Source organism: Acomys russatus, chromosome 14 (genome assembly GCF_903995435.1).
Source record: "Acomys russatus chromosome 14, mAcoRus1.1, whole genome shotgun sequence".
NCBI lineage: Eukaryota > Metazoa > Chordata > Mammalia > Rodentia > Muridae > Acomys > Acomys russatus.
Window position 1 is genome coordinate 13,460,539 of NC_067150.1, and position 58,706 is coordinate 13,519,244.

The 58,706-nt window shown below is 37.4% G+C and overlaps 1 protein-coding gene and 1 pseudogene across 1 annotated transcript; one reads left to right on the plus strand and one right to left on the minus strand.

Annotated features, from left to right (window-relative positions):
* Positions 1 to 2,076: 2,076 nt before the first annotated feature.
* Naalad2 (N-acetylated alpha-linked acidic dipeptidase 2) lies at positions 2,077 to 40,047 on the minus strand. The gene is made up of 19 exons (XM_051155936.1): positions 39,858 to 40,047; positions 39,144 to 39,255; positions 33,457 to 33,643; positions 31,293 to 31,394; positions 29,754 to 29,879; positions 27,998 to 28,184; positions 26,183 to 26,276; positions 25,193 to 25,291; positions 20,521 to 20,606; positions 20,150 to 20,269; positions 19,964 to 20,046; positions 19,057 to 19,120; positions 17,828 to 17,895; positions 13,299 to 13,390; positions 11,006 to 11,096; positions 7,866 to 8,130; positions 5,968 to 6,049; positions 4,811 to 4,903; positions 2,077 to 2,474 (listed from the first exon to the last, which is right to left on the minus strand). The coding sequence occupies exons 1-19, from the start codon at positions 39,937 to 39,939 to the stop codon at positions 2,285 to 2,287; spliced, it is 2,223 nt and encodes a 740-aa protein (XP_051011893.1). The 5' UTR covers positions 39,940 to 40,047; the 3' UTR covers positions 2,077 to 2,284.
* Positions 40,048 to 48,877: 8,830 nt separating this feature from the next.
* On the plus strand, positions 48,878 to 50,580 carry LOC127198725 (probable ATP-dependent RNA helicase DDX6; annotated as a pseudogene).
* The last annotated feature ends 8,126 nt before the right edge of the window (positions 50,581 to 58,706 follow it).

Consider the following 58,706-nt stretch of genomic DNA (forward strand, 5'->3'; position numbering starts at 1 on the left):
CATTTTCAACGTCAAGGGGAGGCCATTTTGACACCCATTACCAATTCTCACTTGCCTAACACTGATTATGATAGAGGAGCCCTTCTTGGGTAACCTTGAAGCCTCTAATTTTAAACTAGTTTGCTAATACTATCACATCCTCCAAAGTCATCGGCTGATCTCAGTGCACATGGCGTAATATAGTATTCCATCATCAATGATAAGCTGTTGACTAAAAATAACAAAATAACCCATTAGCAATAATAAGTTAGAAATTTTACTATTTACCCCAAACTCAGCTTGATCATAGGTGTAATTTGGTAGCTATGTTTTCCAAGTATGTTACCAGCAGGAGTAATTCTCAGAAATTTCAAAATATTTGCACTTTATCTTCTATAGATGCAATTTAGAAATAGTGTACTACAGTTTTGGTGTTTAGAAATGTGTAGTATTTAATTCACTTAGTGGAAAACTATAAGCAGGAGCGGGGCTGGGAATAGCACCTCACTGCTTCCTGCATCAGCTGGAGTGATTCTTCCAGATTCCTCAGCTCAGGTGAAGTCTGATTTTAGACAACTTGCTGAAGACAAGAATTTGAGGGGAAGCCAGCGTAAGGCTGAAATGAGTTTTATTAAGGCGAGCTTAACACAGAGTTAAACATAAGACATGTTAGATCCCAAACAGATACTGCTCTGCCATGCCCATCTGCTGGTGTCTTTCCACCTTCAGAGCTGACTACTTCCACTGCTATAGGGAACTGACCAAAAAAAAATCTGTAATCTTTACTTTTTCTTTTTTACTCTTTTTAAAAATTTATATAATTTATTCAGATTATATCCCAATTGTTATCCCCCTCTTGTATCTTCATGTTCCCTCCCTCCCTCTTCCACCCTATTCTCTGTCCCCTAGACCCCTGACAGAAGGGGCCCTCCTCCCCCACCATCTGACCACAGCCTCTCAGGTCTCATCCAGATAGGCTGCTTCCCTTTCCTCTGTGTGCCACCAGGCCTCCCCTCCAAGGGGAAGTGACCAAATCGGGGGTATCAGAGTTCACGTCAGAGGTAGTCCCCGCTCTCTCCACAACTGTGGAGAATTAGCTGTCCATTGGCTAGGCCTGAATTGGGGGTCTAGGTTTACTGTATGCATTGTGGAGAAACAGTTGGAGCAGGCCCCCTGTGTCCAGTTCTGCCTGTAATCCTCACTTCTACAGAGCTATCAAGCTGCCCAAAAGTCTTAAATTCTCAGCCTCAATTTAAACATGACCCATTACCGTTTTAACATTCTTAATTAAAATATCTCTTCATAAAAAGAAAACCTGTGTAGGCAATCTTTTTTTTTTTTTTTTTCTCTGTAGGCAATCTTTACAGCACATTTTGTCAAGTGTGTTGTTGAAATAATTCTCCCAGACTTTTTAACCACACTTACATTAGAGGCTCCTTGTCTTCTCTGTGTTGCTTTGTCCTTGTCTTTCCGCCTTGTCTCGGTACACAGTATGGGGCTCAGTGACATTTGTGTTCATATACCTCTCCACTCCACCCACTCATTAAATTAAACCGTCTGGTTGGCGAGGATGGAAAAGTAATGGGATCATTCTCTGTTCAGTAGAGCTGAAGTTAGGGAAGCACCATGTGTCCTTCCTGTGTCCCTTGGTCATTTACAAAGGACGGTGTGCTTTCTGTTTCCTGACCTGACCTGTGGGGGCGGGTTGGAGTTGCCCCATAATCAAATTTATTTCTGTACAGCTTTCAAGAAAATGTGTACATTTAAATGACAGCTATATGAGATTTGGTAAATGTGGTACACCTATGTAACTAACACCAAGCTGAAGATTCCGTTTTCCCCAGAAACCTCCCTCTAAAAAAGATAAGTAGTATTGTGTATTAATTTTGCCTTGTGCACTCCTTGATGCCTACCTGTTTACTAATCAGTGTTTGACAATAATGGTGGGTGTTTGGCAATTCGATCATTTTCAGTAGTATCCCACTGTTTATGTACCACAGTGAATCCAAGCATCTGCCCATGAGCATTTAGGTTGCTCCTGTTTCACTTTCCACTGAGTGCGCATGCAAGAGTTAAAAAAGAAGAAAGAAAGACTCTGCATATGTAGAAGTACAAAACATGACATGACAATCACAGTTTCAGAATAATCTGGCTTCGTGTACCATCAGAGAAAAGACAATTTTGTCTTCAGATTCTTAGCAGCCCCTTTAGCAGGAAATCCATTAGACCAAGACCCCGCCTCCAGCAGTTTCACCCAGGCACTCAGCAGTGTTTAAAGTGATGAAGCTACTTGATAGAAACTGTCCTATAACACATCTGTCAGTGTCCCTGCTGCCGCTTGAATCGTGAAGGCTGCAATGGAAATGTGTTTCTTCACTTCTGCCCAGGCCAAGCGAGGATCTGCTCTATGCTCAATATCAAACATAGCATCATAAATCCCAGGGAATGATTCTCCAGCATATTTGTTGTGGCTGCTTGGAGCAAAGATGATATGCCTAAACAAACAAAAATGCTTATTTTTAAAACATGAGAAATTATAGGTGTCAGCTACATTTAAGAAGTTGTTTGGCAAAGCATAAGTATGCAATATATCCTACCGCCATCCTACAAACTCTTCACAGTAATACAGCAGCGTTATAGACAGCAGAGTGAAACAGCAGCATGAACTACTTTAATATTCAAATATGTAAGTAAGTATTAGTAGTTTCAAAATGTATTTCTAAAATATAGGGTAGTGTTTAGGAGGACATTTTGATATATTCTCATCAGCTTTGAAAATGTATTGTCTTTTTGGCCCTGAAATCTCAAGGACTGATTATATAAATGCTCAAATAAAATGCAAGGATATGTTTTTAAGTTCATTTACCTTTATTTTATGTGCATTGGTGTTTTGCCTGCAGATCTTGAAGTTACAGACAGTTGTGAGCTGCCGTATGGGGGCTGGAAGAACAGCCAGTACCCTTAACCTCTGAGCCATCTCTCTAGTCCCTCACAAGGACATCTTAAGAAAATGTATTTCATAATGGTTGAGAGAAGTTCATCTAACAAAAAGTCATTAATACTGTAAATGAAAGACAAACTATGAAGTACTATTATATAGGGAATTAAAGTGCTAAAACCATCTATGCTGATATCAATAGATGGGTTCCTGAAAAGAGTTGTAAAATAAGGTATGGCTACATTTATATAAATATAAATGTTTCTGTACTGAAAGACCTGTGTATATGTGTATATAAATGTTTACATACAAATATGAATATAGTAAGCAGACCTACCCATAAATATATATAGTCATGTGAAACATGCATATAATGTACACAGTCTACATGCTTATATAAGTTTCATAATACTACACACACTATTGAGTTTCCCTGAAAATTAGCATAATTATGCAATTGGAGCTGTCTCTAGACTACATGCTGCACAGTCTGAACATTACAAAAAGGGCAGATATTTTCATTATAACATATTAGTTCTAAAGAGATTCATATACTAGTAACTTCCAAAAAGAGTAAAATTATGAGAGCCCTTTTTAGATGTTTACACATGCATATATATTCAAAACTGATAGCTAGTATGTACTGAATAAAGATTTCTAAATACAGCTCACGTTCCTGCATGCCTCCCTTCTTGAGCTTCGTCTTCAAATGCCTTAAATCCATTTGTAGCTGAGAAATTGAAGGCTTCATGAAATAATTCCCAGGTCAGAATGGAAGGCTTGGCCTCTAAAAGCTCTGTTTATATCATTTGAATGTTAGTTCTAACCACTAACATTTTGAAAAGTAATAGCTAGCTTTGTAAAGTAGCATTTTTTAACTTAATTCAGACAGGTAAATCCTAGAAGTGACATGCTAACATCAAAGAGCCCCAAAACAGACTAAATCCTAAATCTGCATGAAGAGGAACACAGATTTTTCTGACTTTAAATGCTAGGACCTTCTTAATTTCTATAAAAAAAACCATTTAATTTTTTTAGGTTTATTTATTCACATTCTTATGTGCATGAATGCTATGCCTCAGTATATGTACTAATGCATTCCTGAGTTAGTAGAGACTTGACAGTTCCCTGGAGTAGACTGAGTTACAGATGGCTGTAAGCCACCATGTGGTTGCTGAGAACTAAACCTGGACCCTCTTCAGGAGCAACAAGTGCTCGTAATCACTAAGCCATCTTTCCAGCCACAAGAAACTTTTTAAAAAGATCTTGAGAAAATAGGCATTGGGGGCTGATAGCCAAAATACTTAATAAAAAAAAAAAAAAAAGCCAAAAACAAAACAAAAGTACTTTTTCAAGGGATGTGGCAGCTCTCTTAACCTAAATCATTGTATGGACTGAAATAGGAAGACAGATCAGGTCACATGAAAACATTACAGGTTAAACATTTGAGATCTTTATGAGGGAAACGTTCTAATAGTTAAGCCTTTAAATAGAATAGGCTTCTTTATGAAGCAGTTAAGTTCTCCGTCAGTAAGTCTGAAACAGACTGAATACCTCACAGCATGCAAGAAGGATTTCTTAGACCGTTGACTGCATGACCACTAACATCTTGAACTTTGTAGCCTGAATATTTTGTTGTTTCTCAGCTATGTTTAGCACACACTGAAGAGCTAATTGATAGGAGATGTATCTCTCTATGATACATATTATACCATTACTAGATAGTTAATCTTACCTATATTACATTTAGTGTGTATATTACATGTAGAATATTTAGTGTGTTGTTATCGTCCACTCCTGTAATGGCATTAGTCTAAAGCATCTTTGATAGGCTTCTTTTTGGTTATAGTGAGTTGTTTAGTGCCCTCCGTGGAGCACCCATCTATTCCTTACCTGTAGAACTGCCTCCCCGGTAAACCAAGAGGATCTATGAATGCTCTTTCAAGAAGCATCAGTTGGTCATTTATAATTCTTACTGCAATAGGACTTGGAGAATAAGAAATACACTATTAAAATATTTACTAGTAAGCCATGATTAAACTAATATTAAATAAAGATAAGGCATGGGAAGATGCATAAAATAATGAATAGACCATTAAAATTAATTTTAACAGTAATATACATTAACTAGCAAGCAACATAACAGCAGGGTCGTGTTACTAGCATGTATAGAAAACAGAATGCTATTGATAAGTGTTTTGTTTTTCAAGGCCACAGAGGGGTCAAAAAGAAGTGAAAGATTTTCTTTACTTCTCTGTAGGATAACCAGACCTCCCAGAAAGACAGAGAAAACAATCAAGGTATTCTTTATGAGTTAATACTGCTGCACTATGGAAGGAAGAAACAATAAAAATAAGCAAAAGGGGGAAAAAAAGGTAAAAAGTAAAGGTTTCTGAAGTCTGTCAGAAAGACAGGGATAGGTTTGCATGAAAAGTAAGAGAGGTCCTTTGATATGCACAATCTTTATGCTGCTTTTTGGGTAGCTGAACAATGTACATCTTTTGGGCTCTCCCACAATCCAAGGGACAAGAGAACCTCCTAAAATTGACAAATCTTGCTGATTACATTTGAAAGAAATAAACTGTACTTTGGTATAATTTATATTGTATAATGTTTTAATATAATTTTAAATTTATTCTCTACCTAAAAGTGGCAATAACAAAATATTTCAGAAAAAAATCCATACAAAAGAAATGGGTGATGGATTAGTAGTATTGAGAAGGGATGTACAGAAGTACATTCAAAAGCGCCTGAGCTTATAGAGTTAGGATTTACCAAGTGCAAGTCTCCGCCCTAGAGTCATTAAAGAAGGGCCTGTGAACTTGAGAATGAGATGCGGGGAGGAGTTAAGGGAGTGGTTGGAAATGATGTATGAAAGTCTCAAAAAAATAAATTATAAAAAAGACAACTCTAAGTATGTCCTGCTTTCTAACAAGCTGGCATTTGCTGATGCTGCTACTGTGCAGACCAGGGTCTATAGCAATGACTTAGTTCCAGGAATCTGTGGGGGAAATAGTCCATCCTTTTTTCAGTAGGCATGTGAAACTTACTTATTAAGATCAACTTGTGTAAGTCTTCTATGAAAGTCTGAAGCAGCGTCTGAAAAGTTTTTCACAGCAGAAAATAAGGAATCTTTAAAAAAAAAATAAATAAAAATTAGTGGTTCATATTTCAGAGGTTCACATTCCTGTCCCCTCTCTGATAGGACTGAACAAGCAGGAAAAACATTCTTGTGACCCTTTTTGTAGATTCATAAGAAAAGATGGGAATTTTAAAAGGAGTCAAATTGTGGGGTTTATTTATTTGTTTCTCTCTCTCTCTCTCTCTCTCTCTCTCTCTCTCTCTCTCTCTCTCTCTCTCTCTCTCTCTCTCTTTCTCTCTCTCTCTCTCTCTCTCTCTCTCTGTGTGTGTGTGTGTGTGTGTGTGTGTGTGTATTTACATGTGTCCTGGTGCCCATGAAGGTCAGAAGAGGGTGCAAGATCTTCTCTTGGAGCTGAAGTAACAGGTTCTTATTCTTCACAGAACATGACTCTTGAGATCTAAACATCAGTGCTCATGATAGATTGGAAAGGGTTCTTAACCACTAAGCTATCTCTCTAGCCCTCCCCAAATTGGTTATTAAGAGAATTATCTTTCATAAGTTCCAAGAATAAATAATTCCTCAATCAGTTATTTATGCAAACCCCAGCATTCAATCATTAAATATATTGGAACAATTATTATATGTTAGCTACCGAATATAGGTATAAATAGGATATTATCCCTACAATTATTACATGATTAAAACAAAACCAGTTCTTATTATCAAATAATTTGATCTTGTTCAAAGGATGACTTGTGACAAATTGATATAACTAGACTGAGAAACTATCAGGTTTAGTCTGGTCATACATTTGGGAAGTATCTAAAGTTTTTAAAGGACTGAGTTTTCTTTAGGAGGTTGGCATTGGGACTTTCACCAAGCTCAAGTGAGTATATGGGAAACATGCATTGAACTTTTTTTTCCTTCCCCCCCCCCCCAGAAGGTTCACTAGATTGGGATCACTAGACCTGAGAGAACTGAGATCAGGGTACATTTTGTGAAATTCCCAAATAATGGTTAATAAAAATACTTTGTTGGAAAAAATGTGATTAGATTCTCAGCACGTATTTTTATTACAATAACTTGTCATCCATGTTATGTGTGTTCTAAGCAGGACATTGACATACATGATTGATTTACTATTGCTTGCATTTGTATCTGTTTTGCAGATTAAGTGCCTGTAAGTCAGGTCACTGGACTAGATCCTTATCTGTTGAGGAGAGACCTTCAAAATAAATAAATTTAGTATTCTCAAAAGAGGCCTTTTAGTCCTCCAAATTCACAAGCTTTGTTTAAAACACATTCAAATCAAGTAATCCAATAACTAGTGTGATAGAAGCCCTGACTTGAAAACCCAGAAGGAGGTGGAGGACAGAGAGGAGCAGGAGAAATGGGCAATACAGAAGTTAAGAAGTGTTCTAAAAGTCACAGACACTAAGTTGAAAGAATATGAGGCCAGCTCCTTCCAGATCCAGTGTTTAGTGCCACAGAATTTGCTGTGTTTCACCACTACTTTATAGAAGACATATGGTATAGACAGCTAGTCATAAAAAACTGACTGTATCTATGCAAAGTAGCCTTCATGTACACAAAATATTGACCATATTCAATAATAATAACATAATAGAACTTGTGATTATATTTTTAATACTTGGAGAATATTAATAACAGTAATGAGGAAAACATTTAGCCAATTTAGCACTATTTCATGAGTAATGGATCCATCATAGACATTTTGTATTAAGTCAGTATTTATTTAAGATTTTGTCAGAAAGAATGAGTAAATTAGCAAGGATTCCTTCTAGAGTACACTGCCCATGATAGGAGCTAAGAAAGCTCTACATTAAAATCTATAAAATAGCTTACCAAATGATACTCCATGGTCTCTCAGTTGCTGGTCATGTTTCTTGGATAAATTGAAGATACTTGCTGCATAGCTTTTCAAGGCTTTTGCATAGTCTTCAACGTTGAAAGGAATGACTACAGAGTCTGCAAGCTCATAGACCAATGCGCCTCGTAACTGAGCCACAGAAAGCTGTTTTTTAAATGTGGGATCATAAAAGTTCTCTACTAATTCAAAGGTCTCATAGATGGTGTGGTATACAGGATAGCTACTGTACTTATCTGTTTTCTAAAATAGAGGATTTGAAAAGTCATTAATACTTATCATTTTAATCATGTAAATGATAGCCATGATTTCATCAATTAAGCAAATAAATTTAATATCTATATGCAAAATGCTCACTGATTTAAATTTTATATTTCTATCTTCCTTTTATGATTCATATAACCTTCATTCAACCTTTTCATTCTGATAACCAAAGAAATATATATTCAAATCAGCACATTTACAAATTATAAACTGATCAATTGTATGAAAAGTTCTGGGTAGCTTAGTACCTACGGAGGATTAAAAGCAATTCATTCCTTCCCTAACCAGTCAGTATTCCCTTGATAAGCTGTTATCTCTTGTTAAGATTCTGGGAGTAACTGTAATGAACATATTATCACATGTTAATACCATATAGAAAGATTTTTCGATCTTTGGTCTGCATATCCTAATTTTAGTTTTTGCCATCTGCTATGTTCTTACAGGACTATCATTCTTACTACTTCTTGATGACTAAAAATCAACCTTGTATCATCCCTGCACCCACCTCCCACTTCTTCTAATTGTGTGTTTCTCATGTACTGTGTCCTTGAATATTAGACAACTTTGTTTAAACTGATGACAGGGTGTAATAGCAAACCATGATAAAGAGCTAAGTCATCCATATACAGTTAACCCATTAACCACAACGGAGTTAGAGACAACTTAATTCACATACAATTGAAAGTATGTGTATCAACCAAAATAATAATATGAACATCTATTTTATATGCTGTGTGTATTCTATATGGTGAAATATGTAAGACCCATAAAAGACCATTTTTGTACTACCATATGCAACTTACTGGGGAGGTAAAGAGCTCGAGCACAGGAGATTGGGGTCACATGACATTTTAAGCAAATACTCAAAATTTCACCACAATACCATAGGACATAGCTATAAAATTATTTTACCAGTATATTATTTACTATAGCTAATTTATGCAGCTATAATACTGTACATTTGCTTAAATTTTATTGCAAATGGTACCATGTATAATTATGTACACAGCTTTGATAAATTTAATTTTTTGCATTTTATTATATATATTTCATGGCAGTAAAAGATAAAAGAGACTTATCTACATATATTTTTTTTATTTCTAGAGTATGTACTTTGTAATCTTGCAAATTGTAGAAAAATCTCAAAAAGTATTTGCATCTAAAGAGACCCATACTATTTAAACCCATGTTGTTTGGTGGTCAGCTGTAGTAAATAGTGGGTATTAATATGCAATGCTTATTCATCTAATTTGCAATTTTCTGCTGCTAAGTTTGCTTCTTTATAATTGACTGTATTGTAAATAGTCAACTTGGCAAACAATATGCATTATGTACAATCAAGATATTGGTACATTGTAATTTGGGCTTGAAATCTATTAAAGGATATAAAGAAGTTAAATTTACTAATGTTTGATATATGATATAACTTGTTACATGGCTATAGTAATACAGCACATGTTCACCATATCTAAATATGTGTGCAGGTCATCAGAGGAGTTGAATGACCATGATACAAACTAACCAGTACAGAATAGAAAAAAGGAAGAAATTAAAACTTGAGAGAAACTTGCTTTGTTTTCTACCCACAGACCTTGCTTCATGATAAGCAGGCATGTAAATATGTGAAAGGACAAGTGATAATGTTCAACCCGGGGCTAACACGTCCCTCAACCAAAACATTTCCCCTAAGAGGGGGAAATATATAGGATCTACACCACTAGACTACAAAATAAGATTTTATTAATTTACTTCTTTTTAAGTCAGAGTCCAGCCCTCTGATCTGATTTCAAACTTTATATTTGGCCAAAGATTGCCTTGAATTCCTGTTCCACCATAGTTTCCATCCAAGTACGTGGATTACAGGGATGTACTGCCATATTCCATTTCAGGTAAAGGAACCTACATAAACTCTATCCAACTGAGGTACATCTCCATAACAAAATAAGATTTTTCCAACTATTCTGTTGTGAAAAGGGATGTGAGTGATTAACATGTATAACCAGCTGTCTATGTGCCACATTTACAGAACAGTCCACATCCCTTCATAGTCTATCTAAACAGGAGCAGGAGCAATCAGTCTGTATCCCTGGAATTCTTGGGTCCTGGGTCCACCTATTATTACCTGATGCCATACAATTCAGTTACAGTTCATATTAGTAAAATGTTGCTATGGTTTACATCTGGAATACCTCCTCCCCCATCAAAACCAAAACCAAAAAAAAAAAAAAAAGAAAGAAAACAAGAAAAAGAAAACCATAGATTCAAGCTTGTTCTAGAAACACTTTAAAAAGGGTTATAGGAAACTGAGTGGAACTTGATATTGCCATATTAAAACAAGTGATACAAAGAATAATCGATAGGATAACATTTTCTCTATGTACAGAATCTAGATACCTAAATTTAAAACAAAAAAACATGAAAGTCTATAGAGATCTATTGGAAAAGGGAAGACAACTATGGGAAGATGTATGAGGGGATGGAGGAAGTATAAGGGGAAGATAAGCATCATCAAAATTCAATGTATACACATATGAAATGTCATAATGAAATCCACTATTTCAAAATTAAAAAGAAATGCATCAGAAAGAGGTATGGGGAAATGCCCTTGAAGAGTAAGTGGTAATCCAGCCCTCTCCTTGCTTCTTGTATGCTCTAAGATCTCCGTATGCCCTACATCTTCCCATCATGGTGTACACCACAATCCCTCAAGCAGTGGGACAAATACTGCAGCCTGAGACCTTTGAAACCATGAACCCAAACAACCCTTTTTATGAGATGACTTATTTCAGGTATCTTGTTTTAGTAATGAAAGTGAACACATATACTACATATTTAAAATGATTAAATGGCTTACCTTGTTCTTAGTGTAGCGAGCTCTCCCTGAAGCAATTCCAAGTCTCTGAAAATAAGCTTCAAAATCACTTCCAGATCCCAGCTTATTGATTCTAGATATAGAATATGAATAAGTAAATGTATGTGCATAATGTAATAAATAATACAAAGTCAAACCTGGGAAATATATCCTGCTTCATAAGAATTGGAAGAAGCAAAACAATTTTCAAGATATTGTTATTTGCTAGAATATTAATTGACAATCTACATTGAAAATTACCAGAGTTTGGCAGTACTGTGAAATACTGCAGCCTAATTTTTTTTAAATCAACAGAAACATTTGAACTTCTTAAAGAGCCATTTTTATAGGCTATCTCAAGCTGTTTAGTAGGGAAGAGCCTACTATATTTTAAAGAATAAACATATGAACATGTTATAATGGAACAAATACATTTAAACTTTCACAAGACTGATTTGGGGACCAGCAAGATGGCCTAGAGGATAATGACATTTGCCAATAACCCTGGATACCTGAGTTTGACCTTGGGATCTACTGACAGAAGTAGGGAAACCAGCATGTTTTTCTGTGATGTCCAGAAAAATACGACATATAAATGGACACAAACAAACACATATGTACATATACACACAGTCAAAATGAATAATAACAGTCTTTTCAGGGTCTTGCCAAACACAAACTAGTACTGTACTAAGAAATCTCCATCTATAATCGCAAACTGTATTATAGAACAACAGTAATAAAGCTGTGTGATACTGGCATATAAATAGGGTGTTTGATCAATAGAATCAAAGATCCAGAAAAAGCCACATACTTATAGACAATTGATTTTTTTTTTTTTTTTTTTTTTTTTTTTTTTTTTTTTTTTTTTTTTTTTTTTTTTACAAAGAAGCCAAAACCATACAATGGAAGAAAGATAGCATCTTCAACAAATTGTGCTGGTCTAACTTAAGGTCTGCATGTAGAAAAGTGCAAATAGATCCATATTTATCACCCTGCACAAAACTAAAGTCCAAGTGGATTAAAGACCTCATCATAAAATCAGACACACTAAATTTGTTAGAAGGAAAAAGTAGGGGAAAGCCATGAACTCATTGGCACGGGACACAACTTCCTGAACAGAACACCAATAGCTCATGCTCTAAGATCAAGAATGAATGAATGGGACCTCATGAAACCGAAAGCTTATGTAAGGCAAAGAATACTCTCAACAGAACAAAGACACCCTACAGACTGGGGAAAGATCTTCACTAACTCTACATCCAAAAAAGAGCATATGAATGTATGTATGTATGTATGTATGTATGTATGTATGTATGTATGTATGTATATGTATATGTATATATGTATGCAAGAAATTAAACACCAGCAAATAAAATTATCCAATTAAAAAAACGGGGAAAAGAACTAAACAAAATTCTCAACAGAGGAGTATCTAATTTCTGAGAAACACTTAAATACTCAGCTTCCTTAGTTATCAAAGAAATGCAACTCAAAATGACTCTGAGATTCCATCTTACACCTATCAGAATGGCTAAGATAAAAAACACAAGTGACAGCACATACTGAAGAAGATGTGGAGAAAGGGGAACACTCCTCCACTGCTGGTGGGAGTGCAAACTTGTGCAACCACTTTGGAAATCAATCTGGCACTTTCTCAGAAAATTGGGAATACTGTTACCATAAGACCCAGATATACCACTCCTGGGCATATACCTGGAAGTTGCTCCACCATACAAGGACATTTGCTCAACTATGTTCATAGCAGCTTTAGCCATAGTAGCCAAGATCTGGAAACAACCTAGGTGTCCTCAACTGAAAAATGGAAAAGGAACTATGGTACACTTACACAGTGGAATACTATTCAGCTATTAAAAACAAGGAAATCTTGACATTTGCTGGCAAATGGATGGAACTAGAGATGATCATCCTGAGTGAGGTAACCTAGACCCAGAAAGACACACATGGTATATATTCAATTATGATTAGTGGATATTAGCCCAGTGTCCTCTCAGAGACTCCCAGAGAGGGTCCATTGGGAGGCAGAGGCAGGTAGATCCCTGAGCTCAAGGCCAGCCTGGTTGATGAAAGGAGTCTAGGGCAGCCAGGGCTCTGATACAGAGAAATGAAGAAAAGAACAAAAATAAAATAAAATATGTGTCTGAGCTGATTAGTAATGAAAATAGGAGCTGGATGGACAGTTTTTAAAAATATATTTAAATCATTGATAAGCTGTATGAGCAACAAGGGAATCCATATTTATCCCAGGGTAGAAAAAATGCATACTCTAATTTACCTAGGACAGTCTTTATTTTCAGGTGAAGGGTCTTTTTGCAGCCAGCTTTCATAAAGTGATTTCCTCTCAAATCCGTCATCAGGGCTGGAGATCTAGAAAAACAAGCAGTGGCATCAGGAACTGAAGCAAGTCTATAACCAATTCAACTCCATATGCATACTAGTATCAACTCTCTCTCTCTCTCTCTCTCTCTCTCTCTCTCTCTCTCTCTCTCTCTCTCTCTCTCTCTCTCTCTCTCTTCTTCATTTATGATTACTGTTGTTGGTAACATTGACAGGCACCTAAGAAGGAATTTTGTTTTATTTTTTTTATTGATAACATCTTAAATAAAAGTTTTAAATTGTTTCAGGTAAAGATACCAAAGAAAATACACATATATTTTCTTTAATAAATTGCTTTCAACCAGACAGAACGATGCTACTTGTATTGGAAAAGAAATCAGTAGTAGTGAGTTTTTAAAATTATGCTTAAACAAGGCTGCTTTTTTTTTTTTTTTAATGCGAGGAAAGGGAATCCTTATACACTGCTACAGTTACTACAGAAATCACTGTAGAGTCTTCTCAAAATCAAAAGTAGATCTGCATATGACTCAGCTACACCATTCCTGAATATATACCCCAAAACCTAACAACAAAGCTGCTTGCACATTTGTCTCGTTGCTACCCTCTTCACAGTAGCTAGGAAATAGAATTAAACTAGATGTTCATCAACTGAAAAGTAGGTAATGAAAACATGGCATATTTATACAATGTAATCCTAAACAGCACCAAAGAAAAATGAAACTTGTAGGAAAATGGGTAGAATTGTAGGTAAAATTATACTAAGTGAAGTATTTCAGCTCCAGAAAGCCAAATACCATGTATTCTTTATTATAGATGTATCATAGCTTTGAATTTAATTTTGTATCCAACTTGGAATGTCTATAGAGATCACAAAATTATGAGGGATCGTGGGAGTTAGGGATGAGTTACGAAGATGAGTAGAAATGTAAATGGGTTTTCATCTCACAACTCATGTGAAATTAAAGTAGAAGGGGATGTATACTAAGATGGCAAAATGTAAAGAGATACATGGAGAGGTTTAGTAATGCCATAAAAAAGGTACGTGGAACCTGTTACTCTATTAGCTAATTTAAAAAATAACGTTTTTTCCTTTGGTAGCTCACAACTTTCCATAACTCCAATGCCAGGGGATCTGGCACCATCTGTCCTCTGTGGGTACTGCGTGTGCATGGTTTACATACAGAATTTCAGACAAAACATCCATTCACATAAAATAAAAATAAATCTTTTGAAAGACTTTGGATGGAGATACATTATATAAACAAATCCATAACACCAACCCCAGAAACCACGATGATGAACAAAATCTCAAAGCTGAAAATAGGAAGTGGACACAAGCTCCCATCCCTAACCAAAAAGCTATCTCCAGTTCATATCCACTTACAAAGAACAAATGATTTTCCCCACTTGTGTCTCAGTGTGTATAGGAAACACACTTCTGGGTAGACCCTATGCCTAGCAGTAGATGGCTAATGCAAAATGAATTCAATATTTTTGTAGACTTTTTTTTTATGTTTCTTTGAACATTTTTTTGTCTTATTGGTCTTTTGCTTATATATTTTGGTTTCTGATTTTGTGTTTTTATAGGTTTTGGCTTGTTTTGTGTATGCATATTTCTTGTGCTTTTCCCTTTATTTTGCTTTGTCTTGTTTGTTGTTTGCTTAATTTTTTTAAAAAGAGAGATAGGGAACAAAGGCATTAGACATGGGAGATGGGGGATCTCTAAGTAGTTTGGAACAGTGTTGGAATGGCCCTGCTGTTTGAGATTGCAGTCCTCCCAGTCCAGAGAGCCACAGGACTCCCTCTCCCCCAGCAGGGCCTCCAGATCTCTGCCTGACACAATGTGGAGAATGCCTTTAGACAGAGATGCCCCTAACCACAGTTGATAGACAGCCCCTGACACAGCTCCCTTCTAGCTCTCCCCTCCCTCTGCCTACAAGCTAATCAAGTATTGTGTTCCCATTCATATGATAGGAACATGCTGCCAAATGCCAAACAAGCATCATGAAAATGCCTGGTTTCATCCAATTATGAACGCCTATCCTGGAAGCCCCCACACACTCCCCAAGGGCTATATAGCCATTGTTCTCTCTGACTAAAGTTGAACTAGCTCCTGAAGTGGTTCCCAGACTGTTCGATCTCCATCGTGTTTACAACATTCCAGGCCCTGTATCTGTTGCTCGCCTTGCCTCAGTCGGCTGGCTGCCAAACCACAAAACTGTGATCAGAATATATTCTATAAAAAATATTTTTTTTTTATTAAAGAAAAATCCCAATGTTAAGAGTGTGGATAGCTCCCTATGAGTTTTTGGTCAGGAAAGCTTAAGAAGTGTCCCCAACCCCAGCTACATGGACTGTTAGTGTCATGCTTAGTTGCTGAATTGGTTGCTTTTTTGCTGTGATAAAGCGTCATGACTAAGCCAACTGAAAGAAGAAAACATATTTGGACTTACAGTTCCAGGGGGTTAAGACACTATTATGGTGGAGAAGCATGGCAGCTGGAACAGAAGCTGAGGGCTCACATCTTGAACAGCAAGCATGAAATAGAGAAAGCAAACTGGGAGTAGGGCAAGGCCTTAAACTGTCTAATTTTACTGCCAGTGATATACTTCCACCAGAAAAGCCACACCTACTAAGCCCATCAGTCAAATGCTACCAAATGGGGACCAAATACTCAATGTCAGAAACTATGAGCAACTTTCTCATTCAGACCAATGTGCCTGCCCACCAGAATGAAATGGGGAGACCTGTTTCTGACAACACTCCACATCTTGGTTCTAAGACATAAAGAAATCAAGCTAGAACTGAGCTGGAAGCTTCCTCTCTTTGGTCTAGTGTACATAGTGCCAGAAAGTGCTGTGCTGGGAGAGTAGTTACTCACAGTCTTATGTAGCTGTGAACCCTGAAAGGGTCAACATTAACTCACTGAACAAGACTTATACACTACTGAAATACTGGCATGATTGTTATGGGGTAAACCAAGGGTTCTGACTGAATTTGAGGCCTATTCCAGGCAGAGGTTGGCGAATGTATGATTGGTATGTTAAGTATTGTCAAACCCATTGTTTCTCTGGCTAATTTGACATACTGTCAAACTACTTTCTAAATCTTTATTTTTATACCAATAAACAAAGGCTCTGATCTAAAGCTTCGTCAGACAACCTTCTCTCTGCAGGTAATGACAGTGAATACAGAGGTCCATGGCTGCTCAAAGTTCTGAGAGTGAGCAACTGTTGAGTGTTCATCTTGAAACAGGATATTTATATGAACACTACAAGATTCAGGGAACATTGGACACAATGACACAGAATGAATATAAGAACTGATTATAAGAAGTGATCTGTGCTGGCTAGGTTTATTCCAGCTTTACATAACCTAGAGTCATCTGATAGGAGGGAACTTCTATCTAGAAAAGGCTGGGCTATAGGCAAGCCTGTAGAGAATTTTCTTAATTAGTGATTGACATGGGAGGGTCTGCCTATCATGGGTGAGCCTACCCCCAGCAGCACCCCTCCATGGCCTCTTCAGCTCCTACCTTCATAAGACCATCAAGAGGGGAAAGAGCACTTTTGTCTGAAAAAAAAAAAGTGCTTGCTTTTCAAGATTCTAGCAGAAAACAAGCAGGTAGGGCAAGATTAAAGAGATTAGGAAATAGAACCTGCATTAAAATGACACACGCCTCTCACTTTTCGCTATTCGCTAAGGCTTACTTTAAAGCAGCAAACACTCCTGCAATTATACTCTTTTGTTTCAAATGTTCATTTTATTTTTATTGATGTGATTCTTTTGGGGAGTTGATTCATGTGTGACTATGCAACACAGATGTTAGGGTGCCTTAGGAAGTATAAAAGGGTGTCAGATCCTTTGGGGCTGGAATTACAGGCAATTGTAAGCCACCTGTTGTAGGTGCTGGGAGCCAATCTCAAGTCCTCTGGAAGATTAGCAGGTGCTCTTAAGCACTGTGCTCCTCTCCGGCACCCCTGTAAGAAAATTCTATACCAGAGACTACTCAGATGAAAGGAGCAGATGTTGTGAGTACATTATCTGATTTTATTTTGAGACTCAATGTGCTTTGGTTCTTGGGAGTATTTAATATATAATTAATTTAGTGTTTATAGTGTTCCTGTGTAATCACCAGCTGCAGACTCCCTTCCCTTTCTTTCGCCTTTGGACTAACGACTGTTCATTCTCCTTACTGTCTTGTCATGCAGTGAACTGTATGGTTTAAAGTCCACTGACTTCTGCATTACCAACTTCTGAATTTCTTGGCTTATTTTTAATGCTTTAAAAACACTTTCGCATCCTCACAATGATGCCACATGGTAAGTTGTATATTACAAATTTGTCTTAGTTGCTACTTATTTTACTCTTCAATGTTCTGGTACCAATTTGAAAATAAATGTAGCTTATTAAGCCAGATGTGTTATTCATTCATCATAAAATAGTAAGCCATGAATCGTCATTTACCTCTCTTGCCACTTTATACACCAACTGGTAAAGAAGAGGAGTACAGTCAACTCGGAGAGTGTAATTGCCTGAAGAATAAGCCAAACACAAAACTCTTACATAAATGACCGAGTGAAATACATTTATGTTTTTGTTTTGTTTTCAAGACAGAAGTTCTTTGTGTAGATTTGGCTGTCCTGGACTGGCTTGGTAAACCAGGCTGCACTCAAACTCACAGAGATCCACCTGCCTCTGCCTCCCTGAGTATTGGGATTAAAGACGCATGTCACCATCTTTGGCTAAAATACATTTAGGTTTAATTGCAACTTTTTATTTCAAATATAATATAACAGTCCTTAATTCACAATGCTGGTGAGGAGTGAAAGAGGCTGCAGTGCACTGTTTCAACTGCTTAAACTGATAAAGAACGACAGACTCTGGTGGCCGACACAGTAACTCCTACAGCCATCAGCCAATTTTTCTTGTAACATTTCTCGGGGGACAATGTCAAAGAAAGCATTAAGACTGCAGAACTCATTCTTCATTCTTTCATTTGATTCAGTAATTTAGATTAATATATTAGACAACAGTATACATGTTGCAACAGCTTCAGGGACAGTGAACAACACGTACCAGATATGTAGAGGCAAATACAATGTGTTGATTCAAAAAAAAAAAAATAGTTCCAATAAAGAGGGGGATTTTTTTTTTCAAGAAAATGTTTTATGAAAAAATATTTCTGTGTGAGGTATACTGCAGAATATTTCTCTTGAAATATTCCAGCCAAATTTCTCTAGTGCCTCCACAAGAAAATTGTGGTGAACAATGGGGGTTTACATAGCAATCCAAGACAAGCAAATATAAACCAAAAATAGAGGGGAACATGTGTCATAGCTCAGTTTTTAGTCATAATGATTGATATGAGTTATTTTTCCAGTGGTCAAACTAAAAACTAAGTTATTACTGAATAGTCTTATCTACACAAAAGCTTTGAGATAATATTAAGTTAAAATTTATGGACTTAAAAAAATATTAAAGCAAAAAACTTGCCAGATGCTATGGTGCACCTGTAATCCTAGTGCTCAGGTAGTAGAAGTGGGAAGATACAGGGCTCTAGGTCATGGCCAGCAGCATGTTTGGAGGGGAAAAATACCAAGCAAACAAAAAGATAGTACACTCACTAGAAACTAAATTACTGAAAATAGAATTTACTCTTTGAACATTGTATTTAAAAATGGAAGAAGCTGTACCTTCTATAGATGAATCTGAGTTGATGTAAGCAATGCTTCTCTCCTGTAGGATCTTTGCATTCTCCTGCAGTTGAAGCAACGTTGTTAATTCACAGTATTTACTACTATGAAAATATAAACAAAGTAGCCACAATAATCTCCAAGGAAAATGGCCCCTGGTGTTTTCTAATAACTGTATAATTGATGAGAGCAATAACAATTATAATAATAAAATGAAAATATTATGAAGCTGTATGCTAAAAGCAAGAGGTCAAAGAAAAATATTTTCAGGTGTGATTCCTTGATTCTCCCAAAAGGAAGGCATTTTTAAAAAATAATACCTACGCATGCATAACTTGCTTTATAATACACCAAAAATTATATTTATATGTGATAAACAGATGGTAGAGAAAGCAAGCATCACAAACCATATCTAACTTAATGAAAATGTGTGTGCTCAGTTTAAACATGAAAGAACTTAGACATTACCAACAGAAGAGCACTAGAAAGAAGAAAAAAAAAAGGTGCCTAGGAGAGACTCTTTAAGAGTTAAAAGCCTGGAAGAAATATCAAAACAGAGACAACACTATGAAACAGTATGTTAAGCTAATTTATTAAAGTGATTTAATTTACAGTATTATCATTTTATAGTCAACAATTAAAGCATATAACTGTTATGAAAGGGAAAATAATTAAAAACTTGCAGATCCTGATTATTTTCTCAGTTTACTAATTTTGTTTTCACAACACAAACACAAAAAAAATGAAATATTTTTATAATAAATAGCATTAGTCTAAAACATAACTCTGTTTTGCAAAACAGATGTGAGAATAAAAACAAATTCTGTGTCTTAAATTTCCCTGAGACATTCTCTGTAGCTAAGAGAATCCATACAATGTTATAACAAGTGCCTTCCCTTTTACTTACTTCAGCCCATTCAGTTGACCCCAGCAGTCCAAACTCTTCTGCATCCCAGCTGGCAAAAATGATGGTTCTCCTAGGTCTCCATCCTGCAATCATGGGAGTACACATGGTTAGCTATACCTGCCTACAGCTACAACAATATTAAGCAAGTCACTTTCGATCAGTAGCTACCAGAGAAATGTTAGTTACCTCCATTCATCAGCTTTCCAAAACTCTGGGCAATTTCTTGCAAAACTGCTGCCCCAGTGGTAGGGTCAATCCCTCCAAAAACCCAGGAGTCACGATGACCTCCCAGAATGACATACCTATCTGGACAAGAATGTGTTAAGAGAGCTTCAACTTGCACATATCACAGGCATTTTTCATTGGTGTATTTAAATTAAACTTCCTCTCTCACAAGTTTCCTCCACAGCAGTCAATCAAGAGTGTAAAGTAAAATCTTTTAGATCATTCCACTGGATTCCAGTTTCAAATCAGCCATAATACTATGTTATTGACAGAATCTCGTCTCTTCTTAATCTTTGTTAAAAGAAAATGTTTTTAAATTTTTGATGACTCACCAGGTTCCATAGCCCCTTTGATAGTTCCAATTACATTGTAAATTCTTGTGATTTTGTTAATGTTATTAACATGCATTCTAACTTTCCTAGGATTTTGAAAAGAATAAGTTAGTTAATATAAAGCATTGTATTTAGTTTTATTTAACACTTTATTGAGAAATCCCAAAACTACAGAAAATTGTGCAATAGGACAGAAAATTCTCATCTCTCTGCCACCTCAATAATTGGATTATTTGAAACACTTACAAAGCATCAGTACAGTTTCTTGTTATGTATATAGGCATGTCCCTTAAAATCAACTTAAAAATTATAACAGTATTTTATATTTTTCTTCATAACTATATTCCTGATTCTTACTGCTAACTCAAAATATTCTTTTAAATGCCTTAACATAGTTTTTAAATTTTTATACTCTCACTATACAGAAATAAAAGTGTGTAATAACTGAAAAGATAAATCTATTGTTTGAACATCTGTTTGTATATATTCCTGCACAGCATGGTGATATTAAATCAATAGCAAATCACATGTATGATAGTCTCCCTAAGTTTCCAAAGGAATTAGAAGCAACTATTGACACCGAGGCTGCTATGATGTCATAATATAATGTTGCTGACACCGAGGCTGCTATGATGTCATAATATAATGTTGCCGACACCGAGGCTGCTATGATGTCATAAAATAATGTTGCTGACACCGAGGCTGCTATGATGTCATAATATAATGTTGCCGACACCGAGGCTGCTATGATGTCATAATATAATGTTGCCGACACCGAGGCTGCTATGATGTCATAATATAATGTTGCCGACACCGAGGCTGCTATGATGTCATAATATAATGTTGCCTCATTCTTCACGTTTACAGCATCTCTGAATGGCATCAAGAAGTCACACTCAGTGACTCATCAAACCATTGATGAGTATGTAAGTACTCTCTGATATTCCAACAATAACATTTCTCAAAATACATCTCCCTGTTAAAGTGGCATGTGATTTTATTTACAGTAATATGTGCTGTACAATCACTTCAATCATGACTGTGCAAGTAGGCTATAAATATATTACTTAAAATTGACCTGAGTACTGCCTGAAGACTACAATAAATTCTATTGTTAAATAAGAATTTGTAAAGCTGTGCTACGTGAACAACACATAGTGAAACTTCCCCAGCCCATCCATTTTGATTCTGATTTGGGCAGGACTTTAACAGTCATTCATGAGTATAATCAAATTTTTTAAAAGATTTATTTATTTATTTTATGGATATGAGTGCTGTATCTGCATGTACACCTGCAGGCCAGAAGAGGGCATCAGATCACATTATAGATGGTTGTGAGCCACCATGTGGTTGCTGGGAATTGAACTCAAGACCCCTGGAAAAGCAGTCAGTGCCCTTACCCTCTGAGCCATCTCTCCAGCCTGAGTATAACCAATTTTAAAGCAAAGACAGTCAAGATTAGCCAAACTTCCTCTATCCCAAGGGCATTATATGCACTATGTCCCAGAATGGCATGCATAAATACTGAGCTGTTTCTCCACAGGAGTAGAAAACAAGCCTTCATTTAGTCTAGATATAAAAAGAGATATAATTTGTTATCCATGATTAATTAAGGGAAGGAAGTAGTCAGCTGCCAAACTTGTACAATATGAAGTGCAGATTCTGCCATCCTCCTCAATTTTTTCTAAATACATAATTAATCCTGATCCTAATGACTAATTACTAATCCTAAACCTAATTACTACGTAATTCAATTTAAAGTTTCCTCAAGAAACATATATACCTCCTTGAACATTCCTTTGAACCAATTTTAACACCAGGTCCTTGCTCATTTATAACTAACAAGTTTAATGAAATACAGAATAATTCCTCACTTCATTTGTGTCTAACAGCTATCTCTTTAAATCATTCTTTATCATTTTTAAAAGTCCCTCTCTATATGCCATAGCTTTATCGGTCAGAAACAGCACGGGCACTAAAAAATCCGTATTTTTTTGTATCTGTATATCTCACTTCAAATTTGCTCTGCTGATTTTGTGTTTGTATTTTCACTTGTCTTAGGGAAGACTGAATTATTCATATTGATGCAAGCAACATGAGGAATTGGATTTATGTCTTGTCATTCGATAGCATCTCTCAATGGACAAGTAAACTATCAAGATCTCTGGGAGATGAAAGAGAAGAAAGACTCTTTAAAGGTGTTGTTGTTGTTGTTGGTCTATGTATCTATCCATTTTGAATTCAAATCACAGCAATGAAAGAGAACAGGGTTGGATAACCAGATTCTAGACTTGATATTTCTTATGGTTTCTGAGTTGTGTCCAGAGAAGAAGGAGAAGAAGAAGAAGAAGAAGAAGAAGAAGAAGAAGAAGAAGAAGAAGAAGAAGAAGAAGAAGGAGAAGAAGAAGAAAAGAGTGTTTCTCTCCCTCTCTTTCTCCTCTCTCTCTCTCTCTCTCTCTCTCTCTCTCTCTCTCTCTCTGTGTGTGTGTGTGTGTGTGTGTGTGTGTGTGTGTGTAAGGGGCAAAGAAACCAGAAGAGGGAGGATGGAATTGGATACCCTAGAACTAGAGTTACAAGCAGTCTGTGAGGCAACATAGGTACTAGGAACTGAACGCTAGTCCTCTAAAAGAGCTGTGAGAGAGCTTAGCTGATAGTCTCTCCAGACTCCTGAGGAAACGTGGAGAAATTATGGATGTATTTTCTCCAGGTTTGTCTGTTTCTGCTCATAAATTATATTTTGAAAGAGGCCTTTATCTTTTGCATCCATGTTATATTTTTCTCCCTCTAGAGAATATTGGGCTTTTTAAATTAAGGAACTCTGTTCAGATTGAATTATGATGGTTAGGAAGCCAGTATGTAACTCAAATTCTAAAATTCCTATAAAAATAAGAAAACTGAACTTCTTTCACTTTACATTTTCTGAAATGAGTCTTAACATTAAAAACATATTCTGAGAACCAAAGTTCACATAGTTAAAGAAACTGTTAGCCAGCAAGCCAGCAAACCAGCAAGACTGACTTTATTACACCAATGTGGGTTTCATAAAATAAACAGCTATCTTTTCTGATTTGTCAGCACTAACATTTCCCTTTTCCCAGTCTTTCACATACATCAAACTTCCTACCATGGCCTGTGTTTCCACAACTACACTGCCAGATGCTTTTACTCAGACCAACAGGCACATACATATTCAAACAATACTAATTATAGCTGGACAATGGTGGTGCACACTGTTTCCTTGGTTGATTTTGCTTTGTTTTGTTTTGTGGTTTTTGTTTTTTTGTTTTTGTTTTTGTTTTTGTTTTTGTTTTTGTTTTGAGACAGGGTTTTTCTGTGTAGCCTTGGCTGTCCTGGACTCACTTTGTAGATCAGGCTAGCCTTGAACTCACAGCAATCCACCTGCCTCTGCCTCTCAAGTGCTGGGATTACAGTCATGCACTACTGTGCCAGGCTAGTAAGTACCTTTCTTCAAACTACCCCCTGCTATCAGTAAAAAAATTATTTTTCTTCTAGATAAAGGCAGTTAGCACACACACACAGTCAACCCTCAGACAGGTGACAAGCTGTGACAGACAAATGTTGTCAATTTCTTTGCACTAGGGCTAATATGAGCTTTACTTTATGACCTGTGCACCACTGGTCCCAGTGATTGGGAGGCCCAATCAGGGAGATCTCTGAGTACAAGAACAGGCTGATCCACAGAACAAGTTCTGGGACAGACAGGACTATAAAGAATTTGTTAAGCCTATGCTTAAAAACCAAAACAAGGAGGTAGAAAGGTCAAGAGAATTGACTGCTCTTCCAGAGGACCTGGGTTCAATTCCTAGCACCCACATGGCAGCTCACAGCTGTCTGTAGCTTCAAGATCTGAGACCCTCACACAGATATACATGTAGGCAAAACACCAATGCACATAAAATAAATAAAAATTTTTTAAAAAGTAAGAAAAAACAAAACAAGAAAAATACTAATTACAATTATGCATTTCTTGAGAACTGTTGTACAGCATGGTTTCCTTGTGGTAACCTATTTATGCCATGTAGGAAAGGAAAAAATGATTCCTTTCTCTCTGCTCCATCACCTTCTCTCCACTTACCTATCATAAATGCTACTAAGAAAAATTTATCTAAAACTTTAGTTAAAAATGGAAGTTAAGGGCTGGAGAGATGGCTCAGTTGCTCTTCCAGAGGTCATGAGTTCAATTCCCAGCAACCACATGGTGGCTCATAACCATCTATAATGTGATCTGATATCCTCCTCTGGCCTGCAGGGGTACATGCAGGCAGAGCTCTGTATACATAATAATAAATAAATAAAATCTTAAAAAAAAGAAAAAAATGGAAGTTAAAACAAAACAAAAATTAATGCCACGTGAAATGGTGTAAGCCTAAACTCAAACGTAGTGATATTTCATCTAGTATTATGATGTCACCACTAAAGACTTCAGTAGTTCTTTCTGTAAGTCTTTCTGAGCTGATATAAAAAGATCTGCCGCTCACTAGTGATGATAAGAAAAGAGGAAGACATGCTTTACCTGGCAGAACATTGTCTTGACATTTTCCTGTTTGAAAAAAAAACAACAGCAACAAAAAAACAAAACAAACAAACAAACAAACAAAAAAACCCAAAAAGCCCCCACCTTTCCCAGACTATTAAAGAATCACAAAATTACCTAGAATATCCGCTTCCTGTAAAGCCAGGTCCAATATTGTAACTAACGTTTAGAGTTCCCTTCCAGGTTTTGTCTGGTGGAGCAGTTCCTCCCAAGTTGCTGTCAAGAGTACATGAAACAACAAAGAGATTGATCTTGAAGAAACCGGGCGGATAGTGATGCTGTGTACGTAGGGACTCTTTACAGAAGGGATCCACATGGAGCTTCCATTCTGGAAAGAGTCATAGCCTGGGCAAATAAGTAGCACGCGGCATGTTAGTCATAAAGCCGGAGTGAAAAAATAAAACCCAGAGGGCAGTGTATAGCAATAGCCCTGTGGCACCTGATGTGGTTGAAGAAGCAGGTAGTTGAAGGTATCCAAAAGAGGGAACATTCATGAGTGTGTTAAAAGACGACTAATTGACTATATAGGAGGCACCTACTAAAAAACAACTGTTAAGTTATTCTGGTACAAACACTGAGGAAGTGGAAATTGGGAAATAGGCCATGAAATACAGACAACACTATCAGCAAATGTTGGCTCAATGCTCACTCCACTGTAGACTGCCCTCTCCTGTGATTTGGGGGGGGGGTGGGGGAAACAGCGCTGTTCTCCTTTTACAAGTAAATAAACTAAATCAGACCTTGGGGAAGTAACTGGTGCATGATCACAGACCATGGACAGAACTGGTGCATGGCCAGCAGGATTGTATATTTAAGCCATAGATAAGTAGCTAATGAATATCTAAAGACATCCAAGTATTTACTTGTTTACAGGTCACTGCTGATTTTAATCTTTGGGCAGAGTTTCATCTTTTTGAGAATTGCATTTGAGCAGAGAAATGTTTTATTGTTTTTCTTATTAGTTAAGCTGATTTTTCTTCTTATGAAAACAGTGTTCCTACTTCAGGACTTATTTTGATACATGTTACTTTTAACATAACTGACTTACAGAGCAGAAAATGAACATCCTAGGGAGAGATGCATTCATATCCAACTAAAAGACTATACCGTAATAGTGTCTCGGCATCACTGTATCCAATCGGATGCACAGGTATGTTCGGAATCCCTATTCCATCTTCAACATGAAGCCTGAAGGTGTACTCTGAAATAGTCAAATATGTAAATGAAGCTATTAAAGACTGTAAGCAAGGGCAAGAGTGTGCAGGAGTTACTTGTATTATTATTACAGATGTGTTATATGTTTGCAATTAAAGTGAAATTAATGGTTTCTAAGAAGTCAAGCTTTGATTTAAAATGGTTTGAGTCATCAGTAAAAAAAAACACATTTACATTTTAAGCTAAAATAAATGAGATTATAGATATTTAAATTAAATATTTTAAATAATTATCTTAAACTTTCTAAGAATATTTTATTTACTCAAAAGACATTGTTAATTAGTATTTTAGAAACTCCCAGTAAACTGTATGCTTGGAAAATGTGTCTAATTGGTCTAAATATAATGGGTGAAAACTTACAAGAACTTGAGAAATAATTATATTTATCCAAATAATAAGGAAATATTTTATTCAGCGAGAGAATGGAGGTGCTGACAGGCTGAGAATCACTGTAGGCCGAGCTGTCAGGCAAGATACAGTAACATGAAGGCCTCATGCTCACTTCTGAGCCAACTTAACAATGACAAGATGTATGAAACACAGTTTTAAGGGTTGGTGTGGAAAGGGGTAAGTATAATTAAAATACATTGTATGCATATATGAAATCCTCAATGAACATATGGAAAATATATTATAAAAGAAGAATTATAATTTGAGAATTTCATTCTCCATTAGAATGCACAACCAAATAGTATCACCACACTAACTAGTGAGAAGGCTGTAGCAAGTAGCTTACCATTTGAAAAATTTCTTAAAACATTAAACATCCAAATAACATCATATTCCATTTCATTTCTAAGTGTTTGCATGAGGAAAATAAAAGCATATATATATATATATATCAAGTGTCTATATCACATTTATTATAGAAGCTTCCAAACAGAAACAACTCAAACATCCAGGAACAAGTAAATACGTAAATTATGGCACAGCCCATCAATGTAGTAATAGAAACAAATAAGTAAATAAACCTGGCAGCATGTGTGATCAGCACGTATATCAGTGGTTGCCTAGAAATTGGTGCTGAGTAAATAAGAATTTCAAGAAAAGGATTACAAGGAAAGGAGAGGAAATAATATGAGGAGGTAATGCCAAAAAAACAAAAAAAAAAAAATACATTTAAAGTAACTTCTTCTTCTTCTTCTCCTCCTCCTCCTCCTCCTCCTCCTCTTCCTTTTTTTTCTTCTTCCTCCTCCTCCTCCTTTTTGTTTTGGTTGTTGTTTTGGAACTCATTCTGTAGACCAGGCATGCCTCAAACTCAGAGAGATCCACCTCCCTCTTCCTCCCAAATGCTGGGATTAAAGGCTTGCACTACCACTGTTTGGCCATTTAAAATAACTCTAAAAACACATTTAAAAAATAGAAATTTATAACTAAATAATAAATTCCTTGGGTCATTTACCAAATATAAATTGTAAGACTAAAAGTATTATTTTGATTATAAATATCATATTTCTGGACCTTCATTCTGATCTTTTAAAAAAAATGTCACCTGAACACCTCTTTCCCATGTCTATAACTGGTAGAAGTTTAAAATGAAAACAATATAAGAGAAATTACTTATTTCTCAGCAGTAAGGATCCAAATGATATAAAGGAATATATGATCTTAGTTTTGTTGTGATTCTTATTTTAATGTGTGCTTGTTTATATACCCCTAGAATTGCACAGAATATAAGAGTGATCAGCTAAAAGGTTTGCCCATTACCTTTGGCTGGATAGCCTGGAGTGAGAGGGTCTCCTGCCCCATTCAGATTTAAGACATTCCCTCTCTGGACTGCAGCTCCAGGAAGGTTCCACCCTTTGGGATATGGCTGGACCCCAGGAGCAAAGTAGTCAGCGGGATCAGAGTACAGGATGATCCCCACAGCTCCAGCAAGCATGGCGTTTTTAACCTATGGGAGCAATATGTCACACAATGCAGAAATGCAAATGACCGGCTTACTCCTATCAAAGAAGTTCAATAGCTGCTTTTGATGGTGTGGTTATATGTTTGCTATCTTTGCTTCAAACTAATTTCCTTCTGGGTAAACTTAACATATGATCATTCGCCTTACAAAATCCTAAATTATCTCTTTTATGACCTGCTCCTGTCATTCCTAAACATGCAAAATTAAAGTTTCCCTTCTTCATACTTCTTGTTTTATATATTTTTATCATGTGACAGTTCATAATATATCAAACTATCTTTCTGGTGTTTGTCTCCCCTACTAAAATGAGGGTGTTTTGGGGAGTGTGAATGATGCAATACTCTTAATCACACCAGCGTCTTTCACAACACTTTACAAATACGTAAGTAAACTGATTTTCAACTCTGTGTAGGACAGAGCCAGTGTTTCTTGCGAAAGTGACTTTGTAAGCATTTACTATCTGGATTTGCTAAGAATTCAGCATTTTATTCTGTGAGATAACTGAGTCCTTAAGTATTAGCAGTGTAGCAAAAGGCAGGTGACTCTCCTGGCTCTTTTATATGTATCACAGTATTAAGAAAGCCCTCAGCTAAGTCAGTGTCCCAAATGCCTAGGAAGGCAATTCAGTTATTTCAACAAATTTCTGAAAGAACAAATACCATTATCTATACATTCCATTTTTAGGAACCTAAATAACAAAATTATATACAAATATTTGTCATACATATAGAATGTTAACAATGGAATTATTTATAGTAGTAATATATTGAAGCTGAAATAAGGAAAACATCTATCATGAGGGCAATGATTAAATTGTTTATCAGTTCTGAAAATTATTTTGTCCACATTTAAATTAAGGAAGCATTTAATATATAGTCCACTAGAAATTACTACTATCAGTTTGCTGCTGACTTGCTTTCAAGTGCAGACTAGATCCTATGAAGAACTCTATAAAATTGGTATTTTTATTAGTATTTCTATTCTCCTGAGGATACTGGCACAGAAAGAGTAACAGTAAAAAGATCTGAAGATTCAGTGCCCAGACCAGGCCTGACTCAGGAGTGTGGAGCTAGGGTCCCACCCAGCCCCTTACCTGCTACTATACAAAATAACTCTCAGTGTGTTACTGTGGGTATGCCCATGTACAGCTGAGTAAGAACAATGTTACAGAAAATACAGTGTACCATGGTCTCTTTAAAATGAAATAATAAGTGCATAGTGTGTACATATACTCATATTTAGAATTCAAATAGTTAATTCAGGAAGGAGTGACTTAAATTGATTATGGCCAGAAAATTAAGTTGGGTATGTTCCTCTTAGTTGATATAGATTTCCTCCTATTTACTTTTAGAAAGCAAATTACTTTTATAACAAAAATAATTTTCTTTCTAGAAATGTGAAGTTATATAAAAATAAAGTTTTCTGTGTACCCATGGAGAACAACCAAAAAGATAAATAAAATTAAAGGGAATTTCAAAGAGAGAATATAACTGACCATTTACATTTGTGAGTTCCAATCTCTCCCCTTCCCTCTAGAAAAAAAAAATACCCTACTTTATTTCCTCTAAAGATCTTCCCATATCTTGCAATGACAATCTTCCCAGTGCAGTTGATGTTCATCTCTCTTTCTAGTTTGAAGAAGTCTTCAGTACGAGCATAGTTGACATATACAAGCTCTCCCTGAAGGGAAATTACAACATCTTTTTAACACTTCAAAACTTTCTTTAAGGAGTTGTCTAAGACATAATTTAAATATTGGTTCTTCAGAGAAACTGTCATCAGGAAACACGTGTTGTTTCAACAATCCCAACTGTGTTCTAACTGTAGTTTCCATTTTTTAAAAAATCTTTGTTTTAATAGTTTTTTTAATGCAGTATATTCTAATTAGAGTTTCCCTTCCCGCTACTTCTTCCAGTTTTACCCCACCTCTCCTCCCATCTGGATCCACACCCTTTCTGTCTCAGAAAACAAGCAGGCATATAAAGAATAATAAAATAAAGTTCAATCAGATAAAACAAACAAACAATTCAGAATAGGCTAAAACAACCAAATAAGAAAAAGATCCAAAGAAAAAGTACAATAAATGCATATAAATGCAGAGACACATGTATTCATAAACACAAGAATTGAGTATAAACACAAAACCAGAAGCCATAATATATATGCAAAGGACACATAAGATTATTTTTGTAAGTCCTGGCCTAACATTAGACAAAGAACTTCCAAAGTGTTGGCATAATTTATTGAACACTGTGTAAATATTCAAACGCTGATTTCTGTGCCCCAATATCTGGTTGCAATACTTGTTCTGAGAATCTCCTGTCTCAATTTTGTTTAAACATTGCTCCCCAATTGTTTCCTCATATGTCAATAAAGAAGCCTAATAGCCAATGACTAAGCAACAGAGAGAACAGGATTATCTGTCAACCAGAAGAGAGGGAGATAGAGAAAGGAAGTGGGGACTCAACCACGAGGAGAGGTCTAGGAGTCAGCATTTGAATCTTTACACAGTGCACAATAACATTATGGTTACAGTTGAGTTTGTTTTGTGTTGGCTATCTGGGTATGCAGTCTACCTGTAAGTGTGGTTTGTTTCCCCAGTGAGACTTCCATGGAAAAAGCTAATTGTTTCATTTGCAAGGGTCTATCCATTGGAGATAGCTTCTGAAGTCCTAAATCATAAATGTGTTTAACTTTTAACTTCAATATTATTTTAAGAACATCTGTAATATGAACTACAAAAACAGATGGATAAAAATAATTTAAAGTTCACATTGTAAACAATGGGGAAAGTGGTTGGAAGCATCTATTGCCTTCCCTGAATCAAAAGTACACTTCCAAAGTTTGTTGTTTTGGAGAGTGACATCTTTTAGTGCATTTGTTTCCTTTGATTTTTCTTTTACTTATGGTCCTTTCTATTATTAAAAAAAAAAGTCCTTTTAATTTTTGAAGGTGCTTATAATACTAAACATCAAATGAATACATATATATTTAGTTCCCATGTGAATTTTTCTTAGCTGTATTTCTCTATAGAGGCTGTCATATACAAATACAAGTCCTAAGATGTGCATGTTTACCAATGTACTCTTTTACCTCTGGCATGCCATGGGCTGAAAACGCATTATATGGTGGTACGATGTTTGTAACATTCTCATATCCATCTGGTGGTGGTTCAAGGTATGATGTTTTAAAAATCTAGCAAGAATTCAAACATGTCAAGTTACAGCAAATAATCCCAGATCACAATTAAGACATGGCCCATCTTACCCCCTAAATTACACTTTAGGATTGCATATCCTTGGGCAAGGTGTTATAATTAAATAGGTAAATCCTACTGACAACAATAAATAAATTTTACATCATCTTCAGAAGAATAGTCCTAAGTGGTTAAATGTTCTCTTATTAAGTGTAGAAGTTGAGTTTCAAAGGTGCCATTCTTGGGCTGGGATGTGTCATGCCATCTGTTTAACAACAAGCAAACAGAATAAATTCTACCAGTGGTGGTGCTTTTGTGATTTCTTCTCTTGTCTCATAAGCCTCTCTTACAAAGATCCTCATCCCTGCCCTTAGCCATCATTTAAATGGCTAATATATTCAGTCCCTATAACACTTTTTGACTAATCTTCTATTCCTTCCAGTGATATTTCACTATTAAAATTGTGCCAACAGCATATATGCTTCTATGGATCAGCTTTTCACATTCCTGTATCTAAGAGCCAGATGACTAACTAACTTTGATGTTCAAATTCAATATATTAAAAGCATCTTTTATCTTCTACCACCCCTAAGCCTGCTTATGACTCTGCATCTCCCACCTGTGAACAGCTTCACTGAGTAAGCCACCTGCGCCAGGCATTTAGGCGTGGACAGTCATCCTGAATATCTACTCCTTCTTTCTTGCTCATGTCAGCCATGAGCCATCACGGTAGTTTGACTAGGAATGGCTCCATAGGCTCATGTGTTTGAATGTTTAGCCGTAGGAGGTGCTGCCATAAGGAGATATGGCCTGGAGGAGTGTCACTATGGGGGAAGGCTCTGAGGTCTCAGATGCTCAAGCTAGGCCTAGTGTGGCACACAGTCTCTTTCTGCAGCCTTTGGATCAAGATGTAGAACTTTCTTCTCCTCCTCCAGCACCAGGTCTGTCTGCATGCCACCATGAAGATAATGAACTAAAGCTCTGAAACTGTAAGACAGTCCCAATTAAATATTTTCTTTTCTAAGAGTTGCTATGGTCATAGTATCTCATCAGCAAAAAACCCTCAAAACCCAAAAAACAAAACAAAAACCTCTAAGACGACCATGCAGTTAACACACTTTCAAATTGTTTCTCAAATTCATCTTTCATCTTTATTTCTGCTAATACGCTAATTCAGGATGTCACTTTTGACTTGAACTACTGTTAAGGTTGTAACTTTGACTCCACATAGTTTATATGTTAGGAGCAAAGTGCGCTGTCTAACATGCCTTCTCATATCTTTTCCCGTAACTGAAACTTGACATCTAACTCCTTAATAAGACCCATCTCCAGAGTTTATCCCTTTGTGTAGTCTGCTTTGCTTTCACACTATTGAAATATATAGACCCTAGATTTTACCAATAATACTGCTATGATATACAGTCACACATTTCTAGTATTTTCCTCTGACTAGGACTCTCTTACTTTGCTTTACTTTTTCATGTGGTTAAACTCTTATTCTCTTTTCTAATTCTTACATTAATTCCTCCAGGAAGACTTTGTTGCTAATGGCTAGTCCAAATGATCTGTTGCTATGTAAATAAATCAAGAATCTTAGTTCTCTCTTCACAGCATCTTCACAGCACTTCCCTATTGATTTTAAACGATATGTCACTTTGTCATCCTCACCTTACTTAAAGCAAAAGAACTATGCCTACATCTTTATTCTTGCCTGAAGAACTTCATCACACTTAACACAAATAGACACTGAAGAGTTTGCAGTATATCAGCTTTTCTGAATTACATAAATAGTACTACACTATTAATACATTTCTTTTGTTACTTGACTCTCATTCCAATCAATGAAGAAACAAGAAGAAGCTGATGAATTGGGTATGATTGTAAGTAACTGTAATCCCACAACTCAGAAAGGTGAGGCAAGAGATTGCTACAGAGTTGAAGACAGTCTGGTTCATACAGCAGATTGTAGACGAGCAAGATTTAAAAAGTAAGATCCTGTCTCAAAGGCAAAGTACGAGGCAGAGATCACAAACTATAAAAACTCCAGTAATTCTACATCACCTCAACTCCATGTTCATCCACAATTGATACGTAGTTTGCATTTGTCTCATTTGGATAAGATAAGAGAACATCATAATGAACCAAGTTGGCTGAATCTAATCCAAATTTCTCCCACTGTGTCTGGATTTTCTTGGCAAGCAGTAAATTTTGTTCAGTTCCTGCTAGATGGGGAAGCTTTGTAAAGGAGCTAAAATGACAGGTATAAAAGCAAGAATTAAAAAAGTACATCCAAATGATGCTCATCTTTCAGGCAGTCAAGTAGCAATTATGTATCAGACATAGAAAAATCTCAGACGAATATACCAATTTTTTAGATAAGTCTATTTAAAGCAATCTAGCACAACTTCAATTTCCATGTTGCCCTCACTCTAGAAAGAACATAATCCATGGTAAACACAATAGCACAGGAACAAATGTGGGATGCCACCTTCAAGAATGCCACATCTCTGTAGCAATGTTACAACACCCTGACATTTACAAGTAACTGGAGGACATTTTGAGGGCTAAGTCTTAATGTTTTCTCAGAGCTAGCCAGTTGTTCTGCATTTGCCTTAGATATTTCTGTCAACTATAACATGCATGTAGCAGTATATGTACTTCATTGGAATTAAGGTCTGTGAAATTTTGTTTTCTCTAGTGCTAAAGTCTTGTCGTGATATGAAAAGCACAAGTCTGTTGAAATGCTTTGGCTGATATATTTGTGGATTTGGGTGTAAATGAGCTATAGCATTTTATTGACCCCCCCAAAACATAGTTATTAGTGAAATTTATTTTGCTTTAGGTGAATAATATGTTTAAAGTTTCTTTTCTTTCCCACTTACATTAGTACAGAAATAGTATACAATTTTGTAAATGGTTTTCAAGTTAACTAAAGGGTAATGCACCTCAGAAAATACATGACATGAAGATGGATTTTCCTAGAACCAGCACTTTGACATTTCATCTCCATCCTCACAACCCTTCTTCCTCTCCCCTACTTTTCAAGTAAGGTAACTGAGAAAGTAGTTCATATTTTTACAGCCAATAAATGCTTGGACTATAGCCTAGAATTATAACTTTCTGATTTTGAGAAGAAGTAGTATTTCTCAGTAGTTAATCTGATCTTATCACACAATTTCTCAAGATGCTTCGACAGTCTCATATACTCTACACTATAATGTTCATACCCCAACATGCATCTAATCCACCCTTCCATCTTTCAGCCTCATTCATTGTTACTGTGCTCCAAGCTTCTGCTCGATGGCAAGAAGTATTTATACCTTCTTCTTCTTCTTCTTCTTCTTCTTCTTCTTCTTCTTCTTCTTCTTCTTCTTCTTCTTCTTCTTCTTCTTTCTTCTTCTTCTTCTTCTTCTTCTTCTTCTTCTTCTTCTTCTTCTTCTTCTTCTTCTTCTTTTGTTTTTCAAGACAGGGTTTCTTGTGTAGCCTTGCCTGTCTTGGACTCTGTTTGTAGACCAGGCTGGCCTCAAACTCACAGCAATCAGCCTGCCTCTGCCTCCTGAGTGCTGGGATTAAAGGAGTGTGCCACCACGGCCCAGCTGACACCTTGTTTTATCAGCCTTTTTAGACTTTGCACAAGCCCTTCTTCCCATACATAAATATTTTTCCATCTACTCAAATTCTTCCCTTTCCCATCTGCAAAATATTATTGATCTATAAAGACTCAAATATCAAGCTCTGGAAAACTTTCTTTTTCTATGTTAAGTGAAAACTACAGACTTCCTGTATGTTTAATATTTCAAATTTTTTAAAAAAAATAAAAATGAGTTTGGACAAGTTGTTTTGAGCTAGAGGAAAAACACCGAAGTTAGGCATATTTAACTTCTACTTCACATATTTATGTTGGTTAGATGTCTTAGTTAGGGTTTTATTTCTGTGAAGAGGCATCATGACCATGGCAACTCTTATAAAGGACAACATTTAACTGGGTCTGGCTTACAGTTTCAGAGGTTTAATCAATTATCATCATGTCAGGAAGCATGAGACCATCCAGGCAGACATGTGCTGGGGAAGGAGCTGAGAGTTCTACATCTTGATCCACAGGCAGCAGAAGGAGACTGGATTCCACAGTGGGGAGAGCATGAGCATAGAGGACCTCAAAGCCCTCCCAACAATGACACATTTCCTCCCAGCAGGGCCATTCCCCATGAACCAAGTATTCAAAGACATGAGACTATGGAGGCCACACCTCTTCAAACCACCACATTTCACTCCCTGACTCCATAAGCTTATAGACATAATGTAATGCAAAATGCATTTAGCCCAACTTTAAACATCCCCAAAGTCTATCATATTCTCAACAATGTTCAAAAGTCCAAAGTTCAAAATCTCAGAAGAGATTCATGCACTCTCTTCAGTGTAATCTCCCATAAAATCAAAATAAAAAACAGATCACATACTTCCAGTAGACAATGTCACAAGATACATATTATCTTTTCAAAATGGAGGAAAGGCAGGATATTGAGAAGATATGAGACCAAAGCAAGACCAAAAATCATATTGGCAAACTCCATATCCTATGTATCCATATCTGAGTTCACAGTGTCCTTCAGATCTCCAACTCATTTCAGCTATGCTGACTGTGACATACTTCTTTCTCTTGTGCTGGTTCCACTCCCTGTTAGCAGCTTTCCTTAGGAGGTATCCCATGGGTATGCTATCTTTATCCTCTTGTGGTCTCCAAGGAAGTCCAGGCTTTACCTTCACAGTTTCACACAATGGCCTTTTACATCTTCATACAATGGCCTCTCTGGGCCTCAGTACAGGGACACCCCTGCCATATGTTGGGCCCTAATAAATTTCTTAGTTACTAAGAGAGATTCCGTAACCACTTTCTTTCTATTCTTGACTCTAAAGTCAGAACCAAATGGCTGAAGCTACTGAGTTCTGCAGCTTGCTGGGACTGGAACATGACCCCCTTGTTGAATTATGTCTTTACCACATTTCTGTTTTCAATGGTTTCCTTCATCACCTAAGCTTGCCTGTTCTGGAACTTGCTCTGTTGACCAGACTGGTGTTGAGCTCAGAGATCTGCCTGCCTCTGTCTCCTAAGTGCTGAGATTAAAGGTGTGCACCACTGTGCCTAAACCTAAGCTTTTCTTTAATTCTTTTTCACTATAATCTTTAGAAGTGTGGCCACTGTGCCTTAAGATCTGCATTAAAGGTATGAGTCAATCCAGATCAAAAGCTTGTGTCATCCCACCTCAGGATTGGGATCAAAGCCTGTGTCTTTCAGCCTCAAGGTCTAGATCAAAGGCATGTTGTCCTCCTGTCTCAAGGTTCCAATCATAGGTGGCATGCCTTCCATTTATGCACTGTACTTCATTCCAGATATAGTCAAGTTGATAATGAAGAGTAGCCATCACAACTTACCTGTTACCAACTTGGCACACAATCATATCTCCTCATATGGCCTTATTTCCAATTGAAAACAATATTCCGGTCACAATAATGCCTAACGTGATACAACTATCCCTCGAACAAATGTATGTATAGTAAATTTAGAATGCCTAGCAGTGTCCCTTTTTCAGCATTTTTTTTTTAATTTATTTATTATCATGTATACAAAATTCTCCTGTCATGTACACATGTAGTCCAGAAGAGGGCATCAGATCACATTATAGGTGGTTGTGAGCCACCATGTGGTTGCTGGGAACTGAACTCAGGAGCTCTGGAAGAGCAGTCAGTGCTCTTAACCTCTGAGCTATCCTTAGCTGGGTGAGATCTTGCCCTGAGGTCACCACTCCCTCTATTCAGTTTAATGCCTTTAATTTGTTTAGCTCCTTGAACACAGGATTTACCTCCATTGTACTTCCTGGTGGCTATTTAATCCTTGAGCCATACATTTTGTATTTTTCCTTTCTCAGTTTGTTATATTTGATCAAAATTCTCTTCGTAAGAGTGAACTGCAGAACCGAGTCTATGCTAGGTTGTTTTGAAATTTCATTTGCCAATGTAACTAAGCTAAATCTCTTCATCTTAGCCTCAGGTAGACTCTTGATATAAGGACAAAAAGCAACCATGTTCTTCACATACTGAAATTCCTCTCTTCTGAAACCTCTTGAGGCAGGCCATCATAGTTCAAATCACCCTTTGCACCACTGTTCTCCACGCTCCTCCTAGTATGGCCCATTAAGCCCTGCTTAAAGCATTCCACTGCTTTTTTAATCCAAAGTACAAAATCCACATTCCTCCAAACAAAACTCTGGTCAGGCCCTCACAACAATACCACAGTCCTGTTTCCAACTTCTATTTTATTCAGGGTTTCATTGCTGTGAAGAGACATCATAGCTACAGCAACTCTTATAAAGAGCAACATTTAAATGGGGCTGACTTACAGTTTCAGTGGTGGTTTCCTGGAATCAATATAAAGCAAACTGAGCAAGCCAGGAGAGAGAACCAGTAAACAGCATTCATGATTTATGCTTCAGTTTGTGACACCAGGTTCATCCCTTGAATTCCTGTCCTGAATTTCCTCAGTGAAGAAGTATGTCCTAAGAGTTCTAAGAGGAAATAAGTCCTTCCTCCCCAGGTTATTTTTGGTCATGGTGCTTATTGCAGCAGTAGAAATCTATGATTACAGTTCATTGTTGTTTTACTTTCTATAGTAGACAGATACTATTTCTGCAGTTAGAAAAAAAATAACATATTTCTTTAAATTGAGATGGAGGATTAATCATGAGCTTGTGCTTCTGTCTTTTAGAGGTCTCAATTAAGTGAAACTTGGAAGTTAAAAAAAAGAAAAAGAAAAGAAAAGAAAAGAAAAAAGAAATATAGACTGTAACACTTGAGCTTCCCTTTGTGGTCCAAACTGAATAGTTACTTGGCAATGTTCAAGTAAACTACAAAGGAACACTATTCCCTCTTGCCTTTTTCCATCAGCAGAGGAAACTTCTTTAGTTAAGCTTTCCGCACCCTTCATGAATCAATCACAAGTGCATCACACTTCCCTTCTTAGACTAATGGCCAGAGAGAGTCGGAATTCTCAGGATCCTCGTAGAACATGCAGTTTGATTACATTAATACGTCTGTGAAGTCTCTGAAGCATCGATTTTGAAGGTACAACAAATGTAAATTTCAATTAAACGAGCCTGGTTTGTTAGTAGCACTCTTTTTGAAGGAGTGTGAACACAACAACATGTTATAGTGGCTGCCTTCAAAATGAAGTTGAAAAATTTTAAATATCCTTATTGTTTTGATTTTGTTCAGTGTTTGATAAAATTGTATTTGCAAAATGGTAAAAAAAAAATTTTTTTTAAAGGAAACTGACTTCCTTTCTATTAAGTCACCAGGCTGCCAGTGTCCTGACTCTTCCTAACAATAAGTAGTAAGGAAAGAGGCTGTGGAGAAGAACAAGGCTTTTCTGATTAAATCCAGGATGCCGATTAAATCCACACACAAGGAACAAAACATTCACATTCAGTTGCAGTTCAAAGCTAGACAAGGGTGAAACATCTCTAAATACACCAACCAGATACCTTTCTATAGGATGAAGTTAGAGGCAAGAAAAGAAAAAGTTTGTCTGCAACAGGCCATGGGTCTCATCCTGAGTGGTTTAGAGACATTTTTTTAAATCAGTGAAGTAATGAGCAATTTATAATGCCATATATAGGTAAAGGCTGGATACGTTGTGATACCTACGTTCATGTAATAAACACTATTTCTAAGATTAAAAATCAAAACAAACTTACCGAAGAAATGATCTAATGTTTTCAGCTTTCATTTCAGATAAGAGTTTCTTTTGCATGCTGTGATGATAACCAGCTGAAGCAGTTGTTTCTTTAAGAGGCTTAATAAACCAGCCTGGGAGTAGAACCGAATTACCAGAGCACACAAAGATATACAAACACACACAAGCATATGCACACTAATTGCTTCTGACTATTAAAGTAAATACCAAATAAAGAAAAAGAATACAGTGACACTTAATTAACAGATCATTGTGCATGTGTGGGGGAAAAACATACTAATTGCAACAAACTTTTAAAATTCTCATACACAATGTAACCCTTTGTTCCTTAACAACAGGTTACTTCGGAACTGTTCTTTCTCTTATGCTCTGAAAACATGAGGCATTGCCTTTCGTGCTCTCCCTTGGAATCTAGTTCATGAATGGCCCCTAACACAGAAGGAGCATGCCAAAAAAATTCATGTTAAAGTGATTTCAATTCATAATTACTTAGAAACTAAGCCATCTTTTTTTCCATCCCGGAGTTATCTTCTCAGAAACCAATAGAAGCACTCAATAGATATTTAATAAAGTTGAATTCTGACCCAAATGTATTCCATTCGGTCTCTGTTTTTTTCTGTGTTCTTTTCGGAGCTCCTCAGAGCACATCCCAGCTCTCTATCCTGGCCTTCTTTTCCCCTAGATGAGATCACATTACCCTGGCTTTCACACTTACCGATTGTAAAGCCTGCTAGGAAGGATGCCAGCGCAGCAGTAATACATATCCCTAAGCCCCTGAGTTGTCTGGGCCTCGCCATGCTTTTCTGGGCCCGGGAGCTCCCCGGACTGCAACCACAGGCCTGGGGGCTGCAAAGGGAAAGTGAAGATGAGCACTGGAAATTTGCCAAGATCCAGATTCTAAGAGGAAAACTCTAGGGAGACCACTGGAGGCCCTATGGGAAGGCCAGGCAGAGGGCGGAGCTGCTACAGTGACCTTGGATTTTTCACTGAGGAAACCAACCATGGCCTTTTGACAAACTGCATCCCTAAAAAAGGCATTTTCACAGCAGAGCTCACTGACGCGTTCCTTACTCAGCTTCCAGATTCTCTGGCCTAATTAATGCCTGGTCACATGAGGGGACCCTGTGTCCTGGGCTGCTTCTGTAACAGCCTGGTACCTCCACCCAATCCCTGAGATTGACACTTTATCCCCCACTCCCACGCCCACCCCCACCCTCAGCCACACATGTCTGAATAAGATTTCACATTTCTGTGCTTCTGTAGCAAGAGGTGTTTTTGTTTGTTTGTTTGTTTTGTTTTGTTTTGTTTTGAACACATATTGTAGCTTCTAATGAACAAAATTCACCATTGCAAGGGCCTTGCACCAATTACTGGCAGTTAATTCTAAACATCACTCCTGTCCTTGTCCTTCTCTAAAATTTAAAAAGCCTTTCTCTTTAAAAGTGTTTAGAAAGTTCACACCACTCTATGGTCTTACAAATAGGATTTCTGCATCCATTGTACCCAAAGGAAATATTCTAACAAGTTATAGTTAATTTCTTATCCTTAGCCAGAAATGCACTTGCAGCCAAATCAAAATTCCTGAGTGGGCACTGAAGGCAGTGAATTGTAGGCTCTGCCCAGCCCTGCTCTGAAGCCTGGGCAGCCCTAATGGCCTTGGGTAAGGTAGCTTACTTCCAGGATGTTGCTAGAAGCTCCTAATATGCTTCTCTTGGGTGTCACTGTTGACAGCTTTACCAAACAGCTTTTCTGTTAGAACTTTGGCAAATGCCCCCAATGCTGCATTTTTAAAAATGTGTTTTTAATAAAGTAACTTCTTTTCTGAAGTCTCACAGTCTGGATTTGAAGTTGCAGGCAAAGAAAACCTTGAACTCCCGAGGAATGTGACACCACAAATCATTTATCTGGTTAATGGGATTGAACCTAAGTCTTCTTGCATGTTGTTTGTGCCTTATACCAACTGTGCCACATCCCCAGTCCTGGTAACTTGCGTTTAAATGTTTATAAACTTTTAAAGCCTCTGGTAACATCAGCTTCTTCAATACTAGCTCTCTGGGCAGTCCCGAACCCATGTCTGTGGCATTATCATTTAGAAATTAAACACTTTTTCAAATGTATTGTTACATCAAAATTCATCCCTCTGCAGGTAGATGAATACATAGGACACTAAAATAAAATTATCTCAATGGTGCAAGAGACGGCCAACTAGTTAGTTATATTCCTCAAGCGTGGCTTAGGAAATACTTCCACAGAGCATGCAGAATAATTTCACCAATTATGTAAATAAAGAATATAGAAGGATTTTTTTTTTTTTTAGGCAGAAGGTGTTTGTTTTGTTTCTTTGTTTTGTTTTGATTTTTGAGACAGGTAGGCCTTGGACTCAAGACCTTGCCTTAGCCTCTTGAATGTTAGAATTAATGTTAGAATTAAAGGCATGCACTAATACTGCATAAATACAGTTTTAAATAACTATCCAGTATTTAACAGTTGGGACAGGAATTACCACCATTCACAAACAACATTAAACATTACTTGTACCCCAAATAAACATTTTTGAGAATTGGTTATATAATTAGCTAGCTTACAGCCTCTTGGCTTTATCTAAAAATTCACTAAAATTCTATAAGGTTTATGGGAGATAAGGTGGAAACTAATGATTAAAGTAACTACATTATTTTCAATTTTTTTCATCCTGCTTTAAGTTTGACAGATAGGAGAAATTGATGCATTAGCTATCATTTTGATTAACCTTCCAAAATTAGAATATTGATTTATTCAGCATTTATTAAGGAACTAATATTTATTTATCATTTATTATCATCACACATATTGTACAAATTTCTGAGATATGATGCTTACCATACCAGGCCTATGATGGACTGATAAGGTGAACACTGAATAAATAACTTCAAATAACAAGTTCTAACAAAAAGCAACATTACCTCCAATACGAATACTGCCGATGCCCTATCAGGCGACATCTGCAGTGTGAGTCCTGGAAATCCATTGTAAAAAGTGTGATTGGCTGGTTCCAGAGTCTTTGGCCTTTTATTAATATGGAATCTGTAAGCATTCAGAATTAAGATCCATTAAGTGTATTAGCAAAGGCAGTTGCCAAGTAATGCTTGGTAATTATTGACATCTTAGCAGATATTTGCATTTTGCAAAGCACATGTAAAAAAGGAATAATTATCACTCTTTGTTAACCTTTTAAAAAAATTTCCTTCAAAGTTAAATGTGTGTATAAAAATAACATTTTCTAAGCCAGGGGTGATGGTGCACACCTTTAATCCCAGCACTGGGTAGGCAGAGGCAGGCAGATCAGTACGAGTTCAAGGCTAGCATGGTCTACAAAGCGAGTCCAGGACAGCCAAGACTACACAGAGAAACCCTGTGTTGAAAAACCAAAAATAAATAAATAAATAAAAATTTTCTGTTGGAAGCCAATCTCTCAGGAAAACTATTTTAACTACTCACTTCTCAAGAAGCCTCTAAAAGAAACTGTTTTTCCCTTTCATCAAGCTGAATGCTCTTGTACAAGTATTTTTCTTTCTATTCTCATGCCTTCCAAGCATCCCTATAATTGCACGATGAGGTCACTTCAACTGGTTGATACCTCCTAGTCTTTGGAAAAATGGTGAGACAGAGCCAGATATAGTGGCACACAATTATAATCCCAAGACTCAAGGGGCAGAGGAGATTTACCTCAAAAAGTTTGAAGATATCCTGGGTTAGGTAATAAATTCCAAGCTAGTCTGAAGTACATTGACCCTATTCTTAAAATAAAAACAAACAAAACCAGTGTGAAATGTGTAGCAATAAAGCAATATATATATATATGTATTTATTAATATTTTGATAATTAAGTGTTAAAAGGGTTTGATGACTAGATATTTGTCACATCCAAATTCTCGACTGTGGTTATGTCAAACTTTCCATCCATTCTTTAAAGATTTAACCTTATTATTGGTGCCTCTTTTATAATTACAAGCATTAAGCCATTAATGGTGTTACAAGTTAACACTACTAACAGTAATGGTCACAGGCCACATGATATGGGTATGGAGAAAGTGCTGCTTCCTTTCCAAAGAGAAAATATTTAGTATATTGAGTACTATGATTCATGAGAAGAGAGGCATTCCAGTGGGACATTTCTAAGATTCTCGACCTAATTTTCATTACAAATATAAATTGAGATGTTAGAGTGTTAGCATACTGATCAATATACAGAAACATGTTGGAGAGATAAGAGATGAAAGAAAGACTAGCAAAAAGGAAGAAGAAATTTAGAGGAAAAAGCAGAAACCATGATTGGGTGGTTTTCTTCTGATGTCACAATTACTCTACTCAACAATAAATGCAGAAATTAGGGAACAGGCCCCTAGTTCAGGTGGAGATGGAGGTCCCCTGTCTCATGGTGCCTCTCAAGCCGACATTCCAGTTGGGTATGGAATACTGGTAAGTTACATAAATTGGCCTTTAATGCAGATTTTCTTACTTACTATCCTTCCTCCCTTATCGTTAACATTTACAATCAGCCTTGTGCCGTGAAACATTGCCAGAATTAAACAGCCTGGTGCCTTTTCTTTGTGTTCTCAATTTTCTTTCAGTAACCCTTGTGATTCACTGCCTCTGCATCCTCTCTAACAGTCACCTTTTCTGATATCTATTTTCATTTGATAATGCTATTTCCTGAAAGCTCGCTAACCAATTATATTCTCTCTTCATTTATCCTTCACCAGATGTCAGAAATGAAACAGGCTTTTGGGCTGCTATACAGTCTCTATTGAAGTCGCTGTTGTGTCTTTGCTTCCTGTATATATGCTTCCTGCAAGCTGAAAACTGAGATCCTCTGCTACCCTCTAATTCTCTGGGAGATAATGGCTGTTTTTTATGTTTTTATGTTCACCTCATCTTTAACCTCAGTTACTTCTCAGTTTCTTTTACATCTCATATCCAAACCTTCAGAAAGCTGTAATAACTCTTCAATCCAAACCACAGCTGCTTGCCACCTTCACCAGCATTCTTCTAGATATTATGTATATCATCCATAGTTAGCTTAAGGCAACGTTCTTCCTAAAGCAACAGGCAAATCACTCCAGAGCCTCCCTTAAACCTCAAAAACAAAATTCAGACTTGTAATGGTGGCTACCAAGCCCACATGATCTAGTTTTAAACTTCCCTTCCCTTCCCTTCCTGGGAAAACTTCATCAAGGACATAAATGTAAAAGCACCACATGTAGACCAGGCAACCCCCATGTCAACAGATCACCAGCATCACAAAGAAACAGACAAACCCAGTGAAGCCATGGTGGTGCCATGCTGTCAGTGTGCGTGTCTCCAGGTGAAGGGGACAGCGTGATGTGGCAAATGGTCAAGAAAGCCCTTTGCTTGCTTTTAAAATACTTTCCAAGGATCCCCGACAAATGGCAAAATGCAAAGAGAGAATGGCTAATAATATTGTAGATGTTAGTTGGAAAAGGTAAATAATTTTGTACTTTTATTCCATTGATTTAATTTTTTATTAAATAATTCCTCCTCAAAGACCAACTAGATTGAGGGAGAACACCCTAATTAATTGTGTAAGAGTATAATTCCTCTTCTCCCAGACACTGTACTCATCCCTCTACTTTTATAAATTGCACTGTCAATAATTAGGATTCAGTGTTACTTCTGTGCTTCGATCATAAACTACCTGAGGAAAGGCTTTCAGAGACTTGCTAATCCTTTTCAATACATACTATCTATTATAAAGAATTCCATTTTTTTTCCAGAACCAGACAGGCTTGTCTAGCAGTAAAAGATTAAAGGAACTTTTCTGACGATTAGATGATAAAGTTATAACAGATTCTGGTTGTGACCTTGAAAAACAGGTGAAAACTTTAAGGGAAAGAGAGGTGAGGAGTATGGGCATCATGGTGGCTGGAGGTAGCTGGTTCAATCAATGCTACAAACTTGGATTTATCTGAATCAATCAATGCTTTCAGACCTGTACAAAGATAAGAAATGGGTGTGGCCTATTGGCACAGGCCTTTAATCCAAACACTCTGGAGGCAGAGACAGACAGATCTCCGTAGTTGTTTTTAAATTACTGTTTGTTAATTATAGAATAGTGGGTTTCATTGTGAGATTTAAAATAATAAATTACTCAGGGTTCTTTAAGGAAAAGAATTGATAAAAATGACTTTAAAACAAATTGGGAACTTATTAGACTGGATTACAGGAAGTGGTCCAAGTAGCCCAGCAATGGCAGCCTTACAAGCAGAAGGGTGAGAATCCAGTAACTGTTAAGCTCATGAGGTTGGAAGACTCTACAGTACAAATATAGCCCTGGAGGATTTCTAGATAGCTAATTGACTCCAGTCTCTGTGAGAATCCTGATGAAGTTGGATTTCCTATTGATCACAGTAATAAGATAGATAAAATGGTGGGCAATGGTTGAAGGCAATCAGGCAGAAAGCAATACCTTCTTGTGCTCTGCCCAAGTTTGGCTGTGAGGCCAAGATTCTGCTCTGATCCTCTGCTAGATGGAGTCTTTCAGAGAACAACTATGGTACACCTCTCCTGTGCCCTCTCTTAAGTGTTTCCAGTGCCTATTCTTTTTGCCCTTCTGAATGACAGTTAAGCATCCTTTCTATGTTCTTCCTTGCTACGTAGCTTCTCCAGGTCCCTGAGCATGGGAGATCTTTCCATCTTCTGAAATCTTCAACTTCTGTCTTCAGAGATCTGAAGTTTTTTTCATACAAGTCTTTCACTTGCTTGCTTAGCGATACACCAAGATACTTTTTTTTTTTTGTACTATTGTGAAGGGTATTGTTTCCCTAATTCCTTTCTCAGTTCGTTTATCTTTTGTATAAAGAAGGGTACTGATTTTTGACTTAATTTTGTACCAGCCACTTTGCTGAATATATTTCTTAGCCATAGCAGTGTCCTGGTAGTATTTTGGGTGTCACTTATGTATACTATTATATAATCTGTCAATAGTGATACTTTGACTTCTTCCTTTCCAATTTATATCAACTTGATCTCCTTTAGTTTTCTTATTGCTGTAGCTAGAATGTCAAGTATTATAGTGAAGAGATTTGGCAGAGTAGACAGCCTTGTCTTGTTCCTGATTTCAGTGGAGTTGCTTTAAACTTCTCTCCGTTTAGTTTAAAGATTTCTATAGGCTTGTTATATGTTGCCTTTACTGTGTTAAGGTATGTGGCTTGTATTCCTGATCTTTCTAAGACTTTTAACATTAATGGGTGCTGGATGCTTTTGCAGCATCCAAGGAAATGATCATGTGGATTTTTTTTCTTTCAGTTTGTTTGTATGGTGGATTACACTGTATATTGATCCATTTCTTCATACCTGAGAGGAAGCCTGCTTGGTCATGGTGGATGATACTTTTGCTGTTTTCTTGTATTAGGTGTGCAAGTATTTTAGCATCAGTGTTCATAAGGGAAACTGTCCGGAAATTCTCTTTCCTCCTTAGGTCTTTTTGTTGTTGTTGTTGTTTGTTTTGGGTTTGTTTGTTTGTTTGCTTGCTTGCATGTTTGTTTTAGACTGGGTTTTGTCTTTGTAGCCTTGGATCCTAGACTTGCTTTTTAAGAATGACTGGCTTCAAACTCACAGAATGTGTCTCTCTCTGTCTCCCCAAATGCTGAAATTATAGGTGTGTGCCACTGCACCTGGCTGCCTTTTGATTTTTCAAGACAAGGTTTCTAGAGGTAACCCTAGCTGTCCTGGATCACTGCCTCTGCCTTCAGAGTGCTGGAGTCAAATGAGTGTGCCACCACCACCCAGCATTACTCATATGTCTTGAAACAAAAAAAATCTACCCTGATGATGATATACTCAAATCACTCCTTTTCCATCTCTTTTTGAAAGGCAAAAATATGAGCAGTAGTATTCTATTCTATTTTATTTTATTTTGAGACAGTCTTTCTGTGTAGTCTTGACTGTATTGAACTCCACTATGAGGACTAGGCTGGCCTGGAAATCACAGAGATCCTCTTGCCTCTGCTTTCCAAGGGTGGGATTAAAGGTGTGCACCACCACTGCCTGGCTTGGGTAGTAGTATTTTAAGTTATAGTGGTTTCAGTTTTGATAGAAATGTTCTGAAATAGATTTTGTGTGAAAATAGCCTTCAGGTCAGCTGTGATCCACAGTAGGACTCTAGGATAGATGCAAAAACAACCCACAGAGCAAAGGAAATGCCTTCTCTTACAGCATTGAGATGAGAAGGTTTTATGTATTTACTTAGCAGTTAAATTAGTGGAGATACTAGGTGGGTTACAAAGCCTTCACTCAGGCTAGACAGGCCTGGCCAGCTTGAATCTAATCCTTTCATCTTCCCTCCCATGGGATCGCTGCTTGATAGGTGTTGGGCTTCTTAAAGAGGGTTCTGAATATCATATAAACTGGAAGTCTGATTGTCAGAGCCCTAGGAAGGGAGAGAAGCTGCAGCATGTTGTTTGAAATGAAAATCCCAAACATTCCATTTTATCAATAAAGACTCAGAAGCCAGATGCTAGGGGTGAAAACCTGCTAACTCAGAGGAGCAGAGAGAGTATCAGGTGATCCCTACTCAGTGCTCTTTCCTATGGAAAAGGCCCTGAAGGCTCACTAGCTCAGCAGACAGGCCAAGAGAAAAAGCCCAAAATCTGCAAACCAAAGGCTTGCTAGGTCAAAGCTCAAAAAGCCAAAGGCCAAGGAAGTGAAGACCTCAAAATCTAAAGAGCTAAATATTCTTTTACTTCTATACCCTTTCACAAATGCTGTTCAACCATAAATCTATCCCATTCTTTAATCCCTGTCAGCTGGTTTCTTGCACTGCCTCTTGACCTATGGTTAACTTTATTATTAAAGATGTGTTTTAGGGCTCAACCACTTTAAACAAAAGACAGGATTTTATAATTCACAACCTCAGGGATTAGAATGGAATCAAAGAGAGGTTGGTACAGTTCACAGTCTCAGGGATCACAATGGGATCAAATATCCTGCAGCACAGCATGTAAACTAATCCCCCTGTAACGCTCTGTCTATCATCTGACAAGTATTTTTGTAATATGAGGTTGGGTGGAAGAAAAAAGGGGCAGTTTACTCAAAATTGTTGTATACAATTTCATGGTATAATTTTTAAAATTTGGTGTTGATTGGGGTCTTATTATGCAGGCCAGGTAGGCCTTCAATTTGATCCATCTGTTTAGATTACAAGCAAGAATCTCACACCTAACTGTAATTATTTTTATTCTCTTTCAGTCTACAGAAATAATGTAGCCTGAAGGGTTCTTTAGTGTTTTATACTAAGCAATTAACGTTTTCTCCCTTATATTAGTGAAAGGAGACTCATATGCGGCAGCTTTCTACAGCATTGTCTTGCACTTGTTTGTTTTTCTGAAATTCTGTTGTAATACTAGACTATCAATAAACGTTTCCATTTTAAATACAATTCCAAGGTATTTTTTATGTGATGGTAATTGATGCATAAAGATATTATTATAGGGCCTTGGTGGGAGAATTTGGGCCTGAGCCACAGGGCATGGGAACCAGATTCGTTGGGGGAAAAAAAGACACCTCTGTAGTTGAAACTGATTGGTGTGAATTCAGATAAAATCCAAGCTTGTTAGAGGGTTTTTAAAAAAAGTTGATTTGGTGCATGAGAGCAAGTTAACTAATTAGTGCTGCTGCTGCTTCCTCTTGAAAGACTTACAGGTGCTTGCCTAAATTGCACTAAATGGCTCATATTGAATAGGACTTATTTATCTCTTTATTTTGGAGAGCCTCATAAACTGTTATTACAGTTTCTCTACTGACTTTGAAAAGTTTGGAGTTTGAAAGAGACACCTTTGCAGTTGACAAAGCATGAGCACGGCCGGAACAGAAAACCCTGTTATAGTGGGTCTGTCCAGTCAGAACAGTCAGCTGCGGGGCCCTGTGAAGGCCAGCGGTGGCCTAGGAGGAGGAGGTAGTAACAGATGAACCAGCTGGAAAACTCCAGCACAATCAATAATGGCATTCTGCAGCAAGCACAGAGCATGGCCGCCACTATTAAACCTGGTGATGACCGGGAAAAACACATTAAAACTCCCTCCAAAGGATCTAAGAATCGAAACTTCGGATGTGACCTCCACAAAGGGAAGTGAGTTTGAAGATTATTGTTTGAAATGGCAATTTTTTGAAATGGGCTGGAAAACTCATCTCCTATTCAGGAGGAGAACATTCCCATTGCTTTATCTGGTAGAGATATCGTAGCTAGAGCAAAAAAAAAAATGGAACAGGCAAAAGCGGTGTCTTACCTCACCCCCTTACTTGGACGGCTGGACCCGAAGAAGGACAATATCTAAGCAATGGAGACTGTTCCCACGAGAGAACTTGCTCTACAGATCAGCCAAATTTGCATCCAGGTCATCAAACTCATGGGAGGGGCCAAAGTGATGGCAACCACAGGAGGAACCAATTTCCAGGATGACATAATGAGGCTTGATGATGCAGTGCTGCCCACTCTCTCCATATCTCTTCAATATAGTTCTTGAAGTTCTAGCCTGAGCAATAAGACAACAAAAGGAGATCAAGGGGATCCAAATGGGAAAGGAGGAAGTCAAATTATCCTTATTTGCTGATATGATAGTGTACATAAGTGACCCCCAAAATTCTACCAGAGAACTCCTACAGCTGAAAAACCCCTTCTGCAAATTGGCTGGATACAAAATTAACTCAAAAAAGTCAGTAGCCTTCTTATATACAAATGACAATCATGCAGAGGAAGAAATTAGGAAAACTATGCCCTTCATGATAGCTACAGGCAATATAAAATATCTAGGGGTAACTCTAACCAAGCAAGTGAAGGACTTGTTCTTTAAATCTCTGAAAAAAGAGATTGAAAATGACATCAGAAGATGAAAGGATCTCCCTTGTTCATAGATCGGGAGAATTAACATAGTAAAATTGGCCATCTTACCAAAAGCAATTTACAGATTCAATGCAGTCCCTATCAAAATACCTACACAATTTTTTAAAGTCATTGCAACTCTTTTCAGAAAGTAGAATACTGGCCAAGATTTCTCAGCTGGGTTACTCTTAACTTCTATATCCATGCTAAAATGAGGCAGAAACACTGAAATCATGTCTTCCGTGATTTCCAAAATGACACATGCTACAACTTGTTAGCACTGATCTGTCTACTTGAGGTGTTGATATAACAAGCGGTGAATGTGGTAATAAACCTTGATTTTCCAAAGCTGGCAGAGACCTATCTTCACCATATTGGAAGATCAGCTTGCTTTGGTCATCTTGGCTCATCCGTCAGCTTGATCGAATATGGTGATTCCTTCAACCTGAAAAGTATTGAGGAGCAGCTGAGAACAGAAATGAAAGCCATCCCAAGCAACGTTGACAAAAGCCTGCATGTGGCAGAGTACCACAGTGAGACTGTAGAAGATGAGAAACGTTAACAAGCAAGCTTTGACAAACTACGGAAGGCTCCTTGGATCTGTGACACATCCTTTGGGGAGGGGCTGCTCTTCTCTTTGTGGGGTTTTTCCATCTTTATTTTGGAACTATGAAGAATGCTATAAGAGTTCAGACCTTTTCCTTTTTTTTTTTTTTTTTTTTTAATGGTGAAGAGAAACTGAAAAGAAGAAATAGACCTCTTTTTTGTTCCACTTGTTTCATTGCATTAATTGCTGGTTTTAAAAAATGTTTTCTGGGGAAAGGGGACAAAGAAGGAGAAAAAGAAAAGAAAGGGAGAAACCCTTAAAAAAAAAAAAAAAAAAAAAAGAACAGTCTTGGTGAACACACATGCTTGTCTACAATTCTCCAATAGCTGACTCTACTTCTCCCTGGTTATTCATTTTTTAAGCCTGAAGAGCATATTTGCATATTTGTGCAAAATGTCTTATGCTATGAGACCATTAAGAATTTCATCTTTTACACACAGCCCAAGGATTAAGCGATTCAACAGTCTCTCTCTCTCTCTCTCTCTCTCTCTCTCTCTCTCTCTCTCTCTCGCTTTCTCTCTCTCTCACTTTCTCTCTCTCTCTCTGTCTCTCTCTCTCTCTCTCTCGCTTTCTCTCTCTCTCTCTTTCTCTCCGTCTCTGTCTCTGTCTCTCTCTCTGTCTCTGTCTCTCTCTCTCTTTCTCTCTCTCTCTGTCTCTCTCTCTCTGTCTCTCTCTCTCTCTCTCTCTCTCTCTCTCTCTCTCTGTCTCTCTCTCTCTCCTTCTTCACTTTGGTTTCAAGTTGGAGTCTCTCTTCCTGTTCTACTAGTGCCCGTGTCCTGGTAGAACAGGAAGAAGCTAGGAACAGGAAGGTGGAATAGTGATGTAAGTAACATTTTCTTTTTCTCTTATGGAGGGGTTGATTCACAACCGCAGTCCGTTCACACTGTAAATACATGTATTAAAAAAACAATACCAAGTAAAATTTTCTTCTGTGCTGAGTAGATGCACCATCATCGCTCCCAAAGGGAGGAGCAGGCTCTCACTGCAGGAGCCACACGACAAGCCTCTGTGCTCTATCGGACACTAACCTGGCTCACACGTCTCTAGGTGCAGTAAGGCCCTACTCCGGTCAAAGCCTGGTCTTTACTTTTTTTTTTTTTTTTTTAAGTCCCTCTTATTAAGGAATTGCTACTATTGGAAATTGTCTTTCATGTTCTTTTCAGTAAAATTTAAAGCAATGGTATGTTTTGTTTGGTTTGGTTTGGTTTTCCAATGGTCCATTTGGATGAGAGCTATGTCCCATTTTTAATAGTCAAACTATATCCACCTCAATGCTTTTAGCCTCTGGTCATGTGGTTGTATAATAAGTTACAGACACCTTGCTGCCTGTGGGCCTGTTTTGTTTTTCTCTCCCTTAATGTTCTGAACATGAAAGAAACTTTCCTAGAAATGTAATACATTTACTATAAAAATGATTTTTCCTGGAAAAGAAAACCTAACTACTTCTAAATTATTTCCAAACTGGTACCAGCATCATAACATTGGGTTGGCCCCATATGGTGGCATGCAGTGGGTGGGTGTCATAATCCATATTTAGAATGAGATGAGGGCATCTTTCCTGGGCCACCTCCTTTGTGTTCGATGCCATCACTCTCCATTAGCACAGCAAAAGCTTCGAGTGAAAAGTGTTGGAACAAGACGTCTCATTCTGATTATTTGTTTTGTTGTTGTTTTTGTTTTGTTTTGTTTTAATCAGTGTGGAAGGAGAGGCCACTATGCCCCCAAAAGGAGGTGTCTGCACTAAAGATTTAGAAACACTTCAGATGCTCTTAACATCATGGGAAACTGCCTTTAGCCACACCCCTGACCTTCAGATGAGTAACAAAAAGATGAAATAAGTTCTTGGGAATTAAGCCATGTTATTTTCATTGGATACAGTTTTTCAACTTTCTGTGCATCTTTAAAATTATTACTGTGGAATGATGTCCTTGACAAATATCTTTGTCAGGCAAAATTATTTGGCCTCATGGGAGGTGAAGTAAGCCAGCTTTTGGGTGAATTTATGTGGAACTTTGGTGAGTTTGTAGTTCTTTAAAACTCCCAAAGCAAATCTATTTTCTTCTCTTACATAAAAACTGATCTTTGGAATAAAGAGTTAAGTGTCCCAGGGTTGTAACAGTTATGAGGTCAAAGAGAACTAGCCTGGCCTGGACTCTGCCCCTCCACAGCTGACAGACTCCAACAGAGGTGCACTTAAATCTCCAGTAGACAGAACTGGCAGGGGAAGGGAGGGGTGGACCTGGGTTAGTGAGATACAGGCTGCTGTATTTTAACCAGTGTTTATTGGGGAAGGGTGCATGGAGAATACAAAGTCACTTCCTTTTTTTTTTTTTTTTTGAAACAAAACAAATTAGAAAATAAAAATTACAATTTTTGTTCAGTAAAAATAAAAAAATTCTAGTGTCCATAGCCACAAGGGAGCAAGCGATTCCACTTTGAACAGTGGGGACTTAAATTTTTGAAAGCATTTGGGGAAAGGGAAAATTGGCTTTAATTGGCAAATGTTCCAGTGGGGGTGTGTGTTTTCATTGGGATGTGTTACACTCTATGTACATGTCTGTGGACTGGAGTCGTTACAAAGTATATACATGGTTCAGAAAAGATAGTTGGTGAAACCTTGATTACTTCTTTTTGTTAATTTATCTCAATAAAAGCCCACTTGAAGCGGGCGTGGTGGTGCACGCCTTTAATCCCAGCACTCAGGAGGCAGAGGCAGGAGGATCGCTGTGAGTTCGAGGCCAGCCTCGTCTACAGAGTGAGTCTAGGACAGCCAAGATAACATAGAGAAACCCTTTCTTGGAAAAAAACAAAACAAAACAAACAAACAAACAAACAAAATTGGAACTCCAAAAAAAGATTTTATTATAGATGCTGTTATCTCTCTACTCCCTATACTAGCTCTCTACCATGAGCTATATCTCCATAGCCTAAATCTAACTTTAAAATAAAATAACTTTTTATCATATGAATTCACATACGGTCATGTGCATGCAAGAACAAAGCGCTGCTGGGTGTGCAAGCAACACCTTTGATCCCAGCAGAGGCAGATAGATCCCCCATGAGTGTGAAGTCACCCTGATTTACAGAGCTAATTCCAGGATCAACAGAGCTGCACAAACCCTGAGTACAAAATGAAAAATCCAAATAATAATAAAATATCAACAATAATAATGCTGATGCAATTTTGACATATTCTCCTGTACCTCACAACCTCATATCCTCCTTCCCCCCCCCCCCCCCCCGCCACAGGTATTTTTTCTCCAGTCACTTTTACTTTAATTTTCATTTCATTAGTACAGTTATGATTCTATACTTATAAAGTCCAAGCTCACAAGCTAAACATGCTTTTGGGACGTAAGTGTTCCACAGGACACTTTCTCGGTGGCACTGCTTGATGTCAGGGCCACTGCCTCCATCTGCATTTTGTCTATGCCTTCCTAGACAAAAATGAATTATTTAATGTAATGAACCAGAATATTATACCAGTTGTTTTGTGCAACTTCTTGCCGTATTGAGTTCTGTCTCTTACAGACACTGCGTTTTTATGCATTCTCTTGTTAAATATTTCTGTTTAAATTCTTGTTCACAAATATTATGACTTTGGCTTCCACCACCGAAGTAGAACATGGAGAATGTGGGCAGCGATGATTGGCTGTGTTCAAGGGAACATGGAGAATGTGGGCAGCGATGATTGGCTGTGTTCAAGGGAACACGGTCTTAGTTGTTTAGTTGGTGATTTGAGACAGGATTCAATTATATCCCAGGAGGAAACATAATTTGTAATCCCCTGCCACACCCTCCTGAGTGATGGGGTAACCATGCCTGGTTCAATTTACTTATATAGTGTATACGGCTGTTATAAATACTACTCAGGAGTTCTTAGGGTTGATTGGCTAGCTTAAATTCCCATTAGCCTCCTTTGAATGGCCTCAGCACCCATACTTTCTATCAGTTTCATTTTACCTAAGTAAAGTGTGTATAATAATGTTTTACTGTGACTTTTTTTAAATCGCCATTATTTAAAGAAGTTGAATATTTCTTTATATGTTTATTGATTTTTGTGTTATCCTCTTTTGTTTAAGGACTAACAAATTGGCACCCATTTTCTAAACCTTTTCTTATTATTTTCATTGATGTAATTAATTGGTTGTACAGAATATAAGTCACTTTTCCCACAGTGTGGGAGAAAAGAGACAAAAGGATCCAGGGCAAGCTGGATGAGAGACTACTTAGTATTAATCCAAGCACTTGGGCAGTGGAGGCAGGAGTATAGGGCACACAGGGGTATCCCTTCATACACAGGAATTATAGTAAATTTCAGGTGAGCCTTGTGGTACATAAAATGAGCAAGAAATAAACTCCACCATCACCAAAACAAACAAACAACCTATGACATTCATGTATGTTCCAAAGCAGGGACGATCCCAAACTGCATATCTAAACAAATCCACATTCTTTAATCCATGCTGTCCAGGTTAACGAGACAAAGATCTATACTGTTCTACAAAGGAAAGCTGGTGAGAGCTGGAGACATGGGTCAATGGCATATTTGCTAGAACTCAAGAGGACCTGTATTCAGATAATAATAATAATAATAATAATAATAATAATAATAATAATAATAATAATAATAATAATAATCCAATGAGAAACTTTCTAGCGAATATAGGAAAACATTGGCCATATAAGTGAACCAGGAATGGCAGTTAGCAGTAGATAAAATTATGATACATAATTTCTCAGAGCAGAATCCTATACCTAGTGGCAATACTGACCTTAAACACAAATACATGGGAGCTGGTTCCTAGTGTACACTCACAGGTAGTGCCTATGTCAGGATTGCAAGCTGAAACTCCAGATAGACCAAAACAGCATGAGCAAAATCATTGGCAGGCATACCCCAAAGCTACCACACAAGGAAGTAGAGTCAGTGTTTTCATTGGCCTGTGTGTTGCACACATGGCAAATCTAAGAATAATGTCTGATTTCTTTCAACTCAGCACCAATAGGTGAGCATGGGCATTCTTTGTGCCATTGTTAACATTGCTTTGAAGACTCTACTCATCCAGACTGGATATAGAAGTACTTGAGTTTTCTGTTTTGTTTTTGTTTTTGTTTGTTTGGGGCTTTTGTTTATTCATTTATTTCTGCATGCATATTTCCCCTAATGATTCCAGGAAAATTTCACATTAAGAAAACAGAAGTGGAACACAGCTAAGAATATACTTGTCTCTCTAGGTCCTAAAAATAGTACAGGCTGTGGGGTGTGTGTGTGTGTGTGTGTGTGTGTGTGTGTGTGTGTGTGTGTTTGTGTGTTGAGACTGGCTCTCTCTCAGCTCTGTTTTTCCTTGAACTCATGGTATGGATCAGGCAGGTCTCAAACTCACACAGATCTACTTACTACTGACTCCTGAGTGCATTCTCACAGGTTTTCACATTTTTTCCTCATCACCCTGAGCCACTGCCCTTGCGGAACTACACTACGTGGATGTGAATATGTTGATTACTCACAACCCCAAGTCTGCTACACTCAAAAAGTTCAGAGAGGACCTTTAAGTGTATTGCGTGACAGTGTTGGTTGCAGTGTGCAGAGTTACCTACTAAAGCTCCAGCTGGGGCAGAAGGAATCCATGAACTAGTGAGACTGGAGATGGAGTAAGGAACCTTGGTTAATGAATGGATGGCCGACTGGTCCTCTACAATCCACTTTTGAGTGCTGGGAATCAAACCTGGGGCTCACACTTGGTGGGAAATTGCTAGGAAATAGCATTGTTAAAGCCTCTGCTCCAGAGTGCTACAGTGAAGGACGGGGAAGGACTGATTGTACTTGATTTGACTGAATGTGGAATGAAATATGCTGTTCAGTCTGAAGACACAAAACATCAGAGATAAATAATTTTCAACAGCTGCTTTACTTGGCAAAGTGCTAATATGTGATGATGAGACTATGCTTCAGAAAACCAATGGATATTGCTGTGTTCAGTAGAAACAGAAAGAAAGGTTTACTACGTTAGGACACGTAGAGGGACCTCTCGCCTCCTGGGAAAAAGTAACCCTGTATTCTTACATGTTCCAGATTACTGCTGAATGTAGTATTCTTTGACCAATAAGGGTTGGGGATAAAAGAAAACGATAAATACCTAAAGAGCATGAAATAAATGGTAAAGAAAAGATGTGAGGTAGGCACCATGGCTCACCCCTGTATTCACAGTACTGCGGGGGGTCAGAGGCAGGGGGATCTCTGTGAGCTGGAGACAAGCCTGGTCTACAAAATGAGTCTAGGACAGCCAAGACTACATAGAAAAATCCTGTCTCAAAAGATCAGAAAAAGAAGAAGAAAACGAAAAAGAAGAAATAAGAAATAGAAGACGAAAGAATAGGAGGGGGAGGAGAGGGAGGAAAAGAAAAAGAAAAAGAAAAAGAAGATATCAACACTCCAAATCCTAAAACCATTTGTTGCTAGTATTTGAAACATGAAAAAAAAATACATTCTGGGCTCTAGCTCTAGCTCATGCTCAAGGGCTGAGCAATTTCCTACCAAATGTGAGGTCCCAAGTTGTATCCCCAGCACTGAAAAATAAAGTGTAGAATGAGTTTTTAGGTTAAATGAACATAATTTCTAGTAAAATTGATCTAGGTTATTTTCCTAACACATGACCCCAATGAAAAACATGAATATTCTCTAATTTTATCCTCTGCAGAGTATGGTACTGGGTGTGGTCATGCACACCTTTATCCAAGCACCAGGAATATAGAGACAGAAGGATCTCTGTCTCTTTTTTTTTTCCCAAGACAGGTTTTCTCTGTGTAGGCTTTACTGTCCTGGACTTGGTTTGTAGAACAGGTTGGCCTCAAATTCACAGTGATCCACCTGCTTCTGCCTCCCAAGTGCTGGGATTAAAGGCATGTGCCACCACTGTCGGGCTGGATCTTTGTCTCCTACAGGCATAATACAAGGAAATCACAATTTCAAGGCTTCCATGGGCTACAGTACAGAGTGAATTCAAGGCCAACTTGGGCAATTTAGTAAAGCCATCCCTTAACAGTTAATGTGAAAGGCCTGGGGTATAGCCCGATGACAGAGCACTTACCTAGCAATCCAAAGGCACAAGTGCAAACTAATAAAGAAAAACTTAACAATAACATCGAGAAAGGTATAAGTGAAACAGGGATCAATAGAGTAGACCTTTAACTCAGTAGGCACAGGCAGGAAGATTTAGGTTCCAGGTCAGCCAGAGTTACAGAGTGAGACACTGATAAAAGTGGGGGGGGGGGAGGAGTACTGAATGTCATTTTATGAAGCCATAGGAAAAGTGGTGGTTTGGAATTAAATTATATTAGAATTAGGATTCATAGCCAGTCACGGTAGCCCATGCCTTTAATCCCAGCACTTGGGAGGTAAAGGTAGACAGATCTCTGAGTTTGAGGCCAGCTAGGTATATAAAGTGATTCCAGGACAGGATACAGAGAAACCCTGTCTAAAAACAACAAAACCAAACCAAAACCAAAAACAATAAGTAAATGAAGGGTTATTTTTTCCTAATGTATAGCATGTTTTTATTAGGGTATATTAAGGATCAACAGCATAACTATTAGGGAATTTGGGACAAAACATAGATTTTTATTTAATTTTATAAGTTTATATAAAGGAAAATATGTAAAAAATATTTAACTCTCATTGTGTAGTGGTGGCACAAACCCTTAATCACAGCACTCTGGGGGCAGAGGCAGGCAGATTGATCTGCAAAGGTAGTCAAGACAGCCAAGGCTACACAGAGAAATCCTGTCTTGAAAAAAACCCAAACCAATAAATATATAAATAAATAAAATTATTTTTTCCTAAGGTATAGACCTTTGTATTAGGTGGTATAAAGGGTTAATGGCTTAATCATTAGGGTCAGAACGTAGATCTGTTTGTAATTGTAGCAAGTTTATATAGAGGAAAATAAAACAAAAATAATTTTAGCTGTGCAGTGGTGCCACACACCTTTATCCCAGCATTCAAGACGCAGAGACAGGCAGATGCCTGATTTGAGGACAGCCTGTTCTACAGAGTGAGTTGCAGGACAGCCAGGGCTATA

Excerpts from the sequence above, each read along its gene's own strand:
- Naalad2 (XM_051155936.1), bottom strand. The coding sequence starts at position 39,939 with ATGGCGAGGCCCAGACAACTCAGGGGCTTAGGGATATGTATTACTGCT. Across the intron at positions 20,607-25,192 it reads ACAGGAAGCGGATATTCTAG|GAAAGTTAGAATGCATGTTA; the intron begins GTAATTTTGTGA and ends TCAAAATCCTAG. Across the intron at positions 17,896-19,056 it reads CTCAGATTCATCTATAGAAG|GCAATTACACTCTCCGAGTT; the intron begins GTACAGCTTCTT and ends CTTATTCTTCAG.